This window comes from Notolepis coatsorum (assembly GCF_963971535.1).
Source record: "Notolepis coatsorum genome assembly, chromosome: 1".
Lineage (NCBI taxonomy): Eukaryota > Metazoa > Chordata > Actinopteri > Aulopiformes > Paralepididae > Notolepis > Notolepis coatsorum.
The window spans coordinates 256,028,435-256,100,523 of NC_140165.1; the positions used below are offsets into that span (position 1 = coordinate 256,028,435).

Below are 72,089 nucleotides of genomic sequence, written 5' to 3' on the forward strand. Positions count from 1 at the left end.
AAGTGGGTGGTGGCATTTAACCACGTTTTACCATGTTCACCAGTGGTAATCAAAGTGTTAACGGTAGAACTGGAAGTCCCGCCTCTTCTCTGACGGACAGTTCAGAGACAGTGAGACATGTGAACCAGTGGGTTTCTTGTATTAATGGAAAGATAACTGTACGATAACAAGCTGAAACATTTCTAATCGACTCACAATATTTTGATAGACTCTTGAACTTTCAACTCCACTTGAAAACAGAGACGGATAGTTTAACGAGGGACAGACATGGACATGGAACGTTGCACAGGGTTCCCACAGACATTGCAAAATGAAATTCAAGGACTTTCAAGTACTTTTCCAAGCACTATTTTTCATTTTAAAAGGATACAATTCACTTTTAAATGCTGTTTTTTATAGGGAAATAAATCTGATCAAATATTTATGGTTTAAAACCAATTTCCAACAATTAGTTACACTTTAAATTAAAAAAATATATATTTCTTGATTCAGACATTTTTTATTATGAACAAAACTAATGCGAACGGTTGATTTGAATTTCAATTACTTTTTAAGCACCTTGTTAAAAAAATTGGCTGTTTTCAAGGAATTCCAGGCCTTGACTAAAAAAAATATAATAATCAAGCACTTTAAGGACCTTGTGCGAACCCTGGTTACAGTGCCGTCACGGAGGAACCTGCACCGCGGGAAGAGGACAAAACAGAAGGAACCTCCATGACAGAGCGACCTGTAGGTGGATGTGGCTACAGGCTGCTCTCTGACCTCCATGACAGAGCGACCTGTAGGTGGATGTGGCTACAGGCTGCTCTCTGACCTCCATGACAGAGCGACCTGTAGGTGGATGTGGCTACAGGCTGCTCTCTGACCTCCATGACAGAGCGACCTGTAGGTGGATGTGGCTACAGGCTGTTCTCTGACCTCCATGACAGAGCGACCTGTAGGTGGATGTGGCTACAGGCTGCTCTCTGACCTCCATGACAGAGCGACCTGTAGGTGGATGTGGCTACAGGCTGCTCTCTGACCTCCATGACAGAGCGACCTGTAGGTGGATGTGGCTACAGGCTGTTCTCTGACCTCCATGACAGAGCGACCTGTAGGTGGATGTGGCTACAGGCTGTTCTCTGACCTCCATGACAGAGCGACCTGTAGGTGGATGTGGCTACAGGCTGCTCTTTAACCTCCATGACAGAGCGACCTGTAGGTGGATGTGGCTACAGGCTGCTCTTTAACCTCCATGACAGAGCGACCTGTAGGTGGATGTGGCTACAGGCTGCTCTCTGACCTCCACCGCTCTGACGCCTTTATCGAGAGGACGGGTTGGAGCCCAAAGAAAACTGACCCGTGGAACGCAAGCTAGCTCTCCATTAGGTCTGAACCAGGCGCACACCAAGTAAACAAATAACTTCAGAAATTAGTCGTCAATAAAGTCAATTTGTGATGCGATGGCGTCTTGTCTCTCACCCTGGAATGAATTCCTGGCGGCGCTGTGATCACATTAAAGTTTGTGGAAAGATTATTTCTCTGCTAACAGCTCTGTAAACAAGCCCAGGGCGTGTGGAGCTGAGCTTCAGTGAAACACACGGCACACACTGACAGACTGCTGCGTTGGTAACACACCGAGAAACGGAGAAATACTCTTGTTCCTTGTACTTAAACGTGGGGCTGCTTGTGTTACTGTGTGCCGCGCTCAGGCCCAATGGAGAGCTAGCTTGTGTAGCATAAGCTAACAAAAAAATGTAGAGGACTTTTTTTTCTTCTTTTTTTAATAACCGTTTCTACAATGACATTTTGGAATCACAGTAACCAAGCAACGAAGAAGACCGAACTGCATATAAGTTGATGTAACATGTTATACTCGACAGCGAGCCAGCCATCACTTGTAGGCCTATAATAATCTATAAATTAGCACATTTGCCTCAAACTACTTACTTGAACTCTACTTATCATCATTTAATTCAATACTTAATTGAAATTAGTTGAATTTAGATGAAAGTTATGATTGTAATATTATATTTTTTTATGATGCCGCAGGTCCTATGATTTAGGGGGCAAAAATACTGTTTATAATAGTACATTCTTTGTAATACTTAAAGGTGCTATAGGTAACATGGAGCCACTAGATGTCGCACTAGAGCACCAGCATGTCAGCATGTCTCAACTAGCAGCATGTTTATCCAATCAGGTGCAACGTGGGGAAATGGGAAGTAGGAAGTAGGGAGGGGCTACATGTAAATAACAACATTCATTCTGGACCGCCGAAATGTTTTAATTGATAAATTCATAAATCAATCATTTCTTTGTGGGAGAAGCAACGCTTTTATTCTGCACCTTTCTAAGGTTCTGCATTTTGTCTGCAACATGTAAACAACAAAATAAAATTTGTACCCGCCAATATTTACAAAAAAATTATCTATAGCACCTTTAATCCATTGATTCTCAAACATTTTATTTCCCCTTTTCATGCTATGTATATAATGCTATTGATTATACTGACTCATTTAACAAGGTCTGGAAAGAGGGAACTCACCTCTAGGGGGAGAACAGTGGGACCTCTACTCTACATCCTCAAGTGAAGCGCAGCTTACAAGAATGTACCTGTTCAGTTATACTGTAGTGTATGCTAAGCACAACATGTAACTGGTGCCTTTTGAACCAAGTAGCCTGAGGGTGCATCTCAATACTCTCCTCTCATCCTTCCCTCATCCATTCTTCCTCTTCTGTATAACATGTGATAACTGGACACATGCACAAGTGAACGTGTTTAACAATCACATATATAAAACGGAAATGATTGTCAAAAGCAGAATGGTTGCAACAGTGAGTGAAAGTCAAGTCCCTTTTGCTACAGATCTACAGTGTAACATACATTCGATGTAAAAATAAATAAATAATAAAAACAGTCACCTTCGCTCTTTATTTTTAATTGATTAATTTAAGTGTAATGTTAACCTTGGCTACTGGCCCTTCAACACCTGGCAACATAAACAAATGCGCTGTTGCAGTGTTTGCTAATAACAATAGCAGACAGGAATTCCACTGAAGAGGTCTCTAGACTGGTAGAATTCCACTGAATAAGTATCTAGACTGGTATAATTCCACTGAAGAGGTATCTAGACTGGTAGAACTGACGAGGTATCTAGACTGGTATAATTCCACTGAAGAGCTCTCTAGACTGGTAGAATTCCACTGAAGAGCTCTCTAGACTGGTAGAATTCCACTGAAGAGCTCTCTAGACTGGTATAATTCCACTGAAGAGCTCTCTAGACTGGTAGAATTCCACTGAAGAGCTCTCTAGACTGGTAGAATTCCACTGAAGAGCTCTCTAGACTGGTAGAATTCCACTGAAGAGGTCTCTAGACTGGTAGAATTCCACTGAAGAGCTCTCTAGACTGGTAGAATTCCACTGAAGAGGTCTCTAGACTGGTAGAATTCCACTGAAGAGGTCTCTAGACTGGTAGAATTCCAAGATATGATTCTGAGGGAAATAATCAAAAAAACGAACACTTGAAAAATACCAACTTTAGCTCGCTGTCCCAATATCTTACCTTTTGACTTCTGAGGAGAAGAGGCGGAGTATTGAGCTCAGGTTATATGATTGTTCATCTCTGGTCAAAACAGAGGGGTATGAAGAATGTTTGATTGTTTGCGTACAGTGAATTAAAGCAACAACAATACATACACATTCGCAACACGACACACAGACAATGCATATACATGAAGTGAAAACAATGGTCTTCATCCGTAGTAATTGTCTTAAATGTGTCATTAACACTTGAATAAAGCACACTGGATATACCTGTAATGTCATCTTTATGAGTTCATGTAAACCAAGTCCTGGCAGCACATCACCCTCATCCACCTGCTCCGGCTGCTGCTCCAGTCCTGGATCTCAAGATCCTCATCCTTACCTCCACCTCCTCCACGCTCCCAGTACCTATCTGACCTCCTCCACCCCTACACCTCCTCCATGCCCCCAGTACCTATCTGACCTCCTCCACCCCTACACCTCCTACATGCCCCCAGTACCTATCTGACCACCTCCACCCCTACACCTCCTCCATGCCCCCAGTACCTATCTGACCTCCTCCACCCCTACACCTCCTCCATGCCCCCAGTACCTATCTGACCTCCTCCACCCCTACACCTCCTCCATGCCCCCAGTACCTATCTGACCTCCTCCACCCCTACACCTCCTCCATGCCCCCAGTACCTATCTGACCTCCTCCACCCCTACACCTCCTCCATGCCCCCAGTACCTATCTGACCTCCTCCACCCCTACACCTCCTCCATGCCCCCAGTACCTATCTGACCTCCACCCCTACACCTCCTCCATGCCCCCAGTACCTATCTGACCACCTCCACCCCTACACCTCCTCCATGCCCCCCCAGTACCTATCTGACCTCCTCCACCCCTACACCTCCTCCATGCCCCCAGTACCTATCTGACCTCCTCCACCCCTACACCTCCTCCATGCCCCCAGTACCTATCTGACCTCCTCCACCCCTACACCTCCTCCATGCCCCCAGTACCTATCTGACCTCCTCCACCCCTACACCTCCTCCATGCCCCCCCAGTACCTATCTGACCTCCTCCACCCCTACACCTCCTCCATGCCCCCAGTACCTATCTGACCTCCTCCACCCCTACACCTCCTCCATGCCCCCCAGTACCTATCTGACCTCCTCCACCCCTACACCTCCTCCATGCCCCCTGGTACCTATCTGACCTCCTCCACCCCTACACCTCCTCCATGCCCCCTGGTACCTATCTGACCTCCTCCACCCCTACACCTCCTCCATGCCCCCAGTACCTATCTGACCTCCTCCACCCCTACACCTCCTCCATGCCCCCCAGTACCTATCTGACCTCCTCCACCCCTACACCTCCTCCATGCCCCCAGTACCTATCTGACCTCCTCCACCCCTACACCACCTCCACGCCCCCCAGTACCTATCTGACCTCCTCCACCCCTACACCACCTCCACGCCCCCCAGTACCTATCTGACCTCCTCCACCCCTACACCTCCTCCATGCCCCCTGGTACCTATCTGACCTCCTCCACCCCTACACCTCCTCCATGCCCCCAGTACCTATCTGACCTCCTCCACCCCTACACCTCCTCCATGCCCCCAGTACCTATCTGACCTCCTCCACCCCTACACCTCCTCCATGACCCCCAGTACCTATCTGACCTCCTCCACCCCTACACCTCCTCCATGCCCCCCCAGTACCTATCTGACCTCCTCCACCCCTACACCTCCTCCACGCCCCCAGTACCTATCTGACCTCCTCCACCCCTACACCTCCTTCATGCCCCCTGGTACCTATCTGACCTCTACCTCCACCCCTACACCTCCTCCATGCCCCCAGTACCTATCTGACCTCCACCTCCACGCCCCCCAGTACCTATCTGACCTCCTCCACCCCTACACCTCCTCCATGCCCCCTGGTACCTATCTGACCTCCACCACCCCTCCACCTCCTCCACGCCCCCCAGTACCTATCTGACCTCCTCCACCCCTACACCTCCTCCATGCCCCCAGTACCTATCTGACCTCCTCCATGCCCCCAGTACCTATCTGACCTCCTCCACCCCTACACCTCCTCCATGCCCCCAGTACCTATCTGACCTCCACCACCCCTCCACCTCCTCCACGCCCCCCAGTACCTATCTGACCTCCTCCACGCCCCCCAGTACCTATCTGACCTCCTCCATGCCCCCCAGTACCTATCTGACCTCCTCCACCCCTACACCTCCTCCATGCCCCCTGGTACCTATCTGACCTCCACCACCCCTCCACCTCCTCCACGCCCCCCAGTACCTATCTGACCTCCTCCACCCCTACACCTCCTCCATGCCCCCAGTACCTATCTGACCTCCTCCATGCCCCCAGTACCTATCTGACCTCCTCCACCCCTACACCTCCTCCACGCCCCCAGTACCTATCTGACCTCCACCACCCCTCCACCTCCTCCACGCCCCCCAGTACCTATCTGACCTCCTCCACGCCCCCCAGTACCTATCTGACCTCCTCCATGCCCCCTGGTACCTATCTGACCTCCACGCCCCCCCAGTACCTATCTGACCTCCACCTCCACGCCCCCCAGTACCTATCTGACCTCCTCCACCCCTCCACCTCCTCCATGCCCCCAGTACCTATCTGACCTCCTCCACCCCTCCACCTCCTCCATGCCCCCAGTACCTATCTGACCTCCTCCACCCCTACACCTCCTCCAAGCCCCCCAGTACCTATCTGACCTCCTCCACCCCTACACCTCCTCCATGCCCCCAGTACCTATCTGACCTCCTCCACCCCTACACCTCCTCCATGCCCCCAGTACCTATCTGACCTCTTCCACCCCTACACCTCCTCCATGCCCCCAGTACCTATCTGACCTCCTCCACCCCTACACCTCCTCCATGCCCCCAGTACCTATCTGACCTCCTCCACCCCTACACCTCCTCCATGCCCCCAGTACCTATCTGACCTCCTCCACCCCTACACCTCCTCCATGCCCCCAGTACCTATCTGACCTCCTCCACCCCTACACCTCCTCCATGCCCCCTGGTACCTATCTGACCTCCTCCACCCCTACACCTCCTCCATGCCCCCTGGTACCTATCTGACCTCCTCCACCCCTACACCTCCTCCATGCCCCCAGTACCTATCTGACCTCCTCCACCCCTACACCTCCTCCATGCCCCCAGTACCTATCTGACCTCCTCCACCCCTACACCTCCTCCATGCCCCCAGTACCTATCTGACCTCCTCCACCCCTACACCTCCTCCATGCCCCCAGTACCTATCTGACCTCCTCCACCCCTACACCTCCTCCATGCCCCCTGGTACCTATCTGACCTCCTCCACCCCTACACCTCCTCCATGCCCCCAGTACCTATCTGACCTCCTCCACCCCTACACCTCCTCCATGACCCCTGGTACCTATCTGACCTCCTCCACCCCTACACCTCCTCCATGCCCCCAGTACCTATCTGACCTCCTCCACCCCTACACTTCCTCCATGCCCCCAGTACCTATCTGACCTCCTCCACCCCTACACCTCCTCCATGCCCCCAGTACCTATCTGACCTCCTCCACCCCTACACCTCCTCCATGCCCCCTGGTACCTATCTGACCTCCTCCACCCCTACACCTCCTCCATGCCCCCAGTACCTATCTGACCTCCTCTACCCCTACACCTCCTCCATGCCCCCAGTACCTATCTGACCTCCTCCACCCCTACACCTCCTCCATGCCCCCAGTACCTATCTGACCTCCTCCACCCCTACACCTCCTCCATGCCCCCTGGTACCTATCTGACCTCCACCCCTACACCTCCTCCATGCCCCCTGGTACCTATCTGACCTCCTCCACCCCTACACCTCCTCCATGCCCCCAGTACCTATCTGACCTCCTCCACCCCTACACCTCCTCCATGCCCCCTGGTACCTATCTGACCTCCTCCACCCCTACACCTCCTCCATGCCCCCTGGTACCTATCTGACCTCCTCCACCCCTACACCTCCTCCATGCCCCCTGGTACCTATCTGACCTCCTCCACCCCTACACCTCCTCCATGCCCCCAGTACCTATCTGACCTCCTCCACCCCTACACCTCCTCCATGCCCCCAGTACCTATCTGACCTCCTCCACCCCTACACCTCCTCCATGCCCCCAGTACCTATCTGACCTCCTCCACCCCTACACCTCCTCCATGCCCCCTGGTACCTATCTGACCTCCTCCACCCCTACACCTCCTCCATGCCCCCCAGTACATATCTGACCTCCTCCACCCCTACACCTCCTCCATGCCCCCAGTACCTATCTGACCTCCTCCACCCCTACACCTCCTCCATGCCCCCCAGTACCTATCTGACCTCCTCCACCCCTACACCTCCTCCATGCCCCCCAGTACCTATCTGACCTCCTCCACCCCTACACCTCCTCCATGCCCCCCAGTACCTATCTGACCTCCTCCACCCCTACACCTCCTCCATGCCCCCCAGTACCTATCTGACCTCCTCCACCCCTACACCTCCTCCATGCCCCCCAGTACCTATCTGACCTCCTCCACCCCTACACCTCCTCCATGCCCCCCAGTACCTATCTGACCTCCTCCACCCCTACACCTCCTCCATGCCCCCAGTACCTATCTGACCTCCTCCACCCCTACACCTCCTCCATGCCCCCCAGTACCTATCTGACCTCCTCCACCCCTACACCTCCTCCATGCCCCCAGTACCTATCTGACCTCCTCCACCCCTACACCTCCTCCACGCCCCCCAGTACCTATCTGACCTCCTCCACCCCTACACCTCCTCCATGCCCCCAGTACCTATCTGACCTCCTCCACCCCTACACCTCCTCCACGCCCCCAGTACCTATCTGACCTCCTCCACCCCTACACCTCCTCCATGCCCCCAGTACCTATCTGACCTCCTCCACCCCTACACCTCCTCCATGCCCCCTGGTACCTATCTGACCTCCTCCACCCCTACACCTCCTCCATGCCCCCTGGTACCTATCTGACCTCCTCCACCCCTACACCTCCTCCATGCCCCCTGGTACCTATCTGACCTCCTCCACCCCTCCACCTCCTCCATGCCCCCAGTACCTATCTGACCTCCTCCACCCCTACACCTCCTCCATGCCCCCCAGTACCTATCTGACCTCCTCCACCCCTACACCTCCTCCATGCCCCCAGTACCTATCTGACCTCCTCCACCCCTACACCTCCTCCACGCCCCCCAGTACCTATCTGACCTCCTCCACCCCTACACCTCCTCCATGCCCCCAGTACCTATCTGACCTCCTCCACCCCTACACCTCCTCCACGCCCCCAGTACCTATCTGACCTCCTCCACCCCTACACCTCCTCCACGCCCCTGGTACCTATCTGACCTCCTCCACCCCTACACCTCCTCCACGCCCCCAGTACCTATCTGACCTCCTCCACCCCTACACCTCCTCCACGCCCCCCAGTACCTATCTGACCTCCTCCACCCCTACACCTCCTCCATGCCCCCTGGTACCTATCTGACCTCCTCCACCCCTACACCTCCTCCATGCCCCCTGGTACCTATCTGACCTCCTCCACCCCTACACCTCCTCCCGGAGGCTGTGAACTCTCTTCTGGCTGAGATCCTCTACATTCTTGGACTCCTTCAAGACGGCCCTGAAAACCCACCTGTTCACGAAGACCTAGGTCCTCTAATCGTCATTTATTGTTATCATTTATTTAGTTTATTCCTTGTGTCTTTTCTGTTGCCTGTAAAGTGTCATTGGGTTTCTTGAAAGGCATTATATTAATCCAAGCTGTTACTATTATTATTGCTATTTCCAGTCTGTAGTACTGAGTAGCCTTAACCCTTTAACTACCACACTAACAAAGGGTTAACCCTTTCACTGTGACAATACAGAAGGTTAACCCCGTCACTGCCACATGACAAAGGGTTAACCCTTTCACAACCACACCACATAAGGTTAACCCTTCTGTAGTGCGGTAGTGAAAGGTTAACCTTCTGTAGTGCGGCAGTGAAAGGTTAACCTTCTGTAGTGCGGTAGTGAAAGGTTAACCTTCTGTAGTGCGGTAGTGAAAGGTTAACCTTCTGTAGTGTGGTAGTGAAAGGTTAACCTTCTGTAGTACTGTAGTGAAAGGTTAACCTTCTGTAGTGCGGTAGTGAAAGGTTAACCTTCTGTAGTACTGTAGTGAAAGGTTAACCTTCTGTAGTGTGGTAGTGAAAGGTTAACCTTCTGTAGTACTGTAGTGAAAGGTTAACCTTCTGTAGTGTGGTAGTGAAAGGTTAACCTGTAGTGTGGTAGTGAAAGGGTTAACCTTCTGTAGTGTGGTAGTGAAAGGTTAACCTTCTGTAGTACTGTAGTGAAAGGTTAACCTTCTGTAGTACTGTAGTGAAAGGTTAACCTTCTGTAGTACTGTAGTGAAAGGTTAACCTTCTGTAGTGCGGTAGTGAAAGGTTAACCTTCTGTAGTGCGGTAGTGAAAGGTTAACCTTCTGTAGTGCGGTAGTGAAAGGTTAACCTTCTGTAGTACTGTAGTGAAAGGTTAACCTTCTGTAGTGTGGTAGTGAAAGGGTTAACCTTCTGTAGTGTGGTTGATTTGATTTGATTTGATATTTTTTATTTTCGTGTCTTACATACAGATGTATGCCCAGCCCATATGGGCTTACAAGACACATAACAATAAGTATATAATAATAAACTTTACCAATTACTTAACAAATTACATAGACCAAGATGGCCATAAAAAAATACAAGAACATACAATAAAACGTAATATAACACAAGCTGTACTCAATGTAAATAAACAGAAAAACAAGGTGAATTCAAATACAATTATATAGGATACAGTGTGTTTTGTCTCAGGTGCCATGCCTTCTCCAAAAATCCTGCAAACCCGAAGATGTCCTCCACAAAAAAACAACTCAACATACAACTCTCAGACTGCCAAAACAAATCTGGGTTTACAATTTGAATTTTCTCAAATAAAGCCCTCCTCAGAGCGGTGTACAAAGGGCAATAAAAAACAAAATGATATTCATCCTCCACCACTCCCAGATCACACAGAACACACAACCGGTTTACCCTGGAATCTACCCACTTCCACCGCCAATGGCAGGGTGCCAGACCTCAACTGGGCACACAGAGACCTCCGTCTTCTCTTTAAGTTTAACATTACATAAGGTTCAGTAAAATACTCATTTTTAATTGCAACATATTTTCTAAGTTTAGGTTTTTTCCAAATCTCCACCTTCCACTTATCCTGATGGATTGTTGATAATTTTGTTTTAATTATGTGAACCTTACACTGCAAATTGTTCATAAAAATCATACTCAAGTCAGTAGAAGAAAAAATCATGGACATCTCTCTTGACCAGGGATGACCGTGTGCTCTGTCCCAATTAAAAATCTTTTTTGTCACCCTGCCATTTGGCAGCTGGACCAGGCGGTTCCATAACCTCACCATTTCACCTTTTTGCTTGACCAAACAAGAGTCCCACCCCATGTCCCCTTCTATAGCCCCTTTTGGTGTGTATTTATGGACTCCTAAAAAGTATCTTATGGCCCGGTTCTGGATCGCATTACATTCAGGTGCATCATCAAAACACCATACTCCAGCAGCATAAAACAGAACCCACCATTGAATCAAATAATTGTGTAAATGTTGAAAACCCAAGGTCAGTGCACACTTTCATTTTACTCAACACGCCCCCTAGCGCCCTTCCTGCTGACTCAGACATTATTTTCCTTCCTTCTATGAAGCTCATGTACTCATTAAAGGTGAAACCAAGATATTTATAAGAATGTGTGTAAATCAGGGGCGTTGGTCCAAATTGAAACTTATGGCTACTCTGCTGTTCGTGTTTTTTCTTGAAGTGCATAATCTGTGTTTTTTCACTGTTAATCGCAAGTCTCCATTTCTTGCACCAAGAACTCATAATATTCAACATGTTTTGTAAATTTGCTTCATTTTCTGCAAACAAAACAATATCATCAGCGTACAATAAAATACTTAGGATTATATTATCTATTGTAATACCAAGATTGGCTTGCTTGATTTCTTGCGCCAGGTCATTAACATAAATGGCGAATAAAGTAGGAGAAAGCACATCTCCGTTTTACACCGAATGGGGTGGGGAACCAGCCGGTCCTAACCTCATTCAGCTGTGGTAGTGAAAGGTTATCCTGTAGTGCGGTAGTGAAAGGGTTAACCTTCTGTAGTGTGGTAGTGAAAGGGTTAACCTTCTGTAGTGTGGTAGTGAAAGGTTATCCTGTAGTGCGGTAGTGAAAGGTTAACCTTCTGTAGTGCGGTAGTGAAAGGGTTAACCTTCTGTAGTGTGGTAGTGAAGGGTTAACTGTCTGTAGTGTGGTAGTGAAAGGTTATCCTGTAGTGCGGTAGTGAAAGGTTAACCTTCTGTAGTGCGGTAGTGAAAGGGTTAACCTTCTGTAGTGTGGTAGTGAAAGGTTATCCTGTAGTGCGGTAGTGAAAGGGTTAACCTTCTGTAGTGTGGTAGTGAAATGTTATCCTGTAGTGCGGTAGTGAAAGGTTAACCTTCTGTAGTGCGGTAGTGAAAGGGTTAACCTTCTGTAGTGTGGTAGTGAAGGGTTAACTGTCTGTAGTGTGGTAGTGAAAGGTTATCCTGTAGTGCGGTAGTGAAAGGTTAACCTTCTGTAGTGCGGTAGTGAAAGGGTTAACCTTCTGTAGTGTGGTAGTGAAAGGTTATCCTGTAGTGCGGTAGTGAAAGGTTAACCTTCTGTAGTGCGGTAGTGAAAGGGTTAACCTTCTGTAGTGTGTTAGTGAAGGGTTAACTGTCTGTAGTGTGGTAGTGAAAGGGTTAACCTTCTGTAGTGTGGTAGTGAAAGGGTTACTTTACTCAGTGAGATGTATGTTGTTTATCATACAGTACAAGTCTCCGTCTGTGACCAGAGGCCTTCAGCCTGACGCAGTTTAGTCAATAACTACATCAGAATGTCACATGCTAGCGATGATTCAAACTGCTAAATACCTATCATTCCTTTGGTTATGTATAATATTAGTGGGGTAGAGAGAGAGGGGGAAGTACAGAGGTAGAGAAATATTATTATGTACATTATACTTGTGACATCCTCTGGGCACGATGCAATTAACACAAGTCGATTTCTTGAACTGATTTTACAATACAATACTGTATTGTAAAGTTACAATACTGGTATAAAGACCTAAGCGCTTCCCTCTCAAGAGGCAGATTTTCCAGGTATTCCAGGACTGAATTGTAGGTCAGCTGGGATAGCAAGCAAAACCCTTGACAGGCTCCAGTATGTTCAAAACTCAGCTGCCAGGGTTCTCACCCGCACCAAACCCTGGCAGCACATCACCCCCACCCTCATCCACCTTCACTGGCTCCCCATCAAACCCTCCATGGTCTGACACCTCAGTAGCTCACTGACCTCCTCCACCTCCACACTCAGTCACGGTCCCTGCGATCCTCAGACACCGGTCAGCTCTCCATTCCCCGAACCAGACTGCGGACAGAGCTTTCAGCATCTCCTCAAAACACACCTCTTCAACTTCAACCCCTAATTTCCTACTTTGAATGTTGTCTGTCCACCATGTTTGTTATTATAATAATCTTTTTCCTATGTAAAGCGACCTTGGCTTTTATGAAAGGCGCTATATAAAACTAAGTTATTATTATTAGACCAGAACATTTATGGTTTACATGAGGGATGGAGATCTGATACCAAGAAACATGTCAGAAATCAAAGTGACTTGATCTGCTGCATTTCTGACACGTTAACTCTCTGATGGAGAATAATGTATTATATCTCAATAGTCCAATAACCCTAGAATGATGGTCCAGCTTAATACTCAAGATGAGCTTTAATGGATGTGTGTTTGGATACCTGCCTCGCGCGGTGTGTTTGACATGATGGTTTGAAGGTATTATGGAATGAAGGTATAGATGATGGATTGATGGTAATACATGATGGATTAAAGGTATACATGATGGATTAAAGGTATACATTATGGATTGAAGGTATACATGATGGATTGATGGTAATACATGGATTGCAGTGAAATAATGTTCCTGGCACCTTGCTCTGTCACTCTTAGGGCACCGGCCTAAAACAGCTGTCATTGTGACGCCTTTATGAACTCCACTGCATCTCAAACGGCCTCGCAGCTCATTAAAGCTGCTGAGAACATTCACACTAGAGCACCAGCGTGTCCTTCATCCACGTGGGGAGAGGGGAAGTAGGGAGAGGACACATGCAACATGTAAACAACAACATTCATTATGGACCTGCCAACATTTTTTAAATGATAAATTCATTAATCAATAATTGTTTTGGGGGAAAAGCAATACTTTTATTCCGCACTTTTCTAAAAGCTCTGTGGGTGTATTGCTTTTATTTTTGTATAGTTACTCTACATAACATTTTTATCTATAGCACCTTTAATATTATGGTGCTCAATCCTAACCCCCCCCCCCATGCACACGTGTACAAACACACGCCTGACCTCAGGCTCACATCCAGCCAAATCTGCTTTGCTCTCTAAACACTGACCCGTTACTCATTCACTCAGCGGCCAGACTCCCGTCGTCTCAGCGTCATAGAAATCACACAGCCCTGAAGAAAAACAACCCGTTTTCATAGAAAAATTACACTTATTTATTGAAGAGATTGAATACAAACAACATCATCAGGGAATATTAACATCAGATCAGTTGGTCTTCCAGGTACAAAATACAAAGACAGAATTTAACAACAGGTCAGGGGCCGAGTCTCAATAGTGTGGAGGAGCTCGCATGGCTGCATCTCAACAGTCTGAAGCGGCTTACTTTACTAATCAGATCGGGGCTCCATGTTTTGTCCCTCATGGCATTCAGAGACGTCTCCAAGAAGAGGTACAAAAAGTATCTCAAGGAAAAAGAAAAACTTGTCAAGGAATTCCACTCACAATATAAATCGGATCATAAACCTGCCCCTCAACCTTGACCTCACACTTAATCCTAACCCTAAACTAGAGATCACTGAAACCGGTATTCCATCTAGAAACCACCATGTTGCTGCCCCTCTCATAAAAAAATAATAAAAATAAAACTTTGGCTGCAAATATATACAGTAACAGCGCTCTCCACAACGCTGTCAAAGTGATATTCACAACGTTCTACCACTGACTGCCACTGTGATATCAAAACTCTTAAATCAGTGATTCTGAATTTAAAGCTGCAGCGTGTAATTTTGGTGGGGGAAAAAAACAACCTCTGAAAAGTCTAAATAAAGTATGATATAGCTTTAGTATTGAATATTGTGTTACAAGATTAAATCTAAGAGCTACGTTGGTCCACTTTGTTTCAAAGGGTGATTTTCGAGATTATAAACAACATTAAAGCATTTGTAACTAGTTATCATAGAGTTTTTTTTTCCTTCTCAAAACTACCCGGTGGCGCTTTAATAAGTTTAGACTACGGAAATTAATCCAAGTGAGTACGGTGTATGTCTGTGAAGATGGGGTGTGATGTGCTTGTGTATGTCCGTGTCTGAAGACGGGGTGTGATGTGCTTGTGTATGTCCGTGTCTGAAGACAGGGTGTGATGTGGTTGTGTATGTCTGTGTCTGAAGACGGGGTGTGATGTGGTTGTGTATGTCCGTGTCTGAAGACGGGGTGTGATGTGGTTGTGTATGTCCGTGTCTGAAGACGGGGTGTGATGTGCTTGTGTATGTCCGTGTCTGAAGACAGGGTGTGATGTGGTTGTGTATGTCCGTGTCTGAAGACGGGGTGTGATGTGCTTGTGTATGTCCGTGTCTGAAGACGGGGTGTGATGTGGTTGTGTATGTCCGTGTCTGAAGACGGGGTGTGATGTGGTTGTGTATGTCCGTGTCTGAAGACGGGGTGTGATGTGGTTGTGTATGTCTGTGTCTGAAGACGGGGTGTGATGTGCTTGTGTATGTCTGTGTCTGAAGACGGGGTGTGATGTGGTTGTGTATGTCCGTGTCTGAAGACGGGGTGTGATGTGGTTGTGTATGTCCGTGTCTGAAGACGGGGTGTGATGTGGTTGTGTATGTCCGTGTCTGAAGACGGGGTGTGATGTGCTTGTGTATGTCCGTGTCTGAAGACAGGGTGTGATGTGGTTGTGTATGTCCGTGTCTGAAGATGGGGTGTGATGTGGTTGTGTATGTCCGTGTCTGAAGATGGGGTGTGATGTGGTTGTGTATGTCCGTGTCTGAAGACGGGGTGTGATGTGCTTGTGTATGTCCGTGTCTGAAGACTGGGTGTGATGTGGTGGTACGGGAAGAGAAGAAGCTCGAGAGCTAAGAGGGGTGTTCAGAAACCCTCTTGAGAAGTGGTGGCGTCCTCTCGTCCCGTCCCATGATGCAACGCGAGTGCTTTGATTGGTGGCAGAGAAGAGGACTGTCCATCTGAGGACAGAGAGACATTGATGGACAAGGTTCAATGTTGACATCCCCCAGTGTTTCCCTTTCAAACCTCTCGCCAGGGCAGACCGGCCACTGGTGAAACGGCACTTAAAAACAACCGGACTGCACGGGCGGAAGAGGTTAAACATTTTTATTTAGACTTTAGAATTCAGACTTACCAGTTATCTACATCTAGAGATTTACTAGTGATCTGCAGCTAGACAGACTGGTCTGCAGCTAGACAGACTGGTCTGCAGCTTGACAGACTGGTCTGCAGCTAGACAGACTGGTCTGCAGCTAGACAGACTGGTCTGCAGCTAGACAGACTGATCTACAGCTAGACAGACTGATCTACAGCTAGACAGACTGATCTACAGCTAGACAGACTGGTCTGCAGCTAGACAGACTGATCTGCAGCTAGACAGACTGGTCTGCAGCTAGACAGACTGATCTACAGCTAGACAGACTGGTCTGCAGCTAGACAGACTGGTCTACAGCTAGACAGACTGATCTACAGCTAGACAGACTGATCTACAGCTAGACAGACTGATCTGCAGCTAGACAGACTGGTCTGCAGCTAGACAGACTGATCTGCAGCTAGACAGACTGGTCTACAGCTAGACAGAGCTAGACAGACTGGTCTACAGCTAGACAGACTGGTCTGCAGCTAGACAGACTGGTCTACAGCTAGACAGACTGGTCTGCAGCTAGACAGACTGGTCTACAGCTAGACAGACTGATCTGCAGCTAGACAGACTGGTCTGCAGCTAGACAGACTGGTCTGCAGCTAGACAGACTGATCTGCAGCTAGGCAGACTGATCTGCAGCTAGACAGACTGGTCTGCAGCTAGACAGACTGGTCTACAGCTAGACAGACTGGTCTACAGCTAGACAGACTGGTCTGCAGCTAGACAGACTGGTCTACAGCTAGACAGACTGATCTGCAGCTAGACAGACTGGTCTGCAGCTAGACAGACTGGTCTGCAGCTAGACACACTGATCTGCAGCTAGACAGACGGGACTGGTCTGCAGCTAGACAGACTGGTCTACAGCTAGACAGACTGGTCTACAGCTAGACAGACTGGTCTACAGCTAGACAGACTTATCTACAGCTAGACAGACTGGTCTGCAGCTAGACAGACTGGTCTGCAGCTAGACAGACTTACCAGTGATCCACGTCTGCGTCCGCGTCCTCAAACTGTCCTGCCTCTGCCGTCGCTGCATCCACCTCCATTCCATCTGAAACCAGCAACACGTTCAATGTTTAATTAATTTCTTCATAAACCCAGGGAAAATGTTTAATACATTTTTTCAGACCCAGGGAAAATTTTTAATTCATTGCTTCATATACCCAGGGTAAATGTTTAATTCCTAGTAGCTTCATATACCCATGGTAAATGTTTAATTCCTAGTAGCTTCATATACCCAGGGTAAATGTTTAATTCATAGTAGGGATGTCCGATATTATCGGCCGATATTGGCATAAAAATGTGATATCGGAAAATATCGGTATTCAAAAAAAATATATACCGGTATATATATTTTTTTACATTTAGTTGACCTTTATTTACCCAGGCAAGCAAGTAAGAACTAATTATTATTTTATTTATTGTCAAAGTATGCATAATGTGTTAATTCCACAACAAGAGATATGTAATGTTAATTACCTGATATTATTCCGTTTTGGGGGGGGGGGGGGGGGCCCTGCATATATCGGTATCGGTTGATATCGGTATCGGAAATTAAGAGTTGGACAATATCGGTATAGGTAAAAAAGCCAATATCGAGCATCCCTAATTCATAGTAGCTTCATATCCCCCGAAAGCCCTGGGTCGCCTCTTTCTCTGGACTACAACGATTTCATGTTGTAAGCGCTTCCTGTTCTACCGTAAATCGTCCGTTTTCCGTTTTACTTCACTACACCATATTTTATCTATTTATTATGAAAAGGTTTGCACTACCTCTCTGCATTTTGTACTTTCATTTTGTAGTGTTTGGTCTTTATTCTTTTTTTACTGTATGAAGTACAATCTCAGGAGGCTCATTCAGAACCAAACATGTCACTGTAATGTAGATGTGCATTATATGTGACAAATAAAACAAAACTTGAACTTGATAGTGCTTTTCTAGACACCCAAGGCACGTTTTACAATGTAAGATGGAAATGGTCTCCTTCACCACCACTGTGTAGCACCCACCCCTGGGCTACCGGCTCAATGGCTGCCATACACTGACACTAGTGCTGGGCCATATGCCCAAATTTGATATCACAATTTTTTTTGCATAATGTCGATATTCGATATGACTCAATATTTATCGTATTAAAAGTTTATAAATAATATTCCTGTATAAAGCTGAACCAGACCAAATTGATGTTATAAACCAGAATGTTTATTTAGCAATTATAATCACAAAGAAATAAAAACCTTTTTCCTGCAGGTATTAAAAAATATAATAATTTATCTAAAAGAAGCCACGTTATGGAGTACGATGAAATGTATCGAGCTAAAGGAGCGGCTCCTGTAACCTCAGCCAAACAAACTTCACTTGTGCCGCTTATCCACTGCATGGTACTCGACTCTACTCGCTATTGGAACCTGGTTCGTTTTCCACTGCAGGTAGTATAAACTCAGTAAGTGTCACAGAGGGAGAATAAGCCGTATGGTTCAACAGCTTCCTTGTTCTCCAACTCACAGAAATAATGTGATTTATAGGCTGCGGCTTCAACTCTTAAACCTCTGGACTGCTGGATGGCCTTCTCTGGTTGAAAGGCGTAACTATCATTGGTATTTGTTTATTTTTAAAGCCCTTATTGGTAAACTTCCCTCTTACATCACAACACTGTTGGAATGGAATCTTAGAACCTATTCTACACGTTTCAAATGGCTTGGTTGGTTCTTAGAGTTCCTCGAGTTTGTTCTGAACTAGTAAACACATTTTTATGAATCGTTTAGCCGTCAATTAGTCCATTAGTTGTTGCAGCCGTACATGGAATAGTGACAAAGCGGCCATGACCCTGATTTCTACTTGAGTATATCTCTGCTGCCATCTGGTGGTCACTATCCTGCTGGCAGCCAGGAGGCGTGTAGCTTATTGACAGCGGAAGAGTGCAAAAATGCTTCCACATTCGTCACCACACGGCAGTACGGTAATGCGCCTTTCCTTTCGCCCCGCTCAGACAAATGCATATGTACATTGCAACACAACGCAGCATTTCCGCGTACATTGCAACGAATCACTTGGAGTTTGAAAGTGATATCAGAAGAAACTACTCAACCTCGGCCGTCTTTAACTATGAGTGAACACAACGCATTGTAACGTTAACGCAGCTGTCAACTGTACTTTACTATGGAATATACATGTATATTATCGCGACGCGTCGTCACAGACTAAACAGTGTTGTGAACACAACACATTGTAACGTTAACGCAGCTGAAAACTGTACTGTACTTTACTATGGAATATACATGTATATTATCGCGACGCGTCGTCACAGACTAAACAGTGTTCTGGATTTTCCTACAATGGATTATTGATTGTAAATTGAACCCTTGCACTGAAGAACCATTATGAATCTGTGTTAGAAAATGTTTTGGATCTAAATCACTTGGAGTTTGAAAGTGATATCAGAAGAAACTACTCAACCTCGGCTGTCTTTAACTATGAATGAACACAACACTCTAACTCACCATGTTTAGATAATGAAGTACTCAACCTCTACTGTATTTAACTATGAGTGAACACAACACTCTAACTTACCATCTTTAGATAATGAAGTACTCAACCTCTACTGTATTTAACTATGAGTGAACACAACACTCTAACTTACCATGTTTAGATAATAAAGTACTCAACCTCTACTGTATTTAACTATGAGTGAACACAACACTCTAACTTACCATGTTTAGATAATGAAGTACTCAACCTCTACTGTATTTAACTATGAGTGAACACAACACTCTAACTTACCATCTTTAGATAATGAAGTACTCAACCTCTACTGTATTTAACTATGAGTGAACACAACACTCTAACTTACCATGTTTAGATAATAAAGTACTCAACCTCTACTGTATTTAACTATGAGTGAACACAACACTCTAACTTACCATGTTTAGATAATAAAGTACTCAACCTCTACTTGTCTACTGTCTGACTGAACACAACACTCTAACTTACCATCTTTAGATAATCAATCAATCAATCAATCATGTACCTCGGCGCAGCTGAATAACAGTAGGAGTGATCGCCTGCTGCGTCCATCACGTGTATGTGATTAATATGAACCAAAGCATATGTGATTAATATGAACCAAAGCGTGATTAAATTGAACCAAAGCGTGTTAATATGTGTCGAACCAAGCAGGGATCTCATGCTCGCGCGAGCGCGGCGCGGGCACCTCGCGGGCACGCCGGTGCACCTGGGCGAAGGAAAAGGAAAGGCGCATTACCGTACTGGCGTGCGGTGACGAATGCGGAAGCATTTTTGCACTCTTCCGCTGTCAATAAGCTACACGCAGCCAGGAGATTCCTCTCTGGGGTTTGGTCGGCCTATTCTTTAATTGGAGCCGAAGAGTGCTGCAGAGTGCTTCCGCGTTTTCCCTGATTGGCTGCGACACGCCCTGCGGCAGCCGCAGAGCGGAGCGGCAGAGCTTGCGGCATTATGTAGCCGTAATCCCCAATGTTTTTCCATCGACGCTTAGCTCAACTGGTACGCCGCCGTGCTGTAGAGCCTGCGGTGCGGTTGGTCACAAGTTCTAATCACTTCAATTTTTTCTCTTCTTTTTTACGTTTATCATCTCTCGCTATAAACGTGCATTCTTCCGCTGGTTAAGTTTAGGCATTCTTTCGGAGTTGGTTAAGGTTAGGGTTAAGTTAAGGTTAGGCATTATTTTGGAGTTGGTTAAGGTTAGGGTTAAGTTAAGGTTAGGGAGGGTTAAGGTTAGGCATTCTTTCGGAGTTGGTTAAGTTAAGGTTAGGCATTATTTCGGAGTTGGTTAAGGTTAAGTTAAGGTTAGGCATTATTTCGGAGTTGGTTAAGGTTAGGGTTAAGTTAAGGTTAGGGAGGGTTAAGGTTAGGCATTATTTCGGAGTTGGTTAAGGTTAGGGTTTGTCACAGAGAATGCCTGTCTGTCTTTCTTGACGTGGAGGATGCAGCCTATTTCCGCACTGCCGCTCTCTCGCGCTGCCGCGGTCACATGGGCGTCATGGCCAATCAGAGAAACGCAACGCACTCTTCGGCTGTGATAAATATAGATGCGTTTGGTCGAGGATAGAAGGGTTTCCTGTTTATAAAAATCAGCAGTCCCCAGGCTCAGCTCTGTATCTTCTTTTAAATCGCTCTTACAGGCTTGCTTTCATTTGACATGAATTTATCATGTTTTTTTAACAAGTGTAAAGTATTTGTATTCTGGATAAATAAAGAATGTTATTATTATTATTATCATCATTCTGGAAGACACTGACATCACGAGACCGCCGGCCATCTTCGTATAGGGGACAACAAGCGGGTTTCTAGATCAAATGTATGCGTTGAGCTCAGTTTTTAATTACATATTTGATCACACTCTTGTTAATTTCATAACCTTATATAAGACTTTCGATTTGGATTCTTGATTTTGTTATTAGTACAAAACATAACACAGCAGCTATTTGGGATTGTGATGCACAGAAGAAAATTATTTACTGGAATTTATCCCCCAAGCCGTAGTTGCCTAGTAACAACAGACAGGAAGTTGACTTCGAGAATATCGAGTCATTCCTTATTCTTCTTGGGACCACTGTGTACAAGGTGTAGTGGTCTCCATGGGGACGGGGCCACCAGCCTGACAAACAGCCCTTTCAGACCATAACATCTGGATGTCATTCTGCCAAGTCAGCACGGCTGTGTGTGACTTTCTCACTGGTCAGTGTTTCCCATTAATTACCACCACAGTCTAATTAGTCCCGCCACAGTTTTTCTTTTAATATAAAGTTTGCCAATAGGGATGTATCAGTAGTATTGGCAGTGGTAGTAGTCGTAATAGTAATCCACTATATTTGTTTATTTTCTAAAAAATAAACCAGTTCAACACAGGTAACCACTTTTGCTTCATTTCTTTGATGGCTCAAATGTATGCTCTAGTCCAGTGGTTCCAAAACCTCTCCTCGAGACACCCCAGCCGCAGCGTTTCCGTTAGCCGGTAATTACCGGTATTTGACCGGCAAAATCTGGTGAAGTCCGACATATCTAATCTCTCCGGTCATAATGTCCGGTGAAAATAATTCCCTCTAAACACAATTAGATTATTTGAATTGTATTAAAATAGGCTAAAATTAAATAGCCTATGTGATGAACGAAACAATCATTACATTTGTCATTGCTTCACCAAGCAGCCGGTCAATGACATCCTGTGTCAGCGAGCTGGCAGCTGATATATTTACGTGAAGCATGGCTTGGCAGGGTGCAGTACTCCAATTCAGCCATTGGCAATTCAGCTGTTGGGTGGGGGCGCTGCTGACACCGCTGCTCTGCTCTGTCTGCTCCTGCTCCATGCTTCACGTAAATATATCAGCTGCCAGCTCGCTGACACAGGATGTCATTGACCGGCTGCTTGGTGAAGCAACGACAAATGTAATGATTGTTTCGTTCATCGCATAGGCTATTTAATTTTAGCCTATTTTAATACAATTCAAATAATCAAATTGTGCTTAGAGGGAATTATTTTCACCGGACATTATGAGCAGCAGCACCAAGTCGTTGGGAGGTGGAGATATACATCACGGCGCAAACCCACGATAATGTTGCCGTCTCTCTGCCAAATTTCTCAGTTCTTCGCTTGATATAATTAATACAAATGTCCAATATAACGGAATTCGTTAGCTCATAAAAATGTGATTATAACAGACTGCTGTTTATTAAGGTCGGGCAGACTGCCCACCGACACCTCAAGTCGGCAGCAGCACGCAGTCTCGAGGGACTTATTTTATTTGGAATATATTAATGACTGTATATACGCAAAAGTAGTCTAGTTTTAAGTTAAAATATTATAAATGCCTTGATGATGTCATTCTTTATATAGGCCTATCAATTGTTTTTAAGCTCAATAAACTCTGACCGGAATTTATCCCATTTGTCCGGTAGATTGAAATCTACCGGACACTCAGACCTGCAAAAAAAAATTCTAACGGAAACCCTGCCCAGCCGTTCCATGTATTTGTTCAATTCCACCACCAGCACACCTGATTCAACTAATAAAGGGCTAGTTAAGTTGAATCAGGTGTGCTGGTGGTGGAATTTAACAAATACATTGAACGGCTGGGGTGCTTCGAGGAGAGGATTGGGAAGCACTAGTCTAGTCGATTTTGTGTTTTGAGCACAAAGTTCATCATAGATCTAGCCTCTTTATTTTGCTCTCAAAGTGCACCAGATTGATGCATTTAACTTTAAAATGTACACAGAAAAAAGTTGTAATATCTTTTTTTGTATATGCATGTATATGTGTGTATGTGCAGTATATGTGTGTATATATGTGTTGTGGTGGATCTCACCCCCCCTCTCATGGATATGTGAAGGATGGGAGATAGTGATACTTTTACCACGGAAGGAGTAGTCTAATTAGTACTGATAGAACACACCTGCGCATCATTAGTCCACCCACATATCACGTGCACACACCCAGACCCACACACTACATAACCACTAGGTTAGTTAGGAGTAAGTTGAGCGGAGGTGAGGTTGGAGTTGTTGTTTATTGAGAGAGAGAGAGAGAGAGAGAGAGAGAGAGAAACCTAGAGAGGGGCAGGGAGGGAGAGAGAGAGAAACCTAGAGAGGGGCAGGGAGGGAGAGAGAGAGAAACCTAGAGAGGGGCAGGGAGGGAGAGAGAGAGGGGGAGAGAGAGAGAGAGAGAAACCTAGAGAGGGGCAGGGAGAGAGAGAGAGAGAGAGAGAGTGAGAGAGAGAGTGAGAGAGATTGTAGTATTCAGAGTTGTGAAGGTGAGAGGTAGTGAGAGGAGAGGTGAAGGCGAGTAGGTGTTTATTGTGTACTGGACCCTGGACTGGCTGAGACACCCCCTTGTTGTACTGACCCTGGACCGGACGACTACCCTGAATAGTGAACAATCTCTTTTTCTGTCTGCGAGCCTGTTTTGTGTTTTTGACCCTCGGACTGAATCACAACCATTCTTTTGCTTTTCCCCACTGGATTCTGCCCTGAATTCAATAAATACTTGTATTGATTGATATTGCTCTTGTGTGGACATTCGAATTTGAACCGTAGCGAGTCTGAACCCCATCAGGCTCGTCACAGTGTGTATGTGTATATATGTATGTATGCATGTGTATATGTGTGTGTGTATATGTGTGTGTGTGTGTACATACACAGTAGGTCATCCTCCTACCTTCAAAGTCGGTGCTGGCCTGGTCCGACCGGACACCCGCCATGTGGAACTGCTGGGCCACGGAGTGAGACAACATGCCCTCCAGGCGCTCCAGGGTGGCCTGGCCCTCCTGCGTCAGAGCCGACAGGCCCTCCTCATAAGTGTAGAAGGTGGGGATGTCCCTGTGGCCGTGCTCTGGGAGAGGGAGAGAGGGAGAGAGGGAGGGAGGGAGGGAGAGAGGGAGGGAGGGAGAGAGGGATAGAGGGAGAGAGAGCGGGAGAGAGGGAGAGATGGAGGGAGGGAGAGAGAGAGAGAGAGGGAGGGAGGGAGGGAGGGAGGGAGGGAGGGAGGGAGGGGGAGAGAGCGAGGGGGGGAGGGAAAGAGGGAGGGAGGGAGGGGGCGAGAGAGGGAGGGAGAGATTGTTAGTAATCGTGGATACAGATATGCATATAAGCCAGTAATCACAATGTGGCTGTTGTAGTAATAATAATAATTAACGTTATTTATGTTATTCTATATCTTAGTTGTTTTATATATTCTTTTGTTATTGTATATGTTATGTTATTTTATGTATTATTTTATATATTATTGTATGTTATTTTATGTATTATTTTATATGTTATTATTGTATGTTATTTTATGTAATTTTATATATTATTGTACATGTTATTTTATGTATTTCTTTGTTATTTTATGTATTATTTTATGTTATTTTATATATTATTGTATGTTATTTTTTAGTGCAGTCAATAGATTAAAGGAGACATGCATTGCTATTCCTTGCACTATTTGGGCAACTTTACACAATTCCTGTGAGTCTATTGAACACATCTGTAAGGTTTATTTAAAAAGAAATCTAGATTAATCTAGATTAAAAATAGCATTTTTCTACTTAAGACCGAAGCTTGTAACAGATATTTACTTGAGTACAATCATGGAATTAATGTAAAATCAACACAAAGAAAGTATATTTAGATTCAAAGACTATTTTAATAGCTTTCTTTGAATACAGTTTCTCTCCTGTGAAATACAAATGTTCAACAAAACCATCAACATTGACTCAGCTAGACCCCTTTCTTATATCCGCGGCGCTAAGATTGGAGATGTTTCACTCCATAGATTAATCTAGATTAAGACTTTCGGTTTGACTACAATATGTAGCGCACGCGTTTGGTAACAGCTCCGCTCCAGTCACCGTTAATTTCGTTCAAAAACATTATTTTAACAAATACCAATGAGATTAAACCACATCGTATGTATTAATAGGAACTTCTACTAACTATATCAAAAGACAAAGACTCAACATGGATGGTAAGGATAAGAAAAGGGGTGGAGAGAAACACGAAGCAGTAAATCCAACGGCGACGATTGAGACACGTTCAAAGAAAATAACAGGCGACGCAGCGGCAGATCCGTTGTTGACAATCCCCGATGGGGGGAATATAACGGAGAATATACCGGGACCATCGGCGACTGGCTCCGAGAGTGAGACAATAGAGGACAACATAACGGGAACGACAGGAAAAAGTACCGTGAAGGACAAAGCAGAGGATTTTGAGAAGATAATAGCCAACAAATCCATCGGTCCCATCACTGCACCTACAATATCAACTGACACAGGCAGTGCAATTACACAACCCGACTTCAACTCTCTGACTAGCCTGATTAAGGAACAGATGGTCGCTTTCAAATTACACGTCGCACACATCGATGCTAAATTCGAAGAGGTTATGAAAGCGGTCGCTGTACAGTCCGTGCGAATCACGACAGTGGAGAATACGGTGACAGAAATTACACGGGTAGTCAAAGAGAACGAGAAGAACGTCAACGATGGATTGATAAGAGTTAACGAATGAGATAAAAAAGGTGGAAGAAGCATGTCGGATGAAAATACAAGAAGTCAAAGATGAAGCGATGGAGAGGCTGCTCGAGACCCAACGTTACTACAGGCGAAATAATATCTGCATAGTGGGACTTGATGAATCAGTCAATTGCACAGACGACAAGTTTCCAACAGTGTTAACAGAGATTTTGGGTAACAACATTCTAACCACAGAGCCGATAGTGGACCAATGTTACAGAATCGGTACTCGAGAACAAAGAGGCAACGGTCCAAGAGTCATCATTGTTACTCTGCGTAAGACGGTAATAAGAGATGACATCATCAGAGTTGCACGCAACCAAAGGGGGAAACTGAAATATGGTGAAAATTCAATATTTATCTACGACGATCTATGCAAAGAGGCCATCGCTCAGCGTTTCCCCTACAAGGAGGTGATGCAGAAATTGTTCAAGAGTGGCTTCAGGCCAAGGCTAATATACCCGGCACTATTATCGATCGTGGGAAAAGACGGCCGGAGGGAAGGAATACGCACGCCTAAAGACGCAGAGGAATACTTGAATCTACATGGAGCAGGTCCCCCAGGGCAGAACGCAACACTGTCTCGCACCAGATAAGCCTATTCATCTCTCTCTTTCTCTTTGGATTTCAGTAATTTTATTAGAATGACTTTACCACGACTCAACAAAAGTAGCAGATGATACGCATGCCGGCAACACCAAGGCACAAGGTGTATAATATGGTTCGTAATGCATTATATTTACAGACTTCTGGTCTCCGTGGAGACAAGAATCTATCATTGACACTGAACAATCTGGAATATTCTGGGCTCATCGCTCGACTGCTCTGGAACACAAAGGAATATCCCGAAAATACTAGTAGTCATGAACCCTGGGTAGGAAGATCATTCTGGAACATAACAGCAGTCTGTTCGTATATACTAGGGTATTCTACAACCTTCTAGAATATAATGCACCATTACAACGAAGGCCTGCAACTTTAACATTAACATCCGGTGTGTATAAGCATGATCAATTGACTGAAGTTTAATCAGGCCTTAATAAGGCTTTAAAAAAAAATCAGCCACATCTAAATGTATGAGCACAACAAGGTTATTTTAATGCCATTTGGAATCCAAGGATGGACAAATCTTACCTCGCCTTTTCCAGCGAACAAAAGAATTCATCTAAAGCATTAAAGGATTGGTCGAAGATTACAGGTGTAAATGACTTATGGCGATCACTTAACCCCACGACCCGAAAGTGCTCTTGTCGATCTGCGAGACATAACACATTATCCAGAATAGATTATGTCTTTGCATCCCCGAGACTATTTGATAAATATGAAGTGGAAATGATACCCAATGCACTATCAGATCACTGTTATTTACTCCTAAAAGGAACATTTGGTATACTATCTTCCCGAGCCCCAAGATGGCGATTTAAATCGATGCTGCTTAATAACAAGGAATTCATTACACAACTCAAAGAAGCTCTTATAGTATTCCTACGGGAGAATGCAAACTCGGTGCAAGACCCCAGAATAATATGGATGTCGGTAAAGGGAATGATCAAGGATTTCACTGATAGCTTTTCCTCCAAAATGCGCAAGAATCAATGCACAAAACTGTCTGAACTGGAAACGCTTTACTCAACGTTATTTAATTCTTTAAAATACAACTCAACTCGACTAGAAAATCAAGTTAACGTACTAAAAAAAGAGATCAAGGCCATATACAGACAACAATCGGAAATACAAATACGCAGCACAAGACAACAGCAGTACTCCCAAGGTTCTAAACCTAGTCACCTATTAGCCATGCGATTAAGAATTAATGCAAAATTTGCAGATATAACTAGAGCACAACAAGTACTTGAAACAGACCCTGAAAAAATAAACGATACATTCAAAGAATTCTACTCCGACTTATATAAATCAGAAACGACCTTCGATCAAGACAAAATGGACACATATCTTAATCAAATTATTCTCCCTAAACTTTCAGAGGATGACGCTAAACAGTTAGAAACACCGATCACACTAGAGGAACTCAAGAAGGCCATATCCGAAATGCAAAGTGGTAAGGCTCCTGGAAGAGACGGTATCCCACCAGAAATGTACCTTTCTTGTTGGGACATAATTGGACCCTTATTACTAAATATGATCTTATACTCAGTCAAGGAGGGGAACTTCCATAAAAACGACAATATTGCACTCATAACAGTCCTTCTCAAAAAAGACAAAGACCCCACCGAGTGCGGTAGTTACAGACCCTTAAGCCTCCTCGGAACCGATATCAAACTGTACTCTAAGGTATTAGCCATCAGATTACAAAAGCATATGACGTCTTTAGTTCATCCGGATCAAACTGGCTTCATAAGAGGCCGCCTGATCACTGATAACATAAGACGAATACTGCACGTACTAGATGCCGACAAGGACGACACCATACCTAAGGCGATGCTGTCCCTGGATGCAATGAAAGCTTTTGACAGGCTGGAATGGTCGTATCTATGGGCAGTATTAGAAAGGATGGGGTTAGGAAAAGGATTCATTGATATGATTAAAGTATTATACAAAGACCCATCGGCCATGATTACAACAGGTACAATCATCTCCAAAATATTTCCGGTATCACGCTCAGCCAGACAGGGTTGCCCTCTTAGTCCCGGACTATTCGATCTATCATTAGAGCCTTTAGCACAATATATAAGACAATCCCAATCCATAGAACCAATCGTAATCAAGGGCACACAACATAAAATTAGTTTATATGCGGACAACGTAATACTGTTCATGCAAAACCCCAACACCACATTGCCTCATCTGCTCAAGTTGATTGAGAACTTTGGTGATTTATCGGGATTTAAGATAAATTGGCCGAAGTCGGCTTTCCTTCCACTTAACACCCCTGCAAAAAAAGATATAACCCTCCCAGGAGAGATACCTATGGTAAAACATTTTAGATGCTTGGGAGTGGAAATATTCCCCACCATAAGACAAACGGTGAAGCACAATTACACAAAAATCCAAAACAAAATCAAAGACGACCTTGATAGGTGGGCAAAACTTAAAAACTCAGTACAGGCACGGATATCAATAGTTAAGATGGACGTACTACCTAGAATCAACTTCTTCAGTTCAATGCTACCGTTACCCCCTCCAGAGGGTTACTGGAAAAGATTACACTCCTCCACATACAAATTTATTTGGAATAACAAACCACCACGTATAAAAAGATCCACCGCACAGAGAAATAAAGCAGACGGTGGCATGGCATTTCCAGATTTTCCATTATTTTAAGGCGTACACATTAAGACCATTGACAACATGGTTTGATCCCCAAGCATTAGTATCCTGGAGAAATTAGAAGAAAACATAGTAGCCCCACATAGACTGAAGGACATAGCATACACTAAACTACCAATCAAGCACTGTGAACGGAAATTTGGCCCCATAATTACTCATGCGATCCGGATATGGCGTGAAACACAAAAAAAATATCCTAACCCACATAAATGGCACAATCATACTCCCTTATTCAACAACAATGCACTCTTAATTGAAAAACGACCTATAAGATTCCCTATATGGGAAGAGCAAGGCATACACTCATTAGGGGATGTTTTTAACAAACAGGGTTTTTGTAGTTATGGAGAAATATGCAAAAAAATTTATCTCACCAAGTCCACATGGCTTTTTTTACATACAGTTACGGCTATGTTTGAAGTCTCACGGTGTTCCATTAGACATACCAATTGAACACCACAGATACCACAAATTCTTCTATGAAAGAGAGACATCGAGAGGTTACTAATTACTAACGTCCTCGTATGAAACCCTCCAACTAGACTCTGTCTGGAGGAGGGATATACCAGACCTGGAAAGTGACTTTGATTGGCAAGGAGCCTGGGCAAATGTCCGACTTACATCAAGGAACCCGGACCATCAACAAATCAATCTTAACTATATTCACAGGACATACTTGACTCCTATAAGACTGAACAGAATGAGTCTTAAACAAGACTCCAAATGCTCCCAATGTACAAATGGGGACGAAGGGACATTTATGCACATGTATTGGGACTGCCCACCAGTTAAGATATTCTGGAAAGATGTGACCCAACAATTATCAAAACTCGTATCTTGGAATATACCTGTACACCCCTCTGTATTACTATTGAATGATGTTTTTGAGTTTGCAGTACATCCACAGCTAAAGAGATTGGTTTTATCGGGTATCACAGTAGCTAAAAAGCTGATAGCATCACGCTGGTTTCAACCGGAAAAAATGTGCCGGAAAGTTTGGTTTCTTACATATCTCGATGTGATTTATCAAGAAATATCTACAGCAAGAATTCTGGGTCTCAATGAATCCAAAATGACAATGTGGTTAGAAGTGGTGGAGAGAATAAAAGCTAGCTTATAATGGTAGTGTCTGGTTAGGAGCGAGGGATAATGGAGGTACTATCCAAAGAGGGGTCTGGGAGGGGTGGTTCGAGCTGGAGCATATGTGTGTAGGTTTTTAGATAACAGGTATTAGGGGTGTATCCTGTATAAGACATTGGTATAAATGGTAATTTCGTTGGATATACACTGTGTATTAATGCTTGTGTATCTTATCGTGTGTTGTCATGTTTGTTTATATGCGTGTTTAAAAAATAATAATAATAAAAAAAATAAAATAAAAAAAGATTAATCTAGATTAATTTATTTTAATGCTTTAAATTTAAATTAATCTCCAAAGTTAAAGCATTAACTTTGACAGCCCTAGTTATTTTATATATTATTGCATGTTGTTTTATATATTATTGTATATGTTATTTTATATGTTATTTTATATATTATTTTATATATATCTATGTTATTTTATGAAGCACTTTGTATGTACAGGGTGATCGAGAAAGTGGCTGGCAGGTCACTGCCAGAGACACCATGAACTGCCAGCCAGCAAACTTGTGCTGTGGGAGCCAACACACGGGCATCGATCACGAGGACGTCCCACATTAACCTACGTGGACGTACTCAGGAGAGATGCGGGAGCAGAAAGCACCGGCGAGCTAGCCAGATGCATGGAGGATCGGGATGACTGGAAGCACCGATGGAGGGCCCGTCCGAGGACCACCTAGATAGATCTTAAAACTACATAGATATACAGTATATGGTTCTTAGATAAACTACATATTTGATATATTCATGGTTCTTTGATAAACTACATATTTTACACATTTATGGTTCTTTGATAAACTACATATTTATGGCATCTATGGCTTCTTTCCGAGCCAGGCACTCGAACGCACTGAGGTCGTAATTCTGATATAATGCCCATCGTGGGTTCGAGTCCCTGGGATCATAAATCACAAAAGCTAAAGTTAAAAGGATGTGTATCAGTGGCTAGGGGCAGGTATATATAAGATTTTTTCTTCTTCCTGTTCCTTTCGGCCATGGTATTTTTTGTGAATTATGTGAATATGTACTGTTGGACTGTGGTGATTCCATGTACGGATAAATAAAATGATGATGATGATGATGATAATCAAACCATAAACAAAGAGGCCTATTAAGATGTTAGATCCTAATATGGAAAATTATGTGATTTAATGTTCTATGATCTGCAGATTTTGTGCTCATTTTATGCCCGTCTTTTTTTTACTGCTGTGAAAACACTTCTTGTATAAAAGGGGTGCTATACAAATAACGTTTATTATTATTATAACATTGGAAAATTGTCAGCATGCCGTCCGGTCCTTAAATTACTTCTGATGATCTTACCTGCCTCTGCATCAGCGAACCAGGAACACAGACAAAAGACAAACGCAAACAAAAGAGCAAGGAACAACGTCAGCATCCAATCACTCTGTTTAGCATTCAAACAGCAGCGGGGACAACCGAGTACCACGTTTAGACTAAATTCCTGTAAGGCGTGTTTACAAACTCCCATTAAATAATTAGTTGAAGATCTTCACTACCAATAATGCCATGTACCGTAATTTTCGGACTATAAGCCGCGCCTTTTCCCCCCATTTTTCGACCCTGCGGCTTATATAACGGTGCGGCTTATAATGTGACTCGACGTGACCAAACCCGAAAATGTTAAAATCTAAATATTGCTTTTTTGACTGCATTGAAATGTTATTTATCTGTTCCCTTATTTGCTAAACTTAATACAACTTGTAAATGAGTTAATTCTTGTTATTTGTCCGACAGTATTGTGTCCCAATGCTAATTACATATGGTAATTAAACATTAAAACACCTGCGGCTTATAGTCCAGTGCGGCTTATATATGTACAGATAATTCAATTTAGCTGCTGCGGCTTATATTCAGGTGCGGCTTATAGTGCGAAAATTACGGTAGTTGTTTAATCTAACTGCATAGAGCTGCCAGAACAGAGCTTAGTAATATCAATATAAACCTCAAATGTACATATTTTATATTCATTAAACATCTATTGGAAAACAATTACTATATGTGAACTAGGTGAACGCCACCCATTTAAAAAAATACATTTTAAATCACATTTGGTTCTCCCTGAGCCCCGGGGCAGTTCAGTCAGTATCGAGAGAGAGAGACAGAGAGAGAGACAGAGAGAGAGACAGAGAAGAGAGACAGAGAGAGAGAGACAGTGAGACAGACAGAGAGACAGAGAGAGAGAGAGAGAGAGAGAGAGAGCCCTCCACTGATCACAACATGTCTGAGCTCTCTGTTGTTCAGACCTTGTAGCGACGCTGGGATGTAACAGTCATCTGGGTGGAAGAGGCTCACAAACAACCTGAATGAAGTCAGAGCCTCTTCCTCAACTGCTTCCTCCTCTTCCTCACCTGCTTCCTCCTCTTCCTCTCCTCATCTTCCTCTCCTCTCCTCTTCCTCACCTCTTCCTCTCCTCTCCCTCACCTCTTCCTCTCCTCTCCCTCACCTCTTCCTCTCATCTTCCTCACCTGCTTCCTCCACATCGTACTCGTCTCCTTCAAAGTCGTTGTCAGAGTCCTCGTCTTCAGGGTCCGGGTGCAGCGCCTGGCACTCACACATGGCTGAGAACATGGGCTCCACTGCACACACACACACACACAGACACACACACACACACACACACACACACGCAGGCAGACACACACACACGCAGGCAGACACACACACACACACAGACACAGACTCACACGCATGCAGACCCACACACACGCAGACACACACAGTCGCAGGCAGACACACACGCAGAGACACACAGACATATATTTTGAACGTGATTCACTGCGCATTAGTTAGATTACACGACTTTGAACGTCTGCCATTTCCACCGCAAAAGGCACATACAATTAACAATACGATGAGTCGATCATAAATATGCAAATCGACGAAGTTTCATGGACGAATCGTGACAGCCCTAGTCATGTGGTCCTGGTTCTGGTCTGGAGGCTCTACTCACACGCAGCCTTGTCGCTCGGTACGAAGCGGATCTCTGAGATCACTCCTTCCTCATCGTCATCATCACCACCGCTGCTGCTCGCATCTTCGTCATCGTTGTCGTGGGCGTTCTCCTTCATCTCCTCCTCGTTTTCTTCTGGGTAGAGAGACATAGAAAACAACAAGATAACTGTTAGTCCTCCTCGTTGGACCACATGGGGGAAGTGGTGGTCCAACGGTTAGAGAAGGCTTGTGAGCAGAAGGTCGCCGGTTCGATCCCCCAGACATTCTGGTTGAAGGGGTGAATGAATAACACTTTCCCATCCATAAATACCACCCGCTGAAGTACCCTTGAGCAAGGCACTTAAACCCCAACTGCTCAGTGGGCAACAGTGTCAGAACTGTGGTCGTACTGGGAAGCTCTGTGTGTATAAGGATAAGACCCTACCCTGGGTATATAAAAGGTAAAGACCCTACCCTGGGTATATAAAAGGTTATAAAGACCCCACCCTGGGTATATAAAAGGTTATAAAGACCCTACCCTGGGGAAATAACGGTTATAAAGACCCCACCCTGGGGAAATAACGGTTATAAAGACCCCACCCTGGGTATATAAAAGGCTATAAAGAACTACCCTGGGTATATAAAAGGTAAAGACCCCACCCTGGGTATATAAAAGGTAAAGACCCCACCCTGGGTATATAAAAGGTTATAAAGACCCTACCCTGGGTATATAAAAGGTAAAGACCCCACCCTGGGTATATAAAAGGTTATAAAGACCCCACCCTGGGTATATAAAAGGTTATAAAGACCCCACCCTGGGTATATAAAAGGTTATAAAGACCCTACCCTGGGTATATAAAAGGTAAAGACCCCACCCTGGGTATATAAAAGGTTATAAAGACCCCACCCTGGGTATATAAAAGGTTATAAAGACCCCACCCTGGGTATATAAAAGGTTATAAAGACCCCACCCTGGGTATATAAAAGGTTATAAAGACCCTACCCTGGGTATATAAAAGGTAAAGACCCCACCCTGGGTATATAAAAGGTTATAAAGACCCCACCCTGGGTATATAAAAGGTTATAAAGACCCCACCCTGGGTATATAAAAGGTTATAAAGACCCCACCCTGGGTATATAAAAGGTAAAGACCCCACCCTGGGTATATAAAAGGTTATAAAGACCCCACCCTGGGTATATAAAAGGTTATAAAGACCACACCCTGGGGAAATAACGGTTATAAAGACCCCACCCTGGGTATATAAAAGGTTATAAAGACCCTACCCTGGGTATATAAAAGGTTATAAAGACCCTACACTGGGGAACTAAAGGTTATAAAGACCCCACCCTGGGTATATAAAAGGTTATAAAGACCCCACCCTGGGTATATAAAAAGGTAAAGACCCCACCCTGGGTATATAAAAGGTTATAAAGACCCTACCCTGGGTATATAAAAGGTTATAAAGACCCCACCCTGAGTATATAAAAGGTAAAGACCCTACCCTGGGTATATAAAAGGTTATAAAGACCCCACCCTGGGTAAATAAAGGTTATAAAGACCCTACCCTGGGTATATAAAAGGTTATAAAGACCCTACCCTGGGGAAATAAAGGTTATAAAGACCCCACCCTGGGGAAATAACGGTTATAAAGACCCCACCCTGGGTATATAAAAGGTTATAAAGAACCCACCCTGGGTATATAAAAGTTATAAAGATGGTAAATAAAGGTTATAAAGACCCCACCCTGGGTATATAAAGGTTATAAAGATGGTAAATAAAGGTTATAAAGACCCCACCCTGGGGAAATAAAGGTTATAAAGACCCCACCCTGGGTATATAAAGGTTATAAAGACCCCACCCTGGGTATATAAAGGTTATAAAGATGGTAAATAAAGGTTATAAAGACCCCACCCTGGGTATATAAAGGTTATAAAGATGGTAAATAAAGGTTATAAAGACCCCACCCTGGGGAAATAAAGGTTATAAAGACCCCACCCTGGGTAAATAAAGGTTATAAAGACCCCACCCTGGGTATATAAAGGTTATAAAGACCCTACCCTGGGTATATAAAAGGTTATAAAGACCCCACCCTGGGGAAATAACGGTTATAAAGACCCTACCCTGGGGAAATAACGGTTATAAAGACCCTACCCTGGGGAAATAACGGTTATAAAGACCCTACCCTGGGTATATAACGGTTATAAAGACCCCACCCTGGGGAAATAACGGTTATAAAGACCCCACCCTGGGGAAATAATGGTTATAAAGACCCACCCCGGGGAAATAATGGTTATAAAGACCCCACCCCGGGGAAATAAAGGTTAAAAAGACCCCACCCTGGGGAAATAAAGGTTATAAAGACCCTACCCCGGGGAAATAAAGGTTATAAAGACCCTACCCTGGGGAAATAAAGGTTATAAAGACCCTACCCTGGGGAAATAACGGTTATAAAGACCCTACCCTGGGGAAATAACGGTTATAAAGACCCTACTCTGGGGAAATAACGGTTATAAAGACCCCACCCTGGGGAAATAACGGTTATAAATAGGGGTGCACCGATGTATCGGTCGGGTATCGGTATCGGCCGATAAGTGCCTTGTTGACTGCAATCGGCCTATCGGCCGATATAAGCTCGAATGTGCCGATGGCAGTAGCCGATAAATATCCATCAATTTGTGTAGCGTCAAGACAAAAAAAGTTCACTCGCGACCTGCACAATGCCGTCCCCAGTCCCCCCCACACACACAAGCTACTGCATCAAAGTTACTACTTATGATTAACAAGGCATTCGTTTTGTGGCATTAACGTTATATAGTTAGTGTTACACGTTCAATAACATCAGCATATTATTTACCCGAACGTAGCAAGCGTTCATACTAGCTCAGTTCCTTCCGTTGCTCACAGAGCCCTGAGTTTTACCCATTCTGCAATCTGTTAATAACGTTTTCAATCAGACACATGTATAGAAAGGCTTTGTTTTATTATAACATTAGTTGCAGTAAAATCATTATGCCTCATTTAAGTCATCCTGCGGAGCTAAAAGCTAAACGTCAGCCGCGCCGTGTTGTTCTAGAAAACCTCTCGTCAACTCAAAATCAATGGCGGACAAAAACCGAAGTAAAAAATTTATACGGCTTGCCGATTGGTGGTAACAGCAGAGGCGGGTGCAAGCGGTGTGTGACGTAATTGGCAGAATCGACTGTCAATCAAAATTTCATTGGTTGAGACAATAGTATCTCGCTGCAGCCCAGCAGGTAGACCTTTCTGGGAGAACTAGTATCTAGATGCAGCCCTGCAGAACATACTGGGAGAGAGATAGTGCTATTTCTTGATGTTTCCTTTTTTTAAGTAAGTAAAGAGGCCTATGTTCATATCGGTGAGCACAATTTGTAACACAAATATACAGTAGTTTCATAAAAATAATAATAATAATATTACAAAAAAAAATAAAAAATTAAAAAATATTTAAAATAAAATTGTTGCCACAAATATCGGAATCGGTATCGGTATCGGCCGATTGTGTTAGTTGAACAATCGGTATCGGTGGCACATTTTCATATCGGTGCATCCCTAAAGACCCCACCCTGGGTAAATAACGGTTATGAAGACGGTAAATAACGGTTATAAAGACCCTACCCTGGGTAAATAAAGGTTATAAAGACGGTAAATAAAGGTTATAAAGACCCCACCCTGGGGAAATAAAGGTTATAAAGACCCCACCCTGGGGAAATAACGGTTATAAAGACCCCACCCTGGGGAAATAACGGTTATAAAGACCCCACCCTGGGGAAATAAAGGTTATAAAGACCCCACCCTGGGGACATAACGGTTATAAAGACCCCACCCTGGGGAAATAACGGTTATAAAGACCCTACCCTGGGGAAATAAAGGTTATAAAGACCCTACCCTGGGGAAATAAAGGTTATAAAGACCCTACCCAGGGGAAATAAAGGTTAAAAAATGTAAAAGTACACAGGCATCCAAAACTCAGTGGGCCTCGGCTGCATTAACCCTTTATTCGGCAAAGGACGAGTTTCCACGTCATTCTCCGCCATGCGTAATCTGCCAATGACGCCGTAAGGCGTCTTTGAGATCAATATTTCAAAAATCTGTGATGGCAATCATATTTTACCCACGGAGTCTTGAGATCCCCTGTTGATCTCCTCTCAACTCTCCAACGGTTCAAGAGTGCCATCTGGTGGCCGATCGGCGGATGGCCCAAACAGGAAATGAGCGGCAGGAAGTGGTGCTCAACCATATTCGGTATCGCTCGCGGGACTCAAGCTCGACACAATGGATAGCGATCCGTTGCCAATAACTCGATAAACAACATGATTTGGATGTATATACTATTATACAACCTGGAAATGGATCGCATATATCAACATCCCATAATAGCAATCTTTTTGCTCCACGCTCATCACCCAACGCTACGAGGAGACTGGGGTGAGTTTCAGCCTGTTTGTTTACCATTTTCGATACAAACTGCTATGATCAATATATCACCCATACATACTACATGATTCATTTAACGTCGGCCACGGACTTATAAACCCCCCCCCTCCGGTCACCAGCAGATGATGAGGCAAGACGTTTAGGACCTTGTGCAATTGAAAGTTTTATTATGACGTCAATCGGTATCAAACTACATTTGATGATCTAATATATGTATTTAGGGCTATAACTCACGTTCTGCAGAATGCTGCAGAAAACGATAAAAACATATTTATACTTTCAGGGCTGTACGTTAACTTTTTTTGCACATAGCACTGGTGCTACAGAGGTTGATAGTTTTGTAGCACAGGCCAAAATCTTGTAGCACAAGTATAAAACTTGTTATATTTGTAACAGTCACAAATGTGCCTATTGTATTTGTGTTATTTAGTTGCAGTGCCATGTTTGGCTGTCATTTAGTATATCGCCATGTGTTATTATTACTATGATACTCATATGCTATTTTCAATTAATATCATAAACAACATAAGGAATATTAGCATAATTTTGAGTGGACTGAAGGAATGAGTCAGCGTTAATAGTTTTAAATGCAAATAATTTATTGAAACATAGAAGTGGGGTCGGTTGGGACACACACACACACACACACACACAATGGGGGACCCTGATGTAAACAAGACAAACGTCTTTCTCTGGTCTGCATCCCCTTAACAATTGTGTGTATTGAGCCGTACTGTATTGTACCCATTCTGCAATCTGTTAAATAAAGTTCTCATTCATTCATTCACACACACTGTTTCAACTCACCACCCCCGCATCATATTGTAGTCTAGTCTGTCTTCAAACTTCCACTCCTCTCGAAACTTGTTTATTTGAATATCAACATTATCTGTCCATCCTCAGTTTACTATAATATACTCCTGTCCTGACTAGTGACTTCATCATCTTTCCAAACGCACGCACGCACACACACACAGGGAAGGGGAGAGTGCCCCCCCATTTCCCTTTCCACACTGTGTCTGCTGGCTCTGCCTGTGATCAGGATTAGCTTGTTAGCTTGCTAACGTTGTAGTGATTGTAATGGTACATAAACGTTCATTTCGGGCGATGTGCGCATAAAGGAATGGCGACGGTGCAAAGCATGTAGATGCATTTGACCCGTTGCGAGAAGAAAAAAACACCACGGACTTATTTCGGGACGTGTAGGCGCACTGCTGTGTTAACGCAGCAACCGACCAACGCGCTGCTCTGCTTGCAGAAGGCGCACGGATAGGGCGGATATGACTCGTCGAGTTGTCACAAGAGTTTTTTCAAAATAAGATTATCATATGCACCTGAACGTTGCTAGCTTTCGGAGCCTAGCTGGAGCTGCGCGTGGGCAGAAATGAGACCCGCTACAGGATTTTCAAAATAAGAGTATCTATATGAACCGAATCCCTATCGCACCAGTGCTACTGAAGTAAATCCATCCATCGCACAGACCGCTGTTGCTGTAGCACGTGCGAGATATATGTCGCACTGTACAGGCCTGACTTTAGACCGTATTTTAGTATGAATATGTGAATGAAAAAGTAGAACGTTGCTACATCCTAAACGATAGATAATTGACGTTGAATGGGCCATAGTAATGTCAATTTAGCAATATAATTAAAAAAGTTATAGCCCTGCAAAGAAGGGGAACTTCTCCATAGACAAATAGAGCTGGCAGAGGACGGTATAAGGATGTGGCAGAGAAAGGGTTAATGATACGTTGAGACGCTCCTTCGCTCCCCCTCTCAGGTTTCCACCTCTGACTAGCTTAGATAAAAGGTTGAGGAAGAAATGCAGGAAACATGGTTATTTTGCTCTCACCGTTCAGCTTGGCGTTGACCATAACATACAGGTGTTCCTGGGGGTACGCGCTAAGGTCTCTAGAGATGGCATGCAGGCCGATGGACGGGTACTCCAGGGAGAAGCCCATCCCAGAGCCGTCGAACCAGGACAAGCGCCTGCAGGGGAAACAAACACAACGCAGAGAGGCCCGTCAAACCAGGACACGCGCCTGCAGGGGAACAACCCAGTGACCCATCGTCACGTTTCAGGACCAGCCGGGTCAGGACCAGCCGGGTCAGGGTCAGTCGGGTCAGGGTCAGCCGGGTCAGGGTCAGCCAGGTCAGGACCATCCGGGTCAGGACCATCCGGGTCAGGGTCAGCCAGGTCAGGACCAGCCTCAAAGGTTTTTTTAAACATTCAAAACGCACTATATTCTAGCGTGCTGGAGTTTAAAAAACAAACTAAAGTAAACGTGTGGTTTTGGAGATGTGAGATGACAGCCCCACTACAGACTGTGATTCCTAGGCGTTCTAATGTGTCCCCCTCTGTGTGAACTCACCCAATGACTAATTGCTGCGACTTGACCTCGTCTGACTGGGTAATAGTAGCTCTTGTCATAATAGTATCAAATTCGTTTGACGGTTTTGGCAGAAAACAAATGTTTAAAAGATGCTATAAATAACATTCTTATGTGGAGTATTATAGAAAGGTGCGGAATAAACGTATTGCTTTTTACCCCCAAAAATATTAATAAATGTATCATTTTGAAGCACTTTGAACTGCAACTTCTGTATGAAAAGTGCTATACAAATAAAGTTATTATTATTATTATTTAAAAAAAAAATTGCGGTTCCAAAATGAATGTTGTAGGCATGTACACTACACTCCCCTTCCTACTTCCTCACGTCTAGCTGAATGTTAACTATAGCACCTTTAATAAAATATCTCCACGAGATTCACACAACCTCAGTTGATGATCCCGGTGCGTTTCCAGTCACCCCTGCTGCACCTAACGTTTGATTAACCATTTGGTTGCAGAAAACGTAGAACTACGTTTCTGTCGGCCAATCGTTGAGTGCCGGAAACGTAGCTCTACATTTTTCTCACAGTATTTATTTTATTCGCTATTGCCATTCATAATTCAGCGGGGCACCTTGTGCATACTGTTCCGAGTGTGTCTGAGCTGGCAGACAGTCTTATACCGCCCTCTAACGCCTTCGGCCATTATTGCACCCCGTTCGGGCCGATATCAGCAATTATGACGTCATCCCGATAACGTTATTGATAGCTCCGATAATATATAATACATTTTTTGGTTAAAAGAAATCAGTTGTGGGTGGATTGGGTTGAAGGGCGCTTGTTTTTATTATAGCCTCCTCCCGTTTTGCCAGTACTGTGGTACGATTGATAGCGTGTGGTTTAGGAAGAGGGAGTTTTTCACAAATCCAGCGCTCCCTTTCTTGGCTGTGACGTAGTCAGGTGACATTCAGACTGACTGAGGCAAGATAGTAAAAAAAGATGGCGGCGTCGTCGGACTTTTTCAAAGTTTCAGAGGAAAACAGTTTGCTTGCTATTTGTAACAAATGCAGAAGTTCCACAAGGAGGGAAAGGGGCAACAAGCTATAACACATCCAACATAATAAGTCACCTGAAACATCACCACCGCTACGATGGTGTATTAAAATCCGACGACGCTGAGCAGCTAAAGGCTAATGCAAGCGGCATAAGCTAATCCAAAACCAGCTGCTGGCGGGCGGCGGGACATTTACTGAGGACCAGATATTATGATTTAACAAGTCTCTGTCCAGGACGATGACAACACTATTGCAGATAAGCAGGCAGCCTAGCCGTTTCTAACTACTAACGTTATCACGCTAGCTTGGATGCTAACTAACGTAATTAAGCTTGTCATGGTTCATGGTGAGCTGTTTGTGTTATAACGAGACAGCAAATTAATGAATGAATGAAAACTTTATTTAACAGATTGCAGAATGGGTACAATACAGTACAGCTCAATACATACAATTGTTAAGGGGATGCAGACCAGAGAAAGACTTTCGTCTTGTTTACATCAGGGTCCCCCATTTACAATTCATCATAACATAATGACATACATGACATACAGATAGACAGTACTGCCTACATCTATACATGACATACCAGATTTGCAAATACAGTACTGTTTGTGATACGAAAAGAGTCGAGAAAAGAGAGTATATACATTTGACGTATTATTATTGTATTGTGATATGTTTTGTTTCATGTTGAAAAAAATAAAAATAAAAATGTTGATCAAAATATTTTTTTAATAATACAATAAATATCGGTTATCAGTATCGGTTATCAGCTTGAGGAGCATAAAGTTATCGGTATCGATGTCAAAAAATCAATATCGTGCATCCCTATTAGAAACTGGTTCGTTTCTTTTCTCTACCGAGCTGCGGCGGGTCCTAAACACTCCGGCAAAACACATGCTTATAGGGATGGTTTGGACTACTGACCCCGCCCACCGTTGAAGTGCAATGCCCAACAACGTCGGAGACAGGATCGCTGTGGATAACTGGAATGGCAATCAGATCATTAAAAAAAAATTGCATTACATCAGATACCAGGTAAGGACACAATATATGAAAGCTTGCGTTGATCTGATATTTCTTTCTACCGCGATTGAAGCTATCTGTGTTTTATGCGTGTGGCTGTCTGCTGTTTGGTTGCAGGGGGGAGCGCCGCGCTCCAGGGCACATTTAACCGCGCTCCAGGGCACATTTAACCGCGCTCCAGCCGTAGAGCTGCCGCGGTATTGATGTTTTCCTTACCGCACACATTTGCAAAATATTTCCTACCGCCGCGGTATTACCGCACACACACACACAAAAAAAAAAGTTTGAATGCATTTTTTTTGTAGTCTACTCTTTATATAGCATATAGCCTGCCTCTAGTCTAAATGTCTATCTTTAGAGGATGACTTTGCAGCATGAATATTGTTTGGGATTCGGCATGCACGCATTCGTTATTAAAAGTGAAACACGGATTCGAAGTCTCCCCTCGGTGTCGCGCCCGCCGGTTACCCCCCCGACCCTTTCTTCTTCTTATTATTATAACGTTACTACTTATGATTACAAAGGCATTCGATTTGTGGCATTAACGTTAGTATAGTTACACGTTCGTATTTACCGGACCACATAGCAAGGCAAGCGTTACTCAATTAATATCTAGCGTGCCGAGTTGTACCCATTCTGCGGTCTGTTAATACAGTTTTCAATCAGACAAGTGTATAGAACGAAGGGCTTTTATTATAACATTTCGTTGCAGTAAAATCATTATGCCTCGTTCCCTGAGGAGCGACGGCGTCGGTAATCCACTCCGGTCTCCGGTGGGAGCTAACGTACTATTAGCCGTGTTGTGATGGCTGAGATTCAGGAAGTAAACGCACTGCAAGATGCTCCAAGCATGTGACTCGTATCTCTTCTGACCAATCAGTGGTCTGCAGTGTTTCATGTGACTTTTCTGGTACCCAATAGGGTCGCTTGGAATCTCGACAGAGAAGTAGGGTATATCTGCAGAGCCGCAAGCCCAACGAGAGCGTAATAATAATAATAATAATAATATAATAAAAAAACAGCGGTGATGCCGGTATTCAGCCCAACGCTGCGGTGGGCATGATGTAACAGCGATACCGCGGTAATACCGATACCGCGGCAGCTCCAGGGCACATTTAATGTATTCACGAGGAAGGATAATAATGATAACATGTTTATGTATATGTTGTGTCTGTCCACTGTCTGTTAATTTGTTATCCCCCCCCTATGTAAAGCGACCTTGGGTCTCTTGAAAGGCGCTATATAAAATTAAGTTATTATTATTATAATCTAGCGTTGATTTCAGGAAGATCCGATAATCAGGCGAAAAATTACAACGTGTTTATTGAATTACACAAAAACGCTGTTTTCACGTATTTTCCCTGGAATTACTCAGAAGCAACCAAACTATATTCATATTCAAAACGGTATAAAACGGAAATGTACGGATGAAAAAAATAATCAGTTTTTTGCACATTGACCAGAAGCAACTCACTGAGACTCAACAGCGTTATTAGACCCATAGCTATACTATAAAATATAGGTTTAGCTCTACAAACTACAACTACGTTTACTAGGGATGCACCGATATGAAAATTGGCCGCCGATACCGATACCGATTGTTCAACTAACACTATCGGCCGATACCGATATTTGTATATTTGTATATAAGTATTTGTAAAAAAAATATTTTTTTTTTATTTTTTTTTAATGAAACTACTGTATATTTGTATGTGTATGTTTGTATTTGTAGGCCTCTTTACTTACTTAAAAAAAGGAAACATCAAGAAATATGTTTATGGTATCACTATCTCTCTCCCAGTATCGTCTTGCGGCCTGCAGAGGGATACTATTTTCTCAACCAGAGCTTTCAACCAATGAAATGGAACCATTCTTGCGGCCTGCAGCGGGATACTATTCTCTCAACCAGAGCTTTCAACCAATGCAATGGAACCATTTTGATTGACAGTCGATTCGGCCAATTACGCCACACCGCTAGCACCCACCTCCCGCTTGCCGACCAATCGGCAAGCGTTTATACATTTTTCTACTTCCGGGCATGCCGCCATTGTTCTGTTTGCGAGAGCAGAACACACTTAACGTAGCTACGTTAGCTGCCCGGCCCGCCGACCGGCGCTCCACGCATGAGTCATGACCAAATGAGACATAATGATTTTACTGCAACAAATGTTATAATAAAACAAAGCCTTTCTATACATTTGTCTGGTTGAAAACTTTATTAACAGATTGCAGAATGTGTAGTTGGGTACGGAATGAGCAACGGAATGGAACCGAGCTATGAACGGACTAACGGAGTAATGCCTTGTTTACTGCTATGTTCGGGTAAATAATATGCTTGTTATTGAACGTGTAACACTTCATTTTAACAGCAGATACTTTCTTAAATGCCATCTTCCCGAGAGAGGGTGTTGACGGGGAGTTGTGTTATTAATAGCATTGAACAGCTAACCGAAAGCTAGCGTTAACTATTGTTAAAGGTTTAGCCATAACGTTACCTTGGCTAAAGTTGGGGGTATTCATAATGCAGCAATAATGACTGCAGACCTGCAAGCAAAGTACAGCAAGTTGACAAAGGAGTATTCCAACGCAAATCACATTTTCACCAGTAACGTTAGTCTTGCATCTAATAGCTAATAACGTAGCTACGTTAGCTGCCCGGCCCGCCGACCGGCGCTCCACGCATGACCAAATGAGACATAATGATTTTACTGCAACAAATGTTATAATAAAACAAAGCCTTTCTATACATTTGTCTGGTTGAAAACTTTATTAACAGATTGCAGAATGTGTAGTTGGGTACGGAATGAGCAACGGAATGGAACCGAGCTAATGAACGGACTCGGAGTAATGCCTTGCTGCTATGGGTAATAATAATATGCTGATGTTATTGTCCGTGTAACACTAACTATATAACGCTAATGCCACAAAACGAATGCCTTGTTAATCATAAGTAGTTACTTTGATGCAGTAGATTGTGTGTGTGTGTGGGGGACGGCGGGCGTTGTGCAGGTAGGTCTCGAGTGAACTTTTTTTTTTTTGCCTTTTGACGCTACACAAATTGATGGGTATTTATCGGCGACTGCTATCGGCACATTTGAGCTTATCGGCCGATAGGCCGATAGCAGTCAACAAGGCACTTATCGGCCGATACCGATACCCGACCGATATATCGGTGCACCCCTAACGTTTACATGACATTAGGGGTGGACGGTATGGTCTAAAATTTATATCACGGTATAATTTGAAGCATAGACGGTAACGGTATATATCACGGTATCATCGTTTTTGATAAAAAAAATTAATTTAATATATATATATATATTTTTATAAAATATATATATTATAAAATTAGACTTGTACTTGTATTATCTGCGAGACATCGCCACCACGCAACAAGCTCCACTGTCTGTGTGTACTCTAGTAGCCTCCAGCTACGGCCAGGATTCCCCGGAGCTGCACCTGGACCTATACTCTAGTAGCCTCGAGCAGAGCTACGGCCAGGATTCTCCGGCGCTGCACCTGGACCCTATTGCTATAACGTTACTTAACTGTGCTCAGCAGCCCTCAGCTCGAATACGCATCAAATCAGTGTTATAAGACATTGATATCAGGAGCCATCTGTAGCTACTGCTAGCCGGATATATAACGTTAATACAACGCCTCAGTGAATTATTTAGTTCAATGGGACATTTCGTTTTGAACGGTGAACTAACTTGCGCTAACAGGTAGCATACACGTCTCTGCTAGACTTTGTGGAGCGTTTGTTGATGTCAGGAGCTATCGGTAGCTGGCCGACTAGATACCGTTCGGTTAGACAATGCCTCATCATGTATTAAACTAAAAGTGAATAGTTGACTGGGTCATTTTGTAACGGTAGCTAAGCTAACGTTAGCTCAGGGAGACGCTCCCGTGTCCCGTCCCACTAGACTACTAGACCCGTGTTTACATGCGTGCGGTAGGGGCTGGCACGCCCACTGCGCGAAGCCTCCTAAATAACTTTTTCCAGTTCGCACATATCTATTATCTATGACTAATTCTATCTATTTTTAGGGGCAAATGCGAGTGAAATAGTCGCGCTGTGGTTACATGACGTCATTGCTATTTTAGAGCTGCCCTACCGGTTACACGGTATAGTCAAAATCCATACCGTAGAGCAAATTCATACCGTTTATACCGTATACCGTTTATACCGTCCACCCCTACATGACATGTCAAAATACTTCCCAAAGGTCAGTGAATACCACGACCACAACACCAGAGGGAGCTCCACAAATCATGTTGAACCCAGAATCGGCTCAAACAAGGGACTAAACACGTTTCGCAAAATTATGCCACATCAATGTGGAACGCCCTACCCAAAGCTGTAAAGGAATCACTACCCACTTTCACCTACAGGACTGCAATTCGAAACTGGCCCCTGTAAATGTCCTAACCCAATAATACACACGACCCTCTTCTTGGGACCAAGTAAGGTTTCGTCGATAATCCAATTTACAGTTACCCCCCACGGTAGCAGTACTGTCCATCTGTATGTCATATGTTATGATGAATTGAAAATGGGGGACCCTGATGTAAGCAAGACGAAAGTCTCTCTCTGGTCTACATCCCCTTATTAACAATTGTGTGTATTGAGCTGAGCTGTACTGTATTATACCCATTCTGCAATCTGTTAATAAAGTTTTCAATCAATCAAAACCTACCCAACTTCCTCCAATGTAGTTTCTTCGTCAAATGTATACCGGTATGCTCTCTTTCTAGACTATTTTTGTATCACAAACAGTACTGTATTTGTAAATCTGGTATGTCATAAATAATGTATAGATGTAGCAGTACTGTATCTGTATGTCGTCATATATGTTATGATGAATTGAAAATAGGGGACCCTGATGATGTAAACAAGACGAAAGTCTTTCTCTGGTCTGCATCCCCTTATTAACAACTGTGTGTATTGAGCTGTACTGTACCCATTCTGCAATCTGTTAATAAAGTTTTCAATCAATCAATCAAAACCTACCCAACTTCCTCCAATGTAGTTTCTTCGTCAAATGTATATGCTCTCTTTTTAGACTCTTTTTGTATCACAAACAGTACTGTATTTGTAAATCTGGTATGTCATAATAAATGTCTAGTAGCAGTACTGTCTATCTGTATGTCGTGTATGTCATATATGTTATGATGAATTGAAAATGGGGGACCCTGATGTAAACAAGATGAAAGTCTTTCCTAACAATTGTATGTATTGAGCTGTACTGTATTGTACCCATTCTGTATACAGTTTTCAATCAATCAAAACCTACCCAACTTCCTCCAATGTAGTTTCTTCGTCAAATGTATATATGCTCTCTTTTTAGACTCTTTTTGTATCACAAACAGTACTGTATTTGTAAATCTGGTATGTCATAATAAATGTATAGATGTAGCAGTACTGTCTATCTGTATGTCGTCATATATATTATGATGAATTGAAAATGGGGGACCCTGATGTAAAAACAAGATGAAAGGCTTTCTCTGGTCTGCATCCCCTTAACACATTGTGTGTATTGAGCTGTTGATTGATTGATTGATTGAAAAGTTTATTAACAGATTGCAGAATGGGTACAGTACAGCTCAATACATACAATTGTTAAAGGGGAACTATTTTACTATTTCTTTCACTATTTGGGCACTTTTACACAATTCCTGTGAGTTTATGGAACACCTCTGTAATTATATATTTTTTTAATTCATTGTTTTGTATTTCTAATAAAGTACTCAAAAACAGCATTTTTCTACCTCAAGATCTCGAGTCGTTTTGAGCCTGGCCACCTAAACCACTGCGCCGCGGCGCCGGCGCCTGAACATTAACATGCAGCAGTGTCTTTCTGACATCACAAATCATCACATTTTCAGATGACTCAGTTCAGTGAGGGTGAATATTGTGAGAGGAGAATTGGAAGAATGCGCCAATATGAGAATTAGAGACATAGATCATATTAATATAAGTCCACATAGCTAGGAAACAATGCTAAACACTGAAAAAGGCCATTTATAAGATAGTTCCCCTTTAACTCTTTCAGTGCCACTCACGAGATTTCTCGTGTTTTTTTTTATAGGTGGTTGCTAGCCACTCACGAGATTTCTCGGATTTTTTATTTTTTTGCGATCTGAAAAATTATTGCATCACCCGAGCCTACCCGAGTATAGCCGAGGGCGCCAACGATCACTGTGGAAAAAAGCGCCCCCTGTCGTCTCCCAGATGATATAAGTGATTTTGGAATGGACTCAATGAAAATGAATGGGGAAAAAAATCCGGTACTCCACATTTTCCAGTTCACTGATCCAGCCGGGGTTACTAGAGTTCATTCTGGAGCCTCAGATCCCTGCGGATCATGGAGTTCTACTGTATCGCGTTGGATCCATACACGTATCGATTTTTTCGAATGGTGATCAGGAATTGGAATATACCAGTTGGATACCATCTGATATCAGGTAAGGACTCTATGTTATCAGTGGTAGGATAATCAGAGTAAGTTTGATGAAGTTATAAGCGGTTTTGTGAAATGTCTTCTTTCGGTTTCACTGTAAAAGTCCGTGAGCAAATCAACGGAGCGATTATCAGTGCGCGGCCGTAATGTGCGTGCGTGCACGTATAATATTGATCATCTAGCGTTTATTTGAAAACGATTCATAAAAAGGCTGACGAATATCAACGTTGTGGAATATTCCACTAAAAGACGATTTTCATAGAATGCTCCAGAATGAGCTGTTTTTTATATCAAAACGGGGGCTTTTCTAACTGCTCTGAAACGGCAACGACGCGATAAAAAAACAATCTGCCTTCACAGCACTGACTGGAAAATAGTCTTTGATAATGCGATGGGCAGATTAGACACATAGCCATAATTTAAAACATAGATTAGGCGATATTAACGTTAACATTGGCGCCGATGGTGGCATTCAAGCGGTAAAACGGAAAACCAGGCGTGGCGCTGAAAGTGTTAAGGGGATGCAGACCAGAGAAAGACTTTTGTCTTGTTTACATCAGGGTCCCCCATTTTCAATTCATCATAACATATATGACATACATGACATACAGATAGACAGTGCTACATCTATACATTTATGACATATCAGATTTGCAAATACAGTACTGTTTGTGATACAAAAAGTGTCCAGAAAGAGTGTATATACATTTGACGTATAAACTGTACATTGGGGGAGGTTGGGTGGGTGGGGGCTGTACATTGGAGGTGGGGGGGGGGGGGCACTGTACATTGGAATACTGACAAAGCCATACTTGGTCATTTACTGTACAACTGGGTTAGGACATTTGTAGGGGCCAGTTTCTGTACTGTGTATTGTACCCATTCTGCAATCTGTTAATAAAGTTAATATCAATCAACATCTCAAGAAACTAGCTCAACCCTTTCACTGCCACACGACGACAGGTTAGCTGTAGCATAGCTGCTACCACTAAGTGGCAGTATAACATCATGCAACCTGTAACTATGGTTACTGGTAGGGCTATATAATTAGGACACCTGTGTACAACCTTCAGACAATAAACAGCTGGCTGAAGCAAGCATAAAGAACTAACCAAGTGTCTTATTTATAGTAGACTACAATCTTTACAAGCCCCTTTACTATCACACAACCGACGGCGATGTGACAGTAAATGGAGCATCGCCGTCGGCTGTGTGACAGTAAAGGGGCTGACCCTCTGTATCGCCTCCCAACACCTCCACCTGCTCCTCGTCTCTTACGTCTCCGCCACGTACAGCGTCCCGCAGCCCAGGCCCCGGCCGTCCAGCACGGCGCTGGTCTCGGCCTGCTCCAGCTTCACGCCCTCGGTCGGAGGGGGGATGCTCTTCAGCAACACCATGGTCGTCGTGACGGTTAGTTAGTAGAGATGCTCTCAGCTCCTCAGAGGCCCACTGGAGACAGAGAGAGAGACGCGATATATATCTATGGACGCAACAACAACACCTACGACCCGGATGTCAACCTGGGAGGAAGACGTGATTTTTTTTTTTTTTTATTCCACCACGCTTTGGCCAATTTACACGTTTTCTGTCGTCTTCTGCTCCGACGCTGCTGGAACCAGAGAGGAAGTAATGATATAAATAAAGCGTTTCTAACAGAGTAATACTATAATAAAGAAAGCTTTTTCTACGAGTAATAATATAAAGAAAGCTTTTCTCCGGTCGGCGACACAACAAACCACAGAACTGCAGCGAAACGCGTTATTTCTTTTCGTAGCCGCAGTTTGCGGAGACGCTCTCTGATTGGCCACTGACGTTTCTGGACATGTGACATGTGCGCCCAATCGCGTGACGAGCTGTGTCTTATTTCGAGATGCTTCCAGCTGCAGACCTGAAGACCAGCGCTTACAAGCCCCGCACATACGCTTATTTCCGCCTCGAACAGCAGCAAACCATATATATATATATCTATGCAGCAAACTACCTAACGCCTAGTTTATCACTGGTTAAGCTTAGGCGACTCTTTCGAAGTTGGTTAAGGTTAGAGTTTGGAATCAGGGCTGGTGTTCTATCGCCCTGCTCTAAGACAAACTCTAACCCTGTTCCACCCCACGGGGTCGGTACCGACCCCTTTTTGACATTATTATCATATATTAATATTTTTATGAGTGATCCAATAAATTAACGTTTTTAAAATCAAACGTTTTCAAGTATTATTATCACTACTATGTCACAAATACATGTAGAATGTAAAACGTTAGGTTGGCAATAGTTTAGCAATAGGTTAAAAGTGAGTTTATATCATTTTAAGTATTTTTTTCAACTCGCGTTTTTGACCCGGAAGCGGAAATGAAAATGTTGAACGATCAGAATTGGAATCTTTTTGCAGCCATTTTCAAGAGGACCTCGCTAGCTATCTGCCAGTGTTGAAATTTCACCAAACTACACTTCCTGTGGTCCGCTATGGCCGTTCAAAGTTCGGCGTTCTGAATGAAACATATCAATAATTGTTATGATTCGCGATAATAAGCTACAAAAGGTAACGTTTTTGACAAATATTGAAACGCAGTCAGTTTCTCCACACTATTGTAATCATGTAGGAATAATTAGATCTGAAATTAGTTACAAAATGATTACACTGTGGGAGAAATAAAAAAGTACAGTCGATTACATTAAATATCAGTATATGTTATTATGCACGCTTGGTGATACTATATCCAAATTGAACTCGGCCATTTGAAAGATACTATATGTATATATATATATAAATGTGCGAATTGGCTATAATAAGGTAATGTATAAGCATATATTCTATATTCTATAATAATATTTCAAATTGCATTGGTCCGGATGGGAGAATTCAGTACTGTATATACAAAACCTTCAATTTGATCATATTCCCTTTATTAATTTCCTTAGATCTTTTGTACACATGATCTCAAGAGGGTACTGAATGAGCTCAGTGGCAGTTTTTTAAGTTTGGTCATTATTATCATGGTTTTATTCACTGTCAAAGATGAAAAGAAAAATCATAATTCATATTTTCCTTTGTTTCATCAGAATTTAAGCAAGCCTAGTAATAGACACAATATTTCTGACACTGAGAATACATTCATTGAGGTCCATAGATGTTCCTAGATACCAAGAATATGCAAATAGCCCTTGTAGAAGTGGAGCAATATTCCATTTACCTAGGTATACATTTTTACTGATTTTCACCTGGGGTGGAACAGGTTACCAACTTCGAAAGAGTGCCTAAGCTTAACCGGCGAAAGAAACAGGCGTCACACGATTGGGCGCACATGTCACATGACCAGTAAGTCAGTGGCCAATCAGAGAGCGTCTCCGCAAACTGAGGCTACGAAAGAAATATAACGCAGACGTGACCTGTTTTTTGTTGTTTTTTTTATTCCACCACGCTTTGGCCAACTTACACGTTTTCTGTCGTCTTCTGCTCCGACGCTGCTGGAACCAGAGATAAGTAATGATATAAATAAAGCGTTTCTAAGAGAGAGTAATACTATAATAAAGAAAGCTTTTTCTACGAGTAATAATATAAAGAAAGCTTTTCTCACGTTCGGCGACACAACAAACCACAGAACTATGTGTTTCTTCCCCACGCGCGCGCGTCGAGCAGGGGTTCACCAGGAGGAGCGAGACAAACAACACGAGGGTTAAAGCAGTCTCGCCCCCTAGAGGATGGAGGGTGTAAGTGACGTCAATAAGATCTGTAGTTCATTTTTATCAATGAAGTCAAAATTAGGGTGGTTTAGGGTTTCATTCACAAAGACGTGACATATTTTACTCAAAATACAGACGTCACAATATCAGGTAACGCCTATTTGAGGCTTACTAAACCAAAATAACTTTATAAAGAAAACAAATAACTCCTCCTATAGGCCTAGTCACTCAATAATTGTACATTATTACATGAGAAAGTGTGATTATGTCTTATCATTTACTTCTAGCCTCCCACTTATCCCTATGCCACTACATATTTATTAAATAGTATTAACATTGTACAAAGTAACTTGATCATCTATATTTGCATATCGTATGTCACAAATGTAACAGTACTATATACCTGTATGTCATGTATGTCCCTATGCCATAAATGTCATGATGTCATATGTTGTGTATCATATGTCATAAATGTCACTATGAATTGAAAATGGGCGACCCTGATGTAAACAAGACAAACGTCTTTCTCTGGTCTGCATCCCCTTAACAATTGTATGTATTGAGCCATACTGTATTGTACCCACTCTGCAATCTGTTAAATAAAGTTCATTCATTCATCATATTATTGTTGTATTGACATAAACAATGCAAAATACTATTACTAATATAACTATCATAAAATTAAAGGTGCTATAGATACCATTTTTATGTAACAATCTAAAAAAAAGAATACATCCAGGTTGTAGAAAGGTGTGGAATAAAAGTACTGCTTTATTCATTTATAAAAAAAAAAAAAAACGTTTTGTGCATCCAAAATGAATATTGTTGTTTACATGTTGCATTTACCTCATATATATACAAATGAGTGCAGAAGCATCGATCGTAACAACCGCATCATTACATTTTCTGGGCCCGGTCGGATTTCGGATAACATGATTTGATCAAATCTTGAAAATGGGTTGTTCAAAAGAAAAAAAAGGATTCTGAAATCGGATTGGATTACGTAATCCAATCTTGGTTTTGATCCGGATCAAACCTTCAGTATGCGTTGTTCAAAAACTTTTATTAGGATTGGGACTTTGATCCAAAAAATATCAGGATTAAACTGATCCCAGTAGAAGGGTGGATTCAGGGTGGATTTCAGTCACAAAATGTAATGAAACGTTAAAATTGGTTAAATAATCCAATATTTGGATCATGCAGTATACAGTATATACATTTATTCATAAGATTTTCACTTAATTTGTTCATTATATACTTGTTCATAAGTATATAAATGTAGCAGGGTGGATTATCCCTGCTTCGTGGGAACGGGTGTGCACAGTCACTGGGTAGCGGGACACAGTAGAGCTCCGTCTGACTGCGCCCTCGTCTTTGGGCCTGGAGCGTCAAACTGGAGGCCGGCAGTGGGAGTGGATGGGGCCCGGGATTTACCAACCTGGTCTGGTACTCTGGTCTTCCTCGCCCTTCCGGGGCGGTCAGCAGTACTCCCCAACCTGCTCTCACTTCCCCCAATACCTCCGTTAGCCCTCCCACACCTAGTGACTGATAGATGAATAAATAGATTTGTTCCTCCCGCAAGCAGTACCCTCCCTTGATGACCACTAGAGACCTTAATGACTGTAAGGGGAAAGGGTTAAATAATAATAATATTACCCGCATCAAAAAGGGTTAGGGTTAGACTCAATAATGGACACGCACACACACAATTTACGTCTTAGTTCGTTTAGTGTTACTTATACTGGGCAGTGACAAGTATTACTGGCAGTGAGTCAAATGGCATATAATATCATTATTCCTAATTACTAATAATTATAATAATTATATATATATAACACGTATACAATAATACCTTTCTCTAAGGCTTTACATATTACGGCAGCATTAATGTACCCCAGGAAGAAACAGGGTTAACTAGACGGGAAATCAATAAGCATGACCATACACGTTATCACACTCAAAGGAAATGAAAAGGTGGGCCCACTTTACCAAACAAAAGTCCTACACTAATGCCGGCATGTAATGTTTATGGGGTACCCCTATGAACTGTAGTTAGCAACCATTAGCTTCGCCCGTAGGCCGCGACACACTGTGTACTGTGCGATAGGATCTTGGTCACCGAAGTGCTAATGTACTCAACCAAGATGGCGGCCTCGCCGCACCACCACTGTCCGGGTGGCAAGATGGCGTCGAACGCTCTCGTCCCAGGAGCTAGCAAGCTGTGTTAGGCAGAGGGGCAGTAGCGGGCTGGAGGCGCATGCTGGGTGATGGCGACCTAGGCTGCCGACCGCCGGAGCAGAGAAGATGTAGACTGCCGGCGCTGACAGGCTGCTGGCTGCCGGTGCTGGGTTGACGCGCGTTAATAATCTGGAGGCTACCTTAACTGAAGCTACTCTGTGGGTCCTAGACAGCCCTCCTGCTAGACGAAACATGCAACAACGCACAGTGCCTCTACCCACCAGTTCTCTTCAGGCAACACTTGCCGGGCACCTCGCTGGAGGGGATAACGTTAACATAAGCCACTTGGCTATACCGCTTTCTTCTAGGATAACTCGCTGTATCACTAGGGTTATTCTGTGGGGATATTCAACACGCTACTACACTTATATTTCTAGTATAACCCGTAATATACTCAAGTTCAATACGTTCACCTGCGTGGTCCACTACGGGGCTCTGCTAACGACACGACCATTCAGGTCCAAGTCCAACGTCGAAGAGGCTGGTTCTCTCCACTTCCGTTTCAGTTGACTTGCTTCTCCTCCATGCCTCTCTCGTGCGCTCCACCTGCCGCGTCTATATTAATCCCAGCCGAAGAGTGCAAGAGCGCTTCCGCATTCTTCCCCATTCGCCGGTAAGCAATGCGCATTTCCTTTTCCTTCGCCCAGGTGCTCGCCGCGCATGAGGTCCTCGCTTGGTTCAGACCCCCATTCAACACGGTTAATCACAGATGCCAGAACACGCCATATTAAAGCCGTTGGTTCATATTAGCAACGCTGGTCAATCACATTAATCACAGAACACGCCATATTAAAGCGCTAATACGGTATATATATATATAAGTGATGGATGCAGCAGGCGATGTTTGCATACTTCATATATGTGTCTACCTCTTCTTGCTGTCATTACATCCATGTATGTGCATCTTCTGTGTTTGTTTCCTTATTTGATCAATTGCAGGTATGAAAAGTACCTGCAGTACATTGAGCGCCTCTACAGTCACAGAGAGTGCTGGGCACTCAGTTACCGGGGCGCGCGCGGTCTCCTCACCCGGGGAAATAACACAAACAATTATGCTGAAGCAGCGATGCGGTTATGTGGTCCTCGTTTGGATAATATGTAACGTTACAATGTACAGCGAAATAACGTTATGGCGTTATGTGGTCCTCGTTTGGATAATATGTAAAGTACAGTTGACAGCTGCGTTCTGTTAACGTTACAATGTACAGGGAAATAACGTTATGGCGTGTTATGGCGTTATGTGGTCCTCGTTTGGATAATATGTAAAGTACAGTTGACAGCTGCGTTGTGTTAACGTTACAATGTACAGGGAAATAACGTTATGGCGTGTTATGGCGTTATGTGGTCCTCGTTTGGATAATATGTAAAGTACAGTTGACAGCTGCGTTGTGTTAACGTTGCAATGTACAGGGAAATAACGTTTCTTTTCGGCGAAAAAGAAAATGTGCATTTGGAGGGCGTTACCGGGGCCAATCAGGGCAAAATGCGGAAGCGCTCTTGCACTCTTCGGCTGGGATTAATATAGATGCCCGCCTGCCACCGCCGCCCCCTGCTGGTACCACCAACTAGCCCCACAGGAAGAACTTGGTGAATTGAATATGATTCAGTTTAGTATTTATAATCCATATTCCAGCCGGTGAGATAAGGAGAAACTCGCGTCATTGTTCAGGAGAATATCAATGGAAACTAGTTAACATGTCTTTGTGCACAAAGGGGAGATAAAAGGCAAGTCAGCACTTCTGAATAATAGTCGAATATTCAGGGTGCTACATAAAGTAGACATATGCTACATATTCAGCCTTTCAGTACAGCAAATTCAAAAGAGTTTGGCTTCATAAAATAATCCCCCAAACAGCTGTCAGTATTGAACACAAATAATATATAAATGATAAACGGTCACTTATCACTGTATATTACCGTAATTCCTCTAATAGTAACCGGGTCTCAAATACAAGCCGGGTCTCTATTAATGGCCGGGTGCGCTCTTGAGCTAAGCAATTATAAGCCGGCCTCCTAATACAAGCCGGGTTACTAATATACTGAGCTGCATACTGAGCTAGTTACTTGATTTCACTTTGAAAACGTTGAAATGACCAGTGACCACCTGTAATTGCACTGTTTACTATTTCATACAGTACTTGGTTTCAATAAATGAACCCAGTACATTTTACTGGGTTCAAACTGACACAAAATGTTGATTTATTCATTATGATCCGTTTGAAAATTTGAAATATAGGCCTCCCTCTTATACAGGCCTCCTCCTAATACAAGCCTGGTACCCGCTACAGTTGAAACAAATACAAGCCGGGGTTACTATTAGAGGAATTACGGTAATCACATGGTCATCAGTCATTTGACTTTGGCTTGTGTTCAATTAAGGCAATCATACACCAAAGCGATGGAACCATGGACTCAAAATGCCCTAATTTCACTGTTGCCTAAACCTGCGCTACTAGAGGGTGTTAGGTGCCTCGAGCCCCTCGAGTAGGGAGCTTTAGTTCTGCTAAGGGTGGAGAACTTACCAACAAAAACAAAAATTATATTTGGGTTGAAATCACCCAGAATGTGATGCCATGGGGTCTGGCCAGAAGAGGACCACAGAGCAAGTGAAATTTAGATGGAAGAATCTTAAGGGCAACAAAGGACCATGCTGAAGCCAAAAACACCCAAACAGGCAACACGCCCTTTAAGAGGGGTGATTACACATGTGTGGTACTTGACATTATTGGAGGTGAGAAGTCATTCTGCATGGGATTCAAGGTGTTGTAGGGGATGGTGAGCCTGCGATAGACCTGTCGCTAAACCACGCCCCAGAAATAGAATTTGTCCAATCATATCACAGCAAAAATCCTCGCTGCAGAAACCTCGGTCAACACCAGAAAAGCCATTTGTGGGCTGCATCAAACCAAACATCTGTGATCGAAACCACTGTGAAGAGTTCAGTTTATATGTTATTATCTACCTAATATCTGATGGTGAAACGCTGTGCGTGGGGTACCTGTAATTCAGACACCCTGAAAGACTGGATGGAGGAGTATATTTCATACCTTTTCCGAAGCCCAAAAGACAACTCGACAAATGCAAGTGGTGGATTCTGTTGTGTCGTCGACCACATACACAACTGAATGTGAAGACCATTACCAAGGACACTTATGTTTGCTCAAAGGTAAGGTCAATTCATAAAGACATAATATTTGACGGCATGTATTAGAAACGTAGACCAAACTATTAGTTAGCTAACGTTAGCTGCAAGCTAGCTAGCTGGTGTTATCCTAGCTAGCTAGCTACAGTGTTATCAACATCAACTTTGCGGTCATTCATTTGCTGTCTGACTTTTCTTCTCGCTAGTTAGCTGGTGTTTTTAGCTAACTTAACGTTTGCTAACTGTCTTTTGTCCAGATGGGGAGCGCCGGCCTGTGGAGCAGCCTCCCCCAAGCCCAATGGAAGAAGGTGGACAAGAGGAGCGAGATGAACGATTGAGAAATCAACAAGCACAAATCGAATCACTGACGAGTATAAATACTGTTCCGAGACTTAATCAAGTACCAAATAGATTAACACCAGAGGTCTTGCAGCACAGCCGTGTACCAGCCTATTTCAAATATGCCACTGTATTCACTTATGATCAATTCAATAATCTATGTACTGTGTTTAATATACCTAGCAGTGAAACAGCACAGCAAACTACTGTAGCTGGTACTGTAGCTACTACTGTAGATGGTTTGATTGATTGATTGAAAACTTTATTAACAGATTGCAGAATGGGTACAATACAGTACAGCTCAATACACACAATTGTTAAGGGGATGCAGACCAGAGAAAGACTTTCGTCTTGTTTACATCAGGGTCCCCCATTTTCAATTCATCAGGACAGTAGCTGGTACTGTAGCTACTACTTAAGTAAAAGTAGAGAACTATTTGATATTGAATGTACTGTAGTGCTGAGAGACGGGAGTCTGAGGCGATGTCCTGAAGTCATTCAAGTCGAAGGTAACTCCTTTAATATTCATCAGCACAACTACAAGATACAATACATTACTAGAAAGCTAAACAGAATGCTTAAATAGGAATGTTAGAGGTTCTAGAAGGTACTACTATGACATCATCACCAACGTTCCAGAATGATCGGGCAGAACTAAGGTTCTAGAAATAAGGCTTTAGTAATGCAGTCAGTAGAGTGCAGACTGCATCCAAGGCATAACAATCTCTCCACTTTGCTGTTACTTTCACATTTTACTGGGTAGATGACGGAAACAACAGTTGCTGATATTGCAAAATGTCAACAGACCAGGCTATTAATCCATCTAGGAGGTACTAGAAGAAAGGTTACAGGGTAACCAAAATCAACATGTTTCTCCTTCCAAGGGTCATCAATAATCACAGCAAATGTTGTGACTATGACTAACGGGTCAGGAGATTGACAATGTAGAGGATGTGCATCCAGCGAGAACATTTTAATTCGATTTGTGAACTATGGGTCTGGGGTTGGAACAAAATCAATTTTAAGCCTCGTCACAGCATTCATTTGGCTACAAGAATATAATGTTAAATTACCATAGATGTATCACAACAACACATGATATTGTTTGCTATTCCAGCACTGTTTGTATTTTATATCGTACATCCATTTGTGTAACTGTAAATCCATGTATATTTATTGTATATATTAGTTTCAAGTTTCTTTAATAGTTGTCATACAGAAGTACAGAATACTTTTATACAAAATGCTTCTTACTGTTTCGCTCCAGAGACTGTGTTAGACAAGATAGTATGAAATAAAATAGTATAGCATGTAAAATAGAAGTAAAAATAGGTCACAGTGTTCAGTATAGACATATGTACAATGTTCGATGCAGAATAGAAGTAACTGAGTTACCATACAATATACAATATATACTATGCAATGTACTAATATATAATACTATATAGTGCAGAGCAGAAATGGGATGAGGTACAATTTACAGTAAGGTGTGCGAGTTGTAGTGCAAATCCTTTACCAATAAATATAAATATAAAGTGTAAAGTGTGTTTAGGTGTTCTAAAGTGTGTAAAGTGGGCAAAAATAGTGGCTATTTATGTACACTTTAGTTGTGAGTTTTCTTTTCTAATCAGAGTGATCTAATGTGTTGTATATGCATTTATTTATATTAAATATCTTATACTTAGTGTTATAAGAAAAGCTATGTCCTGTACCCATATACTGTGATTTACAGGTATTTTGGTAAATAGTAAATGGCTGTATTTATATAGCGCTTTTATCCAAAGCGCTTTACAATTTGTTTCTCACATCTTACCCATTCACTCACACATTCACACACCGACGGTGGAGGCAACCATGCAAGGTGCCAACCTGCTCATCAGTGTCTTGCTCAAGGACACTTCGACACGCTGCCCGGGAGGAGCGAGAATCAAACCGGGAACCTCCGGATTACCAGACGACTGCTCTACTCCCAAGCCACTGTCGCCCCCTATTACTAGGTCTATTTTATTATTAGGTATTTTTACTTTGGTCTCTATCACTATACATTTATAGTTAGTGTAATCAATAATTTGACCTGATGTACACTAGAATGTGCAGCATACCATTCTCTGACGTCTCACCCCTTTATGGAGGATTGTTGGCATATTTACCTGGGTCACAAAATAACCAACATAATAGCATGTTTACAAAAGAGGTGGATTATTCTGGTTGCAGAATGACAGCTCTCACTTTTTTCCTCATTCTAGTGACTAGTGACACAACTGTCGGGTCTAGCTCGTATACTGTGTTGGACCACTAGCCTAAACTAAATGTATCAGCAATAGTAGTAATCATGGATTATCGTCATAGTTCTTGTAATCTTCAATCAAGTCAACTGTAAGTAATGCTTGAGACGTTATCTATAGCTAATGCTTGCATCACCATGGAGGTCTAAGGTAAATGTGTATCTCATGAACGTACTTTTCCACTGCATATTGTAACCCTCTCTGACTGCTTCTAGATGAAATATTTGTGTTATCTTTAAAAAACAGGTCTATTACCTGCTGTGGTAAATCTCCCGCGGCCTAGCCCCTTTTGTGACTGTGAAGCAAGGCTTGCATCAGTCAGGAAAGGGGCTGCCTGCGGCCATCGTCAACAGTCATTCACGGTCGACTTTGTTTGTCCGACTTTTCAAAGGGGGCGTGGCTGAGCGATAGGTCTATTTGAGAGGAAAGTGAGCCAGTTCCTCCTGATCCAGAGGACACATTTATTTTGGATCTCAGCCCCATCATTGAGGAAGGTGGATCCTCAGACATTTAGCCTTTTTATTCATTTCAATACATCTTTATTTGAAACTTGTTCTAAATATCCACAATGTACCATATTTGTGAGTAATGTATATTTTTATTTATTTGTTGTAGGTCTCAGATGAGTGGACTGCCGGTTTCCAAAAACTGCCGTTCTGCAGCTGGATACTATTGGTTTGTTTTGGCAAAATTCTTCTGCTCTGTGTGACAATAAATAAATGAATGATGATATGCAATTTAAAACCAAAACTAAGGCCTCAGTATGAGTTTAAGACGTGAACGTGGTCATGTTGGTTGAAAAAAAAAAAAAAAAAAAAATTGATCGGATCGGGAAAGATCTGTATCGGTAGATACTCAAAATCACATGATCGGGATCGGATCGGAAGCAAAAAAACGTGACCGGGACATCCCTAATTGTGATAGCTTATCCCATTTCGAGCACTGGTTATCCGGATTTGGTAATCCTGAAAAGTTTGTATCCGGATCAGAGTAATCCAATCCGATGTTGCTTTGAAAAAACGTTTTGTCTTGTTTACATCAGGCTCCCCCATTTTCAATTCATCATGACATTTATGGTGCGACAGTAACTGTCTGGTTTTAAATGTCAAGAAGACATGAGGAGATGGTGTTTGACCCCAGAGGTGTTGGGGACCACAGGCCTGTGGTCATCATCCACAAACAGTCCATCTTACAGGTCTCTTCATATAAATATCTTGGGATTTTTGTTGATAACTCATTAACCTGGAACACCCATGTAGACAGCCTGTGTAGCAGACTACAACAACGACTGCACTTTCTACTCGCCTTAGAGTTCATGGTGTAGATCAAGAATGTATGTTACTTTTTTACCAGTCTGTATTAGTCTCATCAGATACGGTGTTACAGCTTGGTTTGGTAACCCGTCTGTACAACTAAAGTCCAAACTGGTCCGTCTGATGCAGACTGCATGGAAGATCATAGGGGTGAAAGGTCACCCAGCCCTGCAGTCTATGTTTGAACAGGCTACTCTAAGGCAAGCCAATAGAATAGTCTGGGACCCCTCCTCCCACGTCTTACATGCCGAGTATGAGCTACTGCCCTCTGGGAGGAGGTTTAGAGTTCTACTGCCCTCTGGGAGGAGGTTTAGAGTTCTACTGCCCTCTGGGAGGAGGTTTAGAGTTCTACTGCCCTCTGGGAGGAGGGTTAGAGTTCTACTGCCCTCTGGGAGGAGGTTTAGAGTTCTACTGCCCTCTGGGAGGAGGTTTAGAGTTCTACTGCCCTCTGGGAGGAGGTTTAGAGTTCTACTGCCCTCTGGGAGCAGGTTTAGAGTTCTACTGCCCTCTGGGAGGAGGTTTAGAGTTCTACTGCCCTCTGGGAGGAGGTTTAGAGTTCTACTGCCCTCTGGGAGGAGGTTTAGAGTTCTACTGCCCTCTGGGAGGAGGTTTAGAGTTCTACTGCCCTCTGGGAGCAGGTTTAGAGTTCTACTGCCCTCTGGGAGGAGGTTTAGAGTTCTACTGCCCTCTGGGAGGAGGTTTAGAGTTCTACTGCCCTCTGGGAGGAGGTTTAGAGTTCTACTGCCCTCTGGGAGGAGGTTTAGAGTTCTACTGCCTTCTGGGAGGAGGTTTAGAGTTCTACTGCCCTCTGGGAGGAGGTTTAGAGTTCTACTGCCCTCTGGGAGGAGGTTTAGAGTTCTACTGGCCTCTGGGAGGAGGTTTAGAGTTCTACTGCCCTCTGGGAGGAGGTTTAGAGTTCTACTGCCCTCTGGGAGGAGGTTTAGAGTTCTACTGCCCTCTGGGAGGAGGTTTAGAGTTCTACTGCCCTCTGGGAGGAGGTTTAGAGTTCCACGCTCTCGAGACTAAACAGGTTTAAAAACTCCTTTATTCCCATCTCAGTTAAACTTTTACATAGTGCCAGATAAATGGCCGGCAATTATTGAATAATAGATATTTGGTCGGAATATTATTCTTGTGATATTCGATAATTGATATTTGGTCATAATATATATGTGGTGTTGCCAGACATCCTGCTGTGCAGGTACTTTTTTGTATCTTTTATATTGTTTATCTTCTTTGTTTGGAGTCAGTTGTGTCATGTCTGTAATATGTATGTGTTTGTGGCTGCAGTGTGGGTGTAATAAGCCCAAGACAAATTTCCCAGCTAATGGGACAATAAAGTGACTCTTGTAGCCCCTCTCTACTTCCCATTTCCCCACATGGAATAATTGGATAAATTACACGCTGGTGCTCTAGTGCGACATCTAGTGGCTGAATGTTATCCATAGCCCCTTTAATGTACAGTTAACATGCCAGATAGAAAATAGGACTCAGACAAGGTGTTTTTTTGTTTGTTGAGGAGATGCTTGGGATGTTGGTTTTTAATAACTTAGAAAACATCTATGTTACAGCAAAACTACATACAGTACAACATGGAAATGCAAGGATCCGCGCTCACCTTGTGGTGTCTAGATTATTTATTTGGACTGGACATTTCAAAACAAACAAGAAATCTGCCACGGAGGCTCTTAATAGTGAACAAAGATGGAGGCTACGTGTGGTTTACTTGATGGGGGGCCAGCTGCATATAGTACAGAGATTAGAAACCAGAGGACTCGTCACAGAGACTGGGGAAACGTCTCCAGCTGTGGCCCTTTTACACCAGACATGAAATCTGAACAAATAGAAGATGTATCGAGACTGTGGGGTCTTGATGGGACACTATACCACTGTTAAAAAAACACAGGTGATGCTGGGAGAACTCTAGGTTTAGGTTTAGTTTAATAAAAATAAAACAATTTCTCGTTTCAAAGCGGCCTTGTCATCGTCGGGTGTAAACAGGATCTGGGCCTAATAGTTCTCCATGTTCTGATTGGATGAGAGCAGGGCCCAGTATGGACCCGAGCTTCTAGGACCGCCAGGCCGGGCTTACGACCCAGTTTAACCCCACGTCCACCTCCGCTCAGCCTCCTGGCTTAGTAGTAGTAGTAGTCAGTAATGGAACGGGAGCTCATGGGAATAGTTTGGACACGGTAACCAAAAGGGACACGGCCTGGTTAGTCAAATCCTACAGTTCTTCCTGTACCTCATGAGATGTGACAACAGACTGCAGTCCACCCACGCAACACGCAGCATCCTAGCTTCACATTCAAGGCTTTCGTACAAACTCTATAATCTGAAGCGATACGGTGGGGGACGGGCTTCCTGTACAGTGTGCACCCATCGCAGGGCCTACTGGTCTCGGGTTAGCGCAGACGTGGTAAGATATTCCTTTTGGGGGGAAAGTGGGGCGTCATAGCAGCACAGTGCACACCGTACACAGCCCCACGGTGGACATTAGTGCCAGATTCGGCGACAATCCACATCTCTTACCAATTTCTGAATGGAATCGAGATTAAGAAAATAAAATCACTTGAGAAACGGTCACTTTATGTACACCTTCAATTGTACAGGCCTCGTTTCTTATGTACACTTTTAACAGTTCTTGTTTAAATTGTACAGGCCTCGTTTTATGTACACCTTTAACAGTTCTTGTTTAAATTGTACAGGTCTTGTTTTATGTACACCTTTAACAGTTCTTGTTTAAATTGTACAGGTCTTGTTTTATGTACACGTTTAACAGTTCTTGTTTAAATTGTACAGGTCTTGTTTTATGTACACGTTTAACAGTTCTTGTTTAAATTGTACAGTTCTTGTTTAAATTGTACAGGTCTTGTTTTATGTACACGTTTAACAGTTCTTGTTTAAATTGTACAGGTCTTGTTTTATGTACACGTTTAACAGTTCTTGTTTAAATTGTACAGGTCTTGTTTTATGTACACGTTTAACAGTTTGTCCTCTGTGATAACAGGAAGGTGCATTCTATGCACGGATCAAATTAAAGTATAAAAATACAGCTCTCTTATTCAAAGTGGCTCAGAAACAAAGTTAAAACGTCTCCTAAAACTTGCGGCCTAACGTCGGTAGGGAGGTCACTGTTCTCCAGGTGGGGAACACGTCGATTTAAAAGCTCTCGGTCCTCTTGGACGTGTGGGAGCCTGTAAAACAGTTTGGGTTCCTGAACCGACGACGAGGATTTAAAAATCTGCAAAAATCCATATTAGGACTACGGGTGGAAATTAGCCCTGTGCTATTCCCGGCATATTTACATCCTTATCATGCTGTGATGTTATGCATACACATGTAAATGATGTTCATTAATTTGCATTGTCCTTAATAAACAAATCTTAATCTTATATTGATCTTGGCCAAGTATTCTTTCAACTTGCAACAGTTGCGTCTCAGGTTTGCCTGCAGCGTATTTAAGGGTCTCCTGGGGAGAGGGACGTATCCTAACTGGGTAGAAACTGAACCTCAAGGGATATTTCATCACAATGGAAAATGTTTCACTCTTCAGCAAACGCACCTCCACAGGAGTTCAGCACCCGTCTTAACCTCTGACTGGGATCCCTCATCACCTGGCATTCACACTTCTCCCAGCAGCTCTCCATATCATACATTTGAGACGTGGAAAAATGACTATCAAAAATAATGCAGCCTCCTGAAGACGGCACCCAGTATTAGCCAGGTCTGCTAAGTACCTTTTATTTGCGATTCCTCTTAAAGCAGGTTTTAAAAAAAGAGAGCTGGTGACGGTGGACAGACCTCTGAACTCCTGCAGGACGTGAGCTTGAAGAGTGAAACACCCCTCAGTCTCTTCAGCAGCATTTAAAACCAGAACAGTGACTAGACGGTGTATATAGTTATAGAAACCTTATCCGACGATGACTTGAAAAGAAGGACCCCCCCCGCCCACTCCCATGTCGGGTATTATGAAACGTTCCCAGACGTTGAAACGATTTAGGGAACGCACCGCCCCGGCCGCTAGCGGGGCACGTCAGTCCGTTGACACTAAATAAAAGAGTTCCCAGTCCGTCTCTCGTGTTTAACTCACGACCCCTCAGCTGTTCCCACGGGGTGGAATGTTACACGACATTTGAACCAGGAAAAACATCAGGCTGAAAATGGATCATTATTAAATTCTTCATAACATTCATCTAATTTACAAAACACACAGGACTCGATGTAACCAGGGTTTGCGCCATAACCCTTTCACTACCACACTACAGAAGGTTAACCTTTCACTACCACACTACAGACGGTTAACCGTCTGTAGTGTGGTAGTGCAAGGGTTAACCTTCTGTAGTGGTTGTGAAAGGGTTAACCCTTTGTCGTGTGGTAGTGGAAGGCCTTCTGTATTGTCGCAGTGAAAGGGTTAACCATTTGGTAGTGAAAGGGTTAAAGGGGACATATTATGCTTCCGTTCAACCACCTCATATACCATTTCCTGGAAATCTATGGAACGTGTTTTGTTAAGTCTTTTGCAAAAGAAACTAGTCTAAAATCTAATTGTGGTTGCATTATTCTCCAGCACCTCTTTCTCTTCCGTTGTATCGACGACACCGTCTCTGCTGAGTGTAGCAAACGCACCGCGTTTTAAAGTCATTGTTCTCGCCCCGCCGGGCTATTCCAAGCCAAAGAGTAAAAAAAACAAATAAGAAAACTTACATTAGGCAAGTGGTGCGCCAACAAGCAGAGCTAATTGATTAATCAAAAGCCAATTAATTGCTTTGTGACATCACCGAGACTTGTGACATCATGGAGAGACTTGTGACATCACAGAGAGACGTGTGACATCACAGAGACTTCAAACCCACGGCCAAAAGGGTAAAGAGTACATTGTCATTTCCTCCCGACGCCTAAATGACATTTCAGACGATGGCCTAAAAACTTGGCAAAAAAAACATTTTCCATAATATGTCCTCTTTAATATTTATTTTAATCCACTGCTGGCAGAACCCAAGAGTTCAAAGGCCACTTTCTCTACTATCAGCAGTTCACGAGATAGAAATGATTCACCTGCAGAGGTCGAGCAGAAAGAGGAACCAGAGATCATCTCCTCCGCCAGGTTCCCTCCAGAGGACACTAGAGGAACCAGAGATCATCTCCTCCGCCAGGTTCCCTCCAGAGGACACTAGAGGAACCAGAGATCATCTCCTCCGCCAGGTTCCCTCCAGAGGACACTAGAGGAACCAGAGATCATCTCCTCCGCCAGGTTCCCTCCAGAGGACACTAGAGGAACCAGAGATCATCTCCTCCGCCAGGTTCCCTCCAGAGGACACTAGAGGAACCAGAGATCATCTCCTCCGCCAGTTTCCCTCCAGAGGACACTAGAGGAACCAGAGATCATCTCCTCCGCCAGGTTCCCTCCAGAGGACACTATGCAGTTGTTTATGAGGTGAAACGTAAAAAAAATAAAAAAAAATAAACGGGAACATCCACCCTAAAAACAGATGCTACACTGTGCTGGTCCAGTGGTCTGTCAGGTAGGTCAACATCTAGAAACAAACTACCTAGAGTTTTGGAGTTGGTATATTAAAGGTGCTATAGATAAAACATTTTATGTAGAGTACAATTATTTCTTTAAATAATATATCCACAAAGCTTTTATAAAAGGTGCAGAATAAAAGTATTGCTTCCCCCCACATTTTTGTATTAATTCATTTATAATTTACAAAATGTTTGCGGGTCCAAAATGAATGTTGTTGTTTACATGTGTTGCATGTAGCCCCTCCCTACTTCCCATTTCGCCACATGGAATGCCCCCGATTGGATTGATGACATGCTGGTGTTCTAGTGCGACATCTAGTGGCTGAATGTCATCTATAGCACCTTTAAATCAATTAAGTGACCGACTTTGTGGGCTCAGTTAAATCACCATGGTTACGGTCAGTGTCCCAGGAGTTGGTCGACTGTTCACCGTCTATGGAGCAGCTCCAGGAGTGGTTCCTTGATGACATCATCAAGTAGAGACTCGTTCATGTTCACCAATTGTAACCAGCTGTACAGTATTGCAGCAATAACATGGGTGGATTTTACCTTTAAAAAAAAATAAAAAAGGTGCCACACAGCTACCTCTAGGCAAAAGAGGTGGTATTGCACTTTGTTTAATTTTTTTTTGGTTTAGTCTGAGGTGTGGGTTGGCGTTTAGTTTATTGAGTTTATTCTCAACACTTTGATGAACATTGTTACTCAGCTGATAGAGTTGTGCCCTTCCTGATGACTTGTCGTACAGAGCTTGTAAGTCGCTTTGGATAAAAGAGTCAGCTAAATGACTACCGGTAAATGTAATGTATTAGGATCCCCATTCGCTGTTGCAGGACAACAACTAGTCTTCCTGGGGTCCACACAAAACATAAAACTTTGTTATACTTATTATATTATGGATTTCTCCTGACCTCTCTTGGCAGAGCCAGAGGTGTGGCCAGCAGTAGGAACCCCTCCCACCCTCCATCCCCACGCAACTCCAACCTACACATTGGACCGAAGCAGCAAGAAATGCAAACAAAGCGCAGTACCAAGTGGCCTAGAGGTCGCCGGTTTGATGGCGTTACACGTTCTACCTCTTGAGATAAGAGTGACAGGTCGAAAGGTGAAACATCCAGTCCATCGTTGACACCGGGGAACGTTGCAAACACCTGAACACGCTCCCAACTGGTCATATTTCGCAAAAACACAAAATCAACAGTTGCTCTCAAAACACACAAGAGAAACACACAGCCTGACTGTTGGCGAACCTGCGTTCTGGACAAACCCCGTCGTCCCTCACAGCAGCATCGATCCTCCTCTCCTTCATATAGAAAATATAACACTATATTTTACAAGGAGACTAAAAGAACAGAACATCTATTATCTTACAAAGACAGGCGTACAGGCAAAGTATGTACAGCAAACATGTGCAGACCAGTCCAAGACTCTTGTGAAAACGTGGACCGACTGAGTCCACACGGACCTTGGAGGTGGGCTAAGTGCTAGGAAGATGAAGAAGTGTTGTAGAATGTGGTCCACTATGAACAGAGCCACCGTGTCCATTTAAAACAGAGTCAGTACTGTAACCAGATCCTAGGTCGAGGTTCAGGGTGAAAAGGTCACATGGTGTGATGATGATGTTTTGATGACGGAACATTCTAACAATGTTGTAAAATTGTCCTAGGTTGGTCACACGGAACACCAGAGCTGTGGAACCCGGAGGAAACCTTCTGAAGAACTCCAAGCTGCAGCTCAGAGGAACCTTCTGAAGAACTCAGAGGAACCTTCTGAAGAACTCAGAGGAACCTTCTGAAGGACTCAGAGGAACCTTCTGAAGAACTCAGAGGAACCTTCTGAAGAACTCAGAGGAACCTTCTGAAGAACTCAGAGGAACCTTCTGAAGAACTCCCTCCTGAAGGGCTCATAGCTCCTGTCCTGTGGGGACCCAGCAGGGACTAACTCTAACCCAGGACCAGCCGAGTCTGAACCGTAGCTCAGGAAACGCTGATTCTAGAGTCCGTGGAGACGAGAGGTGAGGGCGTCGACAGTGTAGCTCACCTGCTTACATGAGGTGTTGTGGCCAATGTTGTTGTGGACAAATCTGCCACAACACGACAGACAGAAAGAATGGAAAGAAAAGAGGGAGAGAGAGGGGGAGCGAGAAGAGAGAGGGCGGGTGAGTGACAGGGCGAGAGAGGGCAGGGGAGAGAGGGTGAGAGAGAGAGACAGGGCGAGAGAGAGGGCAGGGGAGAGAGGGTGAGCGAAAGAGACAGGGGGAGAGAGAGGGCGGGGGAGAGAGGGCGAGGAGAGAGGGTGAGAAGAGAGGGTGAGAGAGACAGGGGGAGAGAGAGGGCGGGGGAGAGGGTGAGAGAGAGGGTGAGAGACGGGGGGGAGAGAGGGTGAGAGAGAGGGCAAGGGAGAGGGTGAGAGAGAGGGAGGGAGGGGGAGAGAGACAGGGGGAGAGAGAGGGCGGGGGAGATATGATGGATGGAGGGTGGGAGAGAGAGAGAGAAAATATAAAACAAAGAATATAGCCAGCTTTATTCACGCACAAGCACAGACATCATGACTGCGGGCTGTTGTGAGCTAAGTTTAACGAGTCCGTCTGCTCCCCCTCCTCCTCCTCCCCCCCCTCCTCCTCTTCCTCCACGTCCTCCGGAGGCAAGGGGCCGTTGTGCCTGTGTTGCCCGACCGACCCTGCACTGTCCCTGGGTACAGTCGGACTCCCGGCCCCAGGCTTTGGGGTGGGGCCTCTGGAGGGGGGGGCCCGGTGTCCGTTAGCAGGAGAAAGGTTTTGACCCCTCCCCTTTTCCTGAGCATCATCATCATCAGCATCATCGCCGCCGGCAACGTGAGAATTCCTCTCCACGGATGAGGACTTTTTGGTCTTTGCCTCCCGTTGTTCCCCCTCCTCCCCTTTTTCTTCTTCTACCTGCTCCTCTTCCTCCTCCTCCTCCTGCTCCTCATCCTCGTCGGAGTCTATGCGGTTGAGCCTCTTGCGGACGGGCCTGTCCTCCTCCGATGAAGAGTCCGACTCGTCTTCGTCGGTGGAGGGCCGGCGCTTCTTCAGCATCAGGGCGAGGCGCTTGCGGCGCTGCAGCGACAGCAACTCCCTCCTCTTGCCCCGGCCCATCTTCGCCGGGTCCTCCTCCTCCTCTCTCCTCCGTTTCCTCCGCCGCTCCTCTCGCCTCTCCTCCTTCTCCTCCTCCTCCGCCAGCCTCCTCTTCTTCAGGCGCCTCTTGCGGTCCCCGTCCTCCTCGTCTTCGTCTCGTCTCCTCTTCACCCTCCTGCGGGTCTTCCCCACGCGCTCCTCCTCTCTGCTGCTCCTCCGCTTCGCTCTCCTCCTCCGCTCGCCGTCGTCCTCCTCGTAGTCGTCGTCCGTCTCCTTGGAGGAGGGGGAGGCTGAGGGGGGAAAGATCAGAGGTCAGAACAGGAGACATGGACTCAGGACTGATCTTATTGTGTGAATGTCATCTCCTCTCCAGACAGCCGGTGTGTGTGAATGATATCTCCAGACAGCCGGTGTGTGTGAATGATATCTCCAGACAGCCGGTGTGTGTGAATGATATCTCCAGACAGCCGGTGTGTGTGAATGATCGCAGCTATTACGGATTCACGCTAGTTTGTTTTTTGCATTTGTAGTGTCCTCTAATGGTACATTTCAAAAATGTAAAAAGGTGCTAGAGATACAATTTCTATGTAGAGTAATACTTTTCAGAAAGCTGACTGTCATCTATAGCAGTGATTCCCTGGGGGTCCGCCAGGGGGCGCAGGGGGTCCGCCAGACCACAGATGATGAGTTTTTTTTAACCTTTTTTTTTTTATTATTTTTTTCTTTCAGAGAAATATTTAATTAGCATATTTTTATCATCAGAAGCATGAATAGTCTCTCCACTACAATACAAAATAAAGATAAATAAATAAACATCTAGACATGATTTTTGAACGTTAACAGTAGGCTACCGGGTAGCGGCTAAAACGCGAATCAGTTGACTGTATCACTTTCTGTAGCTAGCCTAGCACGCTAGTTAACTTTCTCTGCTCGTCTACAGTCAGCCGCCAGAGGCGAAAATGTGTGACAAACGAAAAGGAGATGACGGCAGCTCATCTGCAAAAAAAGTTAGGACCTACAGCAATCGCGAAAATTACATCACCATGGGCTTCACTGAGGGACCAGACAAACGACCCGATTGTGTGATTTGTGGAGAAAAGTTGGCAAACTCGAGCCTGAAGCCCAGCAAGCTGAAGAGACATCAGGCGTCTAAGCACCCAGAAACCGTTGGGAAGGATCCGGACTTTTTTCGGAGGAAAGAACAGTCTCTCAAGGCGAACAAGCCTGTTGATGTTAGAGTAGTGTGGAGCAGGGGTGGCAGTGATTTACAGAAGGCTACCGAAGCCTCCTTTGAGTGTTCGCTTTTAATTGCAAAAGCAAAGAAACCGCACAATATTGGCGAGCAGCTCATCAAACCAGCCTGCATCAAAATGGTTTAGAAACTGTGCGGCCCACAGGTGGCGGATAAACTAAAATCAGTACCACTCTCGAACAATGTAGTGAAAGACAGAATTGATAAGATGTCAAGTGATTGCGAGCAGCAGCTGTCAGAAAAGCTTAGAAAGGGTCCATTTGCCATACAACTTGATGAAACTACAACTGTCGCAGACAAGGCTGTGCTCATCGTTTATGTGCAATATATCGAAAATGAGGATCTGAAGCAGGACATTCTCATGTC

The 72,089-nt window shown here is 43.9% G+C and overlaps 2 protein-coding genes across 7 annotated transcripts in view; both read right to left on the reverse strand.

Annotated features, from left to right (window-relative positions):
* Positions 1–15,004: 15,004 nt before the first annotated feature.
* Positions 15,005–52,474, reverse strand: clns1a (chloride channel, nucleotide-sensitive, 1A; the record flags this gene model as incomplete). Of its 6 annotated transcripts, none has more annotated exons than XM_084316620.1 (7): positions 50,135–50,608; positions 39,832–39,968; positions 33,544–33,678; positions 33,059–33,169; positions 24,302–24,475; positions 17,091–17,163; positions 15,005–15,927 (listed from the first exon to the last, which is right to left on the reverse strand). In XM_084316620.1, coding segments are annotated over exons 1-7 (750 nt in total). In that variant the 5' UTR covers positions 50,254–50,608. The 6 variants fall into 6 exon arrangements, with proteins under 6 accessions (XP_084172746.1, XP_084172744.1, XP_084172745.1 ...); XM_084316618.1 differs by lacking the exon at positions 15,005–15,927 and adding an exon at positions 52,288–52,474 and having other exon boundaries at positions 17,087–17,163; positions 50,135–50,305; XM_084316619.1 differs by lacking the exon at positions 15,005–15,927 and having other exon boundaries at positions 17,087–17,163; positions 50,135–50,305; positions 50,435–50,608.
* A 15,842-nt stretch (positions 52,475–68,316) lies between these two features.
* rsf1a (remodeling and spacing factor 1a) overlaps positions 68,317–72,089 on the reverse strand; it is a gene marked incomplete at its 5' end in the record, with an annotated part of 131,571 nt that continues 127,798 nt past the window's right edge. The window contains one exon of the mRNA XM_084309868.1: positions 68,317–70,761. Within this exon, the coding sequence (XP_084165994.1) occupies positions 69,923–70,761 (839 nt within the window). The 3' untranslated portion in view covers positions 68,317–69,922. The remainder of the gene's footprint in view (positions 70,762–72,089) is intronic.